Raw genomic sequence first — 72089 nt, forward strand, 5'->3', positions numbered from 1 at the left:
GTGAATCTTAGGAAACCATGACCCATAACATGATGGGCCCTACCCGTGACCACTGCCTCTAGCCTGAGTGATCAGGGGGTTGTGTCTGTGCTGAGGGAGCTCTAGAAGGGGGCTGTGGCAATGTGGATAATGGGCATGTCCTGTCATGAGAGAAGATTTGTTCTCTCCTGACTTCCCAAGTTACCCCAGAGGAGTGAAAAAGAGCCAGACCATTAATCCACTTACCCTTGTACCAGCCTGCAGAACTGGCTGGATGCACCGGAGGGATGGTGCAGCCTACGTGCGCAAACCTGTGTGCTGGAGATCTGCATGAGGGATTGTGCCTCAGGGGTCACAGTCCCTCCTCAGCTCCTCCAGAGCTTGGCTGGCTCCACACCTCTCCTCAAAGGCCCTGGGCTCATCTGCCCACAACAGTCGCACAAGTCCTCGCCAAAACTTTTAGGATTATTCAGGTCAAGATCGCTGACCTCCAACTCCGCATCTTCCCTCCAGCCAGGAACCAAGGAAGACAGGAGTGGGGGTGAGATGTGGGATACAGTACAAGGTAATGGATTTAGACTAAACCTCAGCATTCCTGCTGCAAAATTCTTGGCAAGGGTGAAGCTAGCTGAATGCAAGAAAACAGTTCAACACAACTTTAATATCATCACCTTTAAAACTGCAACAGGGATAAACCAGTGAGTTGTTATCACTATTATGAATAGCACAAATTAATTGTGTGTTTTCAAACAGATTTGCACCCTAGTACCCAACAAATTACTGACAGAAGCAAATAAATAATCCATCTAGCTGAAAATCTCTCCTAAAAGCACTGTTTCTTGACTGGAAGAAGTAAGTGCTCTGTTTGTGTTACAAGACGAGCAATACAGTAGTGTATACCCTTCCACTAATGGACCGCCTTACTTCCAGAATTAATTATTCCAGCAAGACTGTGAAATGTGAAACACAAAATATTTTGCCTTTTTTGTCATAGCTGAAAAAATAATTATATTTGCAGGGAGTTTTTAATTAAAAAAATAAAGTCCTCTCATTTATGCTTATACTTTAATTAGCTATTATGCAAGTAGAAAGAGATTTGTTATGTCACTTCTGAAAACAAAATCGGGTTTTCATTTCATAGCTATCTAACACCTTTCCTGCACTACTTTAGGAACATTGTTTTCTGAGGTGACCACCGATATTTTTCATCTCATTTGCCAAGCTGCAGATCCTAAGACCAGGGAAGGTTCTGGGGGTTTTGTGTTTGGGTTTTTTGTTGGGGTTTTTTGTTGTTGTTTTTTTTTAAGAGCCTCTCAAGTTCAGGTATGACTCCATGCAGGTGTATTTACAATTCAAGAGAGCAGAGCATGGAGGTAGACAAGCTACATCTAAACCAGCTGCACTATATGGCATCTTAAAGGGCTATGCAGGCTTATGCTTCAAAGCAGTCTCTGAGCAGGTTGTTAGTCAGATCCATTTTTGTCTGAGCTCCCCAGCTGGGACATTAACCTGGGCAGGAATCAGCCTCAGTATATCAAGTTTAACATACTTGAGTTGAGCAAATGAGGCCACCTAGGACTTTTTTTACTATTGTTGCTATTTTTTTTAAGACCACGAGTGGAAAAGCGACTTTCAGAAAAAGCTGAGGAGTGAATCCACCATAAGAAATGCCATTATGGCAGTAGGAAGAAAATGAGAAGACAAGCTAATCAGAAAAGCCAGGGATAAGCTGAAGAAGGAATCCTGTGGTCAGTTGTGTCAATAGCTGTATCAATAGCAGTCAAACAGGGTAGATTCCAGCCTTAGGGTAAATCTTGTACCAACATCAGACATTGCAGAACAAGAGCACAGTTCTTTTCAGTATACATTTAAACATAAACTGTTGTTAAACCTGATATAGTGGTTTGGAAACTTCTGAAGTGCCAAGCAAATACAATTCGGCTATCATTTAGTGGGAAGAAATGTACCATTTGCTTAGGAATAAGTAAAGATAAACTCATGGGAAATTATAACAGTGATGGGGGAGAGAAACATGCTTTCTTTTTCTAACTTACAGAATGGCCATTTCAGCGCATTGAGTCCCCTAAATATAAAATACCCAACAGTACAAAATACGTAGGGGCATTTCTAGATATAAAAAATCAGGCTAAGAGAACTCTACAGAAATGCAGAATTTGGTATGTAAGCTGCTTACCTGATTGTCTGTGCCAGACTTTTCACTAAGACATCAACACCAGTATGTTTTCTCTTGATAAAAGTCCCTGTTCCAGATCAGAACATCCCTGATTCCTGCTTGGGTTTAGGTTCAGCCCTGTGCTTGAGCCCAACTGACTGCTTCTGCCACTGTCAGAGTTCCTTCATTTCTTTTTCTGTTTTAAGCATTTGCAGGTTATAATAGCTAGCAAAGAATTTACTAACATTACTGAGCAATGATTATCTACATCCTGAAAATACTCAGATCCCACTCACTAGCTAAGCTGAGTCCTGCTGGTGTTCATGTACATGGAAATTCATTCTGGGAACAAAGTAAGGAAACATACACACTGCGGCCAATACGAGCAAACACCTTGGCATAGCCAAATGAGAGAGATCCGGGTCAGCTCTTTTTACTCACCTTCCACACTCCAAAACTGCACCTTCCTGCTGCCTACTCAAATCATCTCAGCCAGTTAACAGGCCCTCTGTAAGTCAGTTCAGCTCATTAACCTGATTAAAACCTAACCTCATAGAAAACTAACCCAGAATCATAGAATCAAATACAGAAAGCCATTAGAAAAAAAAAAAAAAAAAAAAAAAAAAAAAAAAAAAAAAAAAAGGGTGAATTGTTCACCAGTTTGGCTGGTGAACAGAACTGGTTCTCCAAAGGTTTAAAGATTTTTAGGATCAAAGTAAAGTAAGTGACTGTAGAGCAGGGGAGGAAAGAGGGTTGATTGGAAGAGAAGGGAAGAGCAAGTGGGATCCCTCTTATTCAGCAGTGGGTTGGTTGTTACTGAGGTTCACTCTCAGTACAAAATATTATCCTGAGTTTATAAAGAGTGCTAAGGTTTTTGCAGGCACATGGCCTAAGACCCACTTTAACTCTATGCTAAAATAACCCAAATCAATCAAAACATCAGTTTAATAAAGAGAAGAAAAGTTAAAAGGGTGTGCAGGCAGACTTATTGCATACTATTATTAAGTTAATGGAATTTAAATAATTAATGCTGGGCTGTACAGAACATCATTTATCAACGACAAGTTGTAACTTGTTTGGAAAAAGCTCTAAGCAGTTCAAAAAAACAGGTCAATGGAAATCTATCTCCCCCCTTCCACACTCTGCTTAAATGACAGTTTTCCACAGAAGCAAAGTTATCTCTGTTAATTGAAGTGATACACATTATTGTCAGTACATTATGAGGTTATATGACTGCTGAAAGCACAGCAGTCTAGTAGTGATGGCAAAAACCTAAGAGCTGTGCCTACCTCACCACAGGGAGCAGGGTGGACTGGGATCCTGCTGTGTACCCATTGCATTGATCCCCAAGAGCCGCAGCAGTAAGTTACAGCAGCCACTAGAAAAACATTCTCTTTTACTGTTGTGGTTATTCACAAACCTGCAGACTTCAGCTGTGTTCAAGCCATAAATGCAGATATTATTTGACATTTTATATCTCATTTCTGCTCCAGCCTGAGCAGATCATGCTGAAGGTCAAACTGCAGTTCTGCAGTGGAGCACTGGAGAAGCACATTCCTCTGGCATATAATCATGGCAAGTGAGCAAAGGGCTGTTTGCCAATTAAAGATGCAATAAGAACTAGGGATATGCCTTTCAGTGATACTCAATACTCTTGGTGATCATTTGATTTTTCCTACCTGTTGCTATTCAGCCACAGTTAGCTGCTGAATGGTGGAGGAGGGCTAGCAAGAGAGAGGTACAACATTATCTGACAAACAGAGTGGTTAGTAGAAGTAATCGCATCAGTGCATCTGGATGGGTGACCATTGCATCAGCTGCCATCTGCAGAGCAACGGACTTCTGCTGATCCTTCCGCCACAGGTTGTCAGCAATAGGTGAAGAACAGAAAACACAGTGAATTAGAACACCTCCTTGGATGGCCAAAGTAATGTGTAACACCACAGAACATGAATCAGCCAACTCTGACTTTTCCCTCAGTGGATGTACTGCCAAACACCTGGCCAAAAAAAGACATTTGTTTATGGAAAGAAATTTCAAATCAGACCAAATCTCCCTCCAATTATTTGGTTTCTTCATAATCTAGTTTTAAAGATGACTATCAAAGCACTGAAACATCTTCATGATCCTGAGAATCTCAGTTTCTTTTCTTCTCCTCACTTTTTTCCTTCTTTTATGTGCTTACTTATTATCGCAAAAACCTAATGACTCATTCTGGTTGGTTAGATCTCACTTAGAGTGCCTGGTTTGTGAGCTTTCCCTCAATTGCACAAAGACAAACCTCTACTTTGGTAGCATGTCTCCAAGCACTTGCTTAATTTCAACCCGTTGATTTGACTCCCAGAGCTAAAAGACTCCACTCTCAGACCATATAATAAAATGAGCCTGCCCACAGTAAGACCAGTGTAAGCTCTGGAAAATTAACTTGATGTTGTACTACCTCAAATTTTGGCATAGGTGCACCTCTGTGAATAGGTGAGAACTTTTAAAACCTCATTTTATGTTGTGGAAAGACAGGATGCAACCACAGAAGCCAAAGAAGCTCCATGTGTTGGTCTATGCAGAATCTACTCTGCAAACACAACAGTAGCTATAAAGACAATTGTGGCTGCAAAGTGGCATTGATAAGGCTTAGATGATGGCATGTTCTCAGCAGGCGTCCAAATTCTCCTGAGGTGCAAGCAGTTTTAGTATATGTATAAGGAACGCATTTAATTAAAAGCATTATTTCTTTTGATCCTTTTCAGTCTCACTTTTGACTCAGCAAGTGGAAACCAACATGCAGCCATCTGTGTTAATTGTTTTGTATTTCTCTGATTCTACTTCAAAATTCTGAGTTTATGCTCCTCCACCCTGTCTTTTTTTTCCTTCCACATTTCCTGACATTCAAACCCCAAGTCACACCCAAACCAAAAATAATCTAATTTTGAATGAGATCAAGCCACATGATCTCATTCTGAACGTGACCAAATGAGTCCAGCAGTTCCACTGCCCCTGGTGCTTACAAGTAGTCCCCATTTCCCAGTGGCTCAGCTGAATGGCTGAATAGCAGTGAACTCACACACTCAAAGGAGACTATTTGTCAATGTCTAAATCTTTGGCAAACATCTCACTGTGTTTCTCAAAATACTTCTGGAGTTACAGGAGATCTCCAGACTATTGGATCATTTTTACGTATTTGGAAACACCAGTATTTAAGAAGCTCTCATCACCTCCTTCAGTATCTGTTCTACAAGCCACCGGTCGATATGTAATCAAAGCCTGGAAAGTTTGTTATACCTTATTCCAAGCAAGGACACTACAGAGGCCATAGTACATCAGACATTAATATTAGAGCAGATTACTTGGCAAACTAGATTTGAACAGTGCCAAATACATTTTAATAACATAATATCCTAACTAGGTTTTATTATTTAAATGCTTTCATAATCAATGGCTATATTTAATGTGAAAACCTAATAGTAAGGAAAACATCAATCTTCTTTTCATTCACAATTTACCACTCATAAAGAGTTGAGGAAGAGATGTCAGCCATAATACTGCTTTCTTGTATTCATGCTGTACAATGGATTTCATTACTGGTTACTAGTAACATGATGCAATGTCCAGTCTAGTTTGGAGTTTTTTGATGCATTTCAGACTGTGTGGTGAAGAGTTCATTGTCTATCAAGAAACCGTATACATACAGTTTAAGGTACACCTTCCTCCATGAAAGCTTACCATAAAATATAGTAAGTTTAAAGACAGAACTTTTAATGAGGTTTTAGCTAAAAAGAATAACAAATTTCACAAGATTATTTGCCCTCATGAGATTTTGTATTCTTAAGAGTCAGAGATTCTTGCCAGTTTTGTAACTAAAGTAAGACCAAAATTATGAGGATATTTCAGATTTTAGAAATGGTGTTTGATCACCCACCTGTTTCTCAGACACCTATTTTTTTAATATGCCAGAATAATTATGTGCATTTTACTTTATTTTTAAAAGGCATGTGTCGAATACACTATCTTGTCTGCATTCTCATTGCCAAAGAACTAAACTGTCACCTGAAAAGCTGTCCTGAAGGGAAGAGGACAGACTTGTACCTTTGCCAGGAACATCTTTGTTTGAAGTGAAAGCAGCTCCCATACTCCACTGGTGAACATTTAGAAAGGCAAGTTCTCACCTAGGGGTATTTGTCACCCTTCATTTAGGCTGAAGTTTCTGCTGAAGCCAAAGATGGTTAGCATCCTCCTTTCATAATACAGACGTTGAACAATCTGTCTTTAAGAGTATGAAAACCTATTTTTACTGACTGTATTTGACAAAGATGGGTCTATATTTTTAATCTAAGTATAATTTTAGTCTGCCTGTCCCTAAATCAGAGATTTCTTTTTTTCTAGAATGTCAGTATTTCTATCATATTTTGAGCCTCTTTCAGTTTCATGTCCTGTATCTATGCAATACCTCTTACTGGTGCAGGCCTGGAGTTATATTTTTCTTTATATCCCTTTTGTTCTGAAAGCATCTGAAGTAACAATAATGCAGGAAAAGAATGTAAGAATAACATTATCCTTTTAATACTTACTTCTTATAAAGGCTGATTTAGGGATAGCAAAACACTTTAGGATCGTGTTCCGATCTCAAACCACTGCTAACTTTGCCTCATCATTTTTAATGGAATGTCTCCTGCTTTACGTACATGTAAATGAAAACACAGTCAAACCCAATTTATTTCCTCTTATATTGAAAACACCACCTGGATTGAGTGGGAATCACAGGTCATCACAGTTTACTGTCGGCAAGTAGGATGTGCACTGAATTTTTCTTTTATAATCAGATTAATTTGTAAGTGCATCATTTTCTCATTACTCAGTATTTGATAAATAACCTTTCATATCCTCGAAACATTAATTTTGTACATTCATGTGTATTTAATCAATTGTATTAGACCTGTATTTGAAACAAACATTTCTTACTTTTAAATTGGTGCCTGGTTCTGTTCAAGTATTAAGAGGACTGGTATAGTGTACAGCTTTAGTGCCCAGTGTAACACCTTAGTGAGATGACACCACCTGAAGGACTAGCACCACCAAAAGATTTTTGTATCTACATCTACCCAGCACCAAATGCCCACAATTTAAATCCTCTCTCCACAGATGTTTGGCCTACAAGACATTGCAAGTCTCTGGGTATCTTAGTGGGATTTGGAAAATCCTGCACAGACCTAGAATTTCACATGTCCTGGGCAGCTCTGCACAAAAATCCAACAGGGTTCAACACAGTATTTCACCTGTGAGGTCTGCAGATATTGGGTTCTCAGGTTGTCATTTAGAGTTGAAGACAGACCTGCCCAGGCCACAGCAAGGGCCGGCATCTGTCAACGGTCTCAACGCAGCTGACAGATCTGCACTGACTCTTCAGCCACAGACACGGCACAGTGCTAATGTATCCACATCGTTTGTGTGCTCAGGTGACACTGTTGTGCTCTCAGTCAGGTGTGACTGTACAGGGAGCCCCACTCTTTCTGTTTCAAGGGCCAGCACGTGCAGGATGAACTCAGAGGTTTTGGCACTCACTGGTTAGATTTACTTTTAGGTGTCTGTTCTCCTAAAGCAGTTTTTAAAAAACAAAAACAAAACCAAAAAACCCCCCAACAAACAAAAAGTAAAACAACAACCAAACAAACAAACTAAAAAAACAAAGCTCTGGCTTTCATTGCTTGACTGGGCCCATAAAGCACTCCAAGTGTTCCTGCACTTCTTTATAGCTCTCATCCACAAATTTTAACTTGTGCTGTCTCAATACCTCAGTATATTTTTGGGATCTGATTTTCAGACCTTTGGGGTTTACATGACTCCTACTCATGGCCAATAGAAACCTGAAAATCAGACCAGCTTCCAAGGAGAAAATTGATCTTATACATGGTACTTTAGCGGTTGGTCTTCATTTCAATTAAATATTTCTTAGAAATCTTTTAACGTTAGGAATGAAAAAAAACCTATGACATTGAATATTTTTATCACTCTTAAGCCTAACATAACTAGGCAAATTATTTCTAACACAGGCTTACTACATGACTTTCTAAATCAACAATTTGTTTCACTAGAAGTGGTTAAAACAGTGAAGTATTTAGTTGCACTCAGCTAATAAAAATATTTTATTCTAAGTTGATTTTTTACAACACTACCAATTAGTTGTGTTGTTTTAATTTGCTGTCTAGGTGCCCTGAGTATCCTGGTGCAATTACTCTTAACTCTATGGTTCAATTACTGCTTTTCTCTTGATGGGAAGCTGATCTGGATAATATGGTTACTTTTCTGATGGCTTTTGATGGCTTCTCAAAAATATCATCAATAGCTGCTAAGCTTTCTGATTTTTGGCAGGGTAAAAAGAAAAGCAATGTACAACCAGTTACGATGGAACCGATGTGTCATGGGTTAGGGCTGGGCTGACCACTAACAAATGACAGATGCTCTCTGTTAACCCTTCTCCCACCCCAGAAAGGGAAGGAAGAGAAACTAAGGGAGAGACTTACAGGTTGGAAAAGAAAACTAAAGCAGCTTTAGTGAGAGAATAACAATAAAAAGAAAATATAATAATACTAATAAGAAAATTATAAGATATATACAAATATACACAAACCCAACCCCAAACCCCAAACCCAACCCCCCCACCCCCACCCCCACCCCACCCCCAGTGATGATAGGTCACCACTGCCAGCTGCAGGGCTGGCACTGGGGAAGTCCCAGGCTGGACTCAGTAGCAAACAAGAACCGGATAGAAGGGCTGGATTCAGGAACTGGATCCATGAATGCATGGATTGGGATCACAGACAGAAGAACAGACAGAGTCCTTGTCGGTCACCAGCCATTGAAGAAGAGGGCTTAACCCTTGTGATCCCCTAACTTTGAATATGACATACATGGAGTGGAATACTCTGTTGGTCAGTTTTGGGTCAGCTGTCCAGTTCACTCCTCCCTGCAGGTAAGACCTTTCTGCTTCATTGCAACCCTTTCACTTACAGCACCTCGACATGGTGCACAAGATTTAGCAGTGAACTTGGTTGATATAGGAGCAAGTATAAGCAAGAGCCTTTCTGCATACTATTCCTTGGTATTAACTATAAACATCAAGTGCTACCACTACTAGAAGCAGACATTGTCTGTAAAAACATGCTGTTGATTTCAGAAAGTGCAGTTACTTAGAAGAGGCTTAACTAAAAGTTAAAATCACTGAACAGAATTAGTTCTGTTTTAGCTCAAACCAGGATACTATGTAAGAGTTTTATTTGCCGACTTCTCTCAAATCATTCTCCTCTGGTACTTTCTGAGGAATAGCTTTCCTAAAATATAGCTTGACACTCTCTTATATACTCCAGATACATCCTTTTCATGGATACCTTATCCCTGAAAATTGGACATAATGAAGTCCTATTACATTTGCCTAACCACTAAGGAATTACATTTCAGTATGAAATAAAAAAGGGAAAAAAAAGAATACGTGTTTCAATGAAATAAAAAACACTGGATAGAATTCACACAGGCCAGTTGGAGGCATATGGCTGTTGTGCTTAAATAGGTACATTAGTTTCCCTAAACTTCCTAGATAGTCACTACAGTTAACTAAATTGGTCTCCAACATCCACAAGATACAACTGCTTCCCTGTTGACTACAAAAAGGCTAGGGAAATGAGGCTTCCAACCTGCATGCAAACACTTTTAGTTATGTTAATTACTGCCAATGGAGTCTATAAAGATGAAAACATTCATCTGAGAATAGACCAAAGCAGTTTTACCTACTTTGGTGAAGGATGGTTATTCCAGCTGTGAATAGTCAGTTGAAGCTGTGGTGTTAACAAAGACAGATAATTTTGTAAATTTATTGGCATGTTCAGCCCAATTTCAAGACCGGATTTACAAATTACCTGCATTCTTACAAAGGCACATACATGAATTGTACTTATTCAAGGCATCTAGACAGATTTTTCAACTATTGTCAACACCTTGGCCAAAGAATCCTTAGCAAAGCCTACAGATAGAGGACTTAACGAAAATAGAAAAAACAGTACCTCAAAAGAAAATATTCAAGTGTTTGTATGTATTTGTGTGTTTAAGTATATGCCTACAAGTTTATTCATAACTCAAGATATGCTGACCTATCAAAGTTTTTAAAAAAGTCACCACAGAGGGCTGAATTTGTTATCTCATATGCAGACTCAAAGCCTCTTTTGAAAAAGTATTGTCTTCTTCCAGAATGACAGTCTTCTGCCTGGTTATAAAAGTCTGACTTCTGTCCAAGGAATGTCTGCTCAGCTTAATCATGCTTGAGTCTCTTGGAAAACAAACCAGAAAACTTCACATTAACATCTAAGCTTTTTGTTCTGTTGTTTCTTCTCCTTCTTCTTTTCTTTCCCACAAAGTACTTTCTCTGGTTTTGATGAAGGCGGCAGCATACACCAGAAATATTCAACGAGAATTGCTAGTACTCTCACTTTGTTATTTTCCTAGCGAGAAAGTATCGTGTTCCTAACGGGCAATAATTCTGTTCATCTGTGGCACTTCTAAGATGATTTGTGAAATTGCTGTTTTGGAAGAGTTTTTAAAAGAAATTTGGAAATCTTCAGACCAAAGACAGTACTACCTCTGCTATCTGGATCCTGTCCCAGAAGAGAAGGAATGACAGCCTAAAATTCTTTAGTGATAGTTCCCAGTCTTATGTTTTAGCAAGCTATGCATCCTCCTGTTCTTTGGTCCTCAAATAGGGAAGTGGTGTCCTTCATCACAGCAGCACCTTTTTACTATGTTCTCTTTAATGCAGAATCACTCTTCACATCTGTTGCTTCACACCAAGATCCTATAGCAAACTATCGAGTTTGCTCCTAAATTCTGTTTAATGTGTGTGAGTAATCAGTTCTACATCTTACACAGTGTAGCAACTCCACACCAAGTCAGTATGGTTCTGAGATATCCAAGGGTGTGGAAGAGGTCAACGGATCACACACTCTCAGTGTGGCAACATCAGATTGCCAAAATTAGTGCAAGTATTAGGAATTACTCTGACAGGAAGTGAAATGTGTCTTTTTTTGACACATTTGTTACATTTTGACATCTATAATGAACGCATGCATAGAAAGGATCTAAAGGTGTCTTAGGACACCTTGGGTGACTTGCAAGAGGTTGAAAACTGAGTCATTGGAAGGCTAGGAAACTAAACACAACTCATTTCCAGAGTCCAAAGCAGCTAACCTAATTAGCAGATTATCTGTTCTCTTTGATGTTTGTCATCTGTTTTGAGAGATATTAAGCCAGACTGAACCTCTGGCTCTGTCATTGCTGCATGAAAATAATACCAAGAGTTTACCAGGACCCCCACACCAGCTTGCATAGCAGCAAGGCTTTGGACTTAGTTATTTAGTCAAAATTTACATTTTCCATACCAATGCATGTTCTTCAGACTGGAGACTAGAGAGTTCCAAAATCTGGGTGGGCCACCATGCTCGCTAGAACATCCCCATTGTGTTTGAGACTGGATTTCATTTAAGTTCTGTCTATTCTGTCTTGCAAAGGATAATACATGTGGACATCTTATGCGAGATGAAAAAAGAGCATCCTACAAATTGGCTGGGAGAAAACTGTTCAAGACCAGAGCCGGGCTAATCCTATTCAGGAATGCTTTCCTCACTTCTAGGACGATCTCAAGATCTGCCCATAAGGAAAGGAAAATTTGGGTTTATGCCATCTTTGTGCTACCCCATAATCAGATCTGTAAGGATATGCTGGAGGTGGCTTCATCTGGTTTGGTTAAATCTGCACCCCATAAGCTCTGCTCCCTACCACTGGTGATTCCTTCCTTGAAAACCATTCGTCTAAGCTCAGCTCAGTGGTTTATCCTCCCTCTATCAGCCTAGTCAACAGACTCTGAAAGTCCCTACTTTTACCTTATGTGGGAAGACCACTTAATAGATCCTTGTCTGTATCTCTATACTTCCTCTACCATAAGAACCTGTAAATGCTCCTTCTATAGCATGGTCCAGTCTGACAGTAGAAATTCCAAGCCAACATTTGCATAGTTGCAGTGTGGACACCAGTAAAATATTTTGTAGTAGATTAAGGGCTTTGAATGCAAGCATCATTTCAGACTCATGTCAAAGACTGTTTTCAGCTATGAGATGATAACTAGCTGAAAGTACACAGACTTTCATACTTACTAAGCAAGTAGAATAATATACAATGACCATCAACGTCACTTCACAATGGGTGGTAACTTGACTGTGGTAGCTTACTAACTTTTCTACACTGAAGGCAGAGCTTTGTGTATGCAATCTGAAACAACCACAGGTCTCATAATTTTACTCAGACATCTGCAGGTTCAAAAGACCATTACAGCAGCCAGGAATACCCAGATTTTGCTGGTGTCCTGGCCAGGAACTTTTGAAATACATAAAGATATGTAACCGCTCCACTGAACAGAGCCTCCAGACATTTCAAAACACCAGAACTCACATGAAAGGGCCATGTGCTGGCCCAGGGCTGACACAGTCAGTGACAGTAGTGTCAAAAATACTGTTTGGGGCTAAAGTGAGGCCACAGGATGATGAATGCAGAGGAAACCAGGAATCAGTAATCAAATTTTCAAGAATTCTACCTTAAATATGGTTGGCGCCCTTGTTTTCTCTTTTTTTACATTTTTTTCCTAATATCCATTGGAAGGTTAGCAGTTTTGCTTAAACTTGAACTCAGTTGCATCATGATTAAGTAGGACACCACAGTGATTCAGCATGCAGCCAAGAAAGGCACACAAGCACTAAATATATACGTAAATCTTGAACAGAACTGGTCCCAATACCAGTCATAAAGGCTCTTAATTTTTTGCTTTCTGCCAGAAAACTCTCCTTTCACACAGATTTATACTATCTGTATGTTGCCACACAGCTCATTATTAAGCCTTTTCACCTATCTGATACTAACACCACCACCAATGACCTTACTTACCAGCTGCCTGAGAAACACTTTGTCAAATGTTGCTAAAGTCCAAATAAATGTCAAGCCTGTCCCCTCCAGTTATCAGTCAAGTTACTGATTATCTCTCCAAAAGAAAAAACAAACAAACAAACAAACAAAACCCACAAACCTGAAACACCCAGCAATATATGTTCATTTGGTGTTTGCTCAATATCTGTTTTTCCTCTGAACATTTGGACCATTTCTTCTTTGACAAGTGACCTGGCTCATTATAGCTGGATGTTCTTCTCCTGCTGAGTGTTCAGAGGTAGCTACAGTATCCTCTGAGAAAGTTCCTGAGGGAGAAAGGAGAAATCAGACAATGAGAGACAGAGCAGACAATGTTCAGGGCCTCAGAGATAAGATGCTATTTCTGATTTTGCCACTGGCCAACCCTAGGATCTTGGACACGACAACTTGTAGAACTGCAATCTTCCTCTCAATCTTCTGTCTCTTTCAATGTTTGCTCTCTGGAGCAAGGATTGTCTTTTATTAGATATTTGTAAAGTACCTTGCAGAGTAGAATCTAAGTACAACTTGATATCACTGAGTTATATATAACCTACTACACAGAATTAATGATGATAACAAAACCTAGATGTACACAGGGGAATGATAAGGTACAGTATGAAGCATAGGTTAAACCACAGAAGAAGGTGAAAAGGGAAAATAAGCACTCTGAGTGATAAAGTTTGGAAGCTCAGGCCTTGTAAGTCATACCCCTTAATACATATGTAAGGCCACAAAATTTTATCCCCATTGTTCAAAGCTAAGGAGCAGATCAAGGAAGACTTTTTGTAAAGATTTTCTTGAAATTTTCTTTACAAGCGCAGGCTCAAGCAAACAATCATTGCCCCAGCAGAGGGGGAATCACACACAAATCTCTGTGAAATAACCTCCGATTTATTTATTTATTGTTATTTTTTTTCCAGAATGACTCCGATACATCTGTAAAGATTGACTAAAACCCTCTGTTTTCCTTTATGACCATGCACGCTATTCTCTTCTGCTATGTTCTGCTTTCAAACCATTTAAGTTCACACAGAAGAATTCTTTTTATTTTTATGGAGTAATTTGCTACGCAGAGGCTGGTCTTTTCATTTTCAGATTTCTAATGTTTTCAAGTATCTAAAACAGGAGGGCTTTTTTTTCCCACTTTATGGAAAAAAGCCACGCTGGCAGATTTCAGGGCTTAATTTCTTTATAACAATAGATTTAATACGAAACACATTTTTATTGTAATAAAAAAATAAATAAAGGAAGCAATATGCATTTGAAAATTCTGCCAAACAAGGCAATGTTTGTTTATTTTTAACAAGAACATCTAATATATTTTTATGTTGGTATAGACTTTTTATATGTATTACATTTAGATATACATGTGAGTAGACACACAATGGCTGCAATTTAATTTGATTTAACTGTAAACGCCTCTGTATCTAGCCAATCAGACTACAAATAAGATCTATGTTGAGGAGCTCTGTATGCTATTATTCCTTTTTCTGTTGCTTTTTGAGTAATCATTGTGATAATCTTTTTTTGTTGTTACTGGAGGTTGTCTTTTTTTTTTTCCCAGATCATTATTCCTACCTTGATGAATAACATTGGTGCTCTTCCTGTGGTCCAAATACAATAGAAAGGGTTAGCATCTTCCTGAAAGACCAAACAATTAAATTTTCTGAATAACCATTAATACACACAGTCATTAATTTTGTTGGAAACTAGCCCTCCATTGACTTTCATAAAAGTTGGCCTTAAGAGAACAAGAGACTTGAGGAATCATCAGACTCAAGTTTCTTCAATGCTAGGCTTCTTTGCCAATGGTGTTCCACAAATATTTTGAGCTCATCCAAATCTTAGTGAAATATGTCCATTGACTTCACGGTTCCTGGGCTCAACACCTTTAATAACCATATATTAGGCAGTAACTATACTGCTGAAAGTAATAGATTTTTCTTTAAAAATGCGTACCACCTCTTTCAGTAATACGACAGAAATCTAAAGACTTTGACAGATTAATAAATATTATAAATCTGCAAAAAGCAATAGATATCATTAGAAGTGAAGGCTCAGTGCATTGATAATAGAATGGAAGAATCACCACTGAATCAAATCCAACATTGCTCATTAGTGGTAAAATTTTGTTGTCATCTAACCTGGATGTTACCTAACCAGGTAAACAGCCTTAAATCTGTTTTTCAGTTGTCTGATAGACAAAAAGATATTGGATCTTACTGGTATCAGGAGTGGCATCTGTCAGAACATAAAAGTTATTGGAAGTGATTGCCAAAAGCAAGAGCAAGTGACGGCACCTCCTTAACTACAAAAATGTCTTCTGATTCCTTAACCTGCCCAGCAGGAAGGAATGCGAGACAGTCTTTCTGCCAGGCACAGTCATGTCATTAGTCCTTGAAGGAATGGGGACAAAAAGGACCACGTATCTGGTAGCATTCACCTGGTGGCTATTGTAAACAGGTCCTTTTAGAGGATTATTAACTCCACCTTAAAAGCAGGTAGGCATGTGTTCATGTTATTTTTATTGGAAGCGTATTTTAAAAGTTGCTTGCTGCAATTTCTAGAAACTTTCTAACTTCCAGATTAAATTTTCTGATGGCCTAGCTTGGTGCATAGGCTACATAGATGAATATATAGAAACATAACAGTATAATATAAACCCATATGAACCCTACAGAGCAATTGTCTTCCCTCTAAGATAATACTGCAGTAAATTCAGTAACTTCTCAGCTTATTGCAAAGGAATACATTGCAGCGGGAGGTAAACTTGGTGGAAAATAACTTTCCTGTTCCAGGAAAGTTTTTGAAATTGCAAAATTCACATTCTGCACTGAGCCAAACCCAAGACCTTTCATTTTTTTTTGCATTTTTTCCATGGGAAAATAAGAAGAAAACATGATCGGAATAGCTGCAAGTCCAGTAATTTAGGACCTTCCTCTGGGACTTAGGAAACCCAGGTCCAAGTCTACACTGTGAAGTAATCTAAACAGGGATTTGAATTTCATTCTCCCACATCCTGGGAGATGTGCATAACAGTCAGGTTACTAGTAGTTCTGGCTCAATCACTTTTTGATCAGAAATTCCACAGCAGACTCCAAAAGACCTTTCCTGTCTAAACGGCATGTACTTTCCACAGAAAGGCTAGATATTGATGAACCAACATTTTTTAACGAGAAATCACTTTGCTGAAAAAAAATCAATCTAACTGAAGATAACAGCTCTTAGATGTAATGAAAAATTATGTTCCTTACCACATTCAGTCCTTAGTGTTTTGGTGGCCCACTGTGCCAGAATAGCAGGGTTAGTCTTTGTGTTCTGATCATTTTACCAATTTGGGTAATTATTTTCCCCCCCATCTAAGTTTAATCTTACATTTCAATTGGATACAGGATTATTCTTCATTTCATGACTTAAACTATAATGTACTGTTGTTTTGTACTGTTAAACAGCTGCTTAGCTCTGTGAAAATAAGAACCATGTGTTCCACCCCAGAGGTGGCTGGCATTTCAGTGGTAAATGAATTCATCCTTGCTTTTTAAACTGTTTTTGGATTCAAGTGTTATGTAGATATAAGATATTTATTGTTTCAGTTTTATTAAGCCTTGCTCCCAGCTAAGAGGACTAGAGCCAGACTCTCGAGAAAGGACCACCCCTTATGATCAATAATAGGTCAACATAGGATTCAAAGAATTCCTCCATAGTAGGTAACTAAAAACATATTGGGCAAAAAAAGTATCTTCAGACAGTTCAGCCTACAAGTGAAGGAAGAGTGTGACAAACTCCTGCCTCTAGAAAACACGGTATCATTAATCATGAAAAGATAATCTCCAGACCTTTGATTCAGGAACTTGTAACTCCCAAGTCACCCAGAGTCAAGATGTAAAAGGTGGCAATCTTATTGATAACATTAGTCTTGTTCTTCTCCAACACGAAAACATTCATACTGATTCCATGTAGTATTCCTCTGAAAAAAAAAAAAAAAATTGTCCTTCTCTTGCAAAAGACCTCCATAGAAATCTTTCGAATCTCCACAGGAAGTCATCCTCAGGAGTGGAGCTTGGAGCTTATGAATTCTTTGGGTCAAAAGCGTTACGAACAAACTACTTTTCTGTGTTCCATTTGCTAAACTAGTGCCATTCATAAATCAAAGGCCTTCAAAATTATAAAAATTTTAACTTACTGCAGTGAAAACTGAATTATATCTGTAGGCTGTGACTAAACCTACCCACAATAAATCTGTATCATTCAGAACCTATGGGAGCACTTTCTCTCCAGACCATGCTCCTAAGTTTCCAAAGTTAGAAAGAGCATAATATGGTTGCACCTTGCCATAATACAGAGGTGGAACACAGCAACAACACACTTTTGCATTTAAGAGCTGGGATGCTGTGGGCAAAAGGTCTTGACTCCATAATGCAAAGTCCTAATAGCAGTCTTGAAGTATGTTTTGGCTCAAACACAGAGTTCTCATCAACAAGCAGGATCATACCAAGAACTCTTCTGCAGATGTGGAAATGCTGGGAAGCTTCATCCTCTGCTGGAGTGAGGGACTACTCAAGGCAGCAAGTTCCATGGCAGAGAGACACTCCATAGCAATGACTATTTAGGCCTGCCAACTGTGACTGGCCATGATAGAAAGCCAGAATATGATTTGATGAAGGAACTGTGTATGAGTTTAATAGGAAGAAGAGAAACAGAGCAAAGAAACTGCCTGCTCTTTTTTCCTAAAGAATTAGAAAAAATCAGAATTTATGCACTTTTTTAAGAAGTAGAGATAAAAACAAATATATATGTGACTCTTCTCCTCAGTGACTACTTCTAAAAGATGGATATTTCTGAGTCTTAAAGTTCTATTTAACTGACTACACTACACATGAAGTAAAAATCTTTTTTATTTATAAAATACATCTAAAGAAATACATTGGTATGTTCAGTTGAAAACTCATATAACTGTGATGAAAAACACCATCACTTTTCTTCCTCTTAGTAGAGTAAGCCATTATCACACCCAGCATTTTCTGGAAGCCTCTGGTCATACACCAGTGAAAACCCACAGACTTACTTTACAGTAACTTATGCTGATTTGCTTCTATACGTATCTTAACTTCAAAGAATTATTGTTAAATTTAAGATTATCTGTATTTTCCATCTGTCATTTCCTTGGACAAATTAGAAAGAAGCACCTGTGTTTTGGGCAATTTCATGCTACATGAACCAATCATAGACCAGTCATTCTGAAAGAGGCTCTAACACAGTCAGATGCGAACTGAATTAAAGTTACATCCTATCTTGGTAATCCTCAAACTGTTCAGTGGCCCACATGTGGTTCATAAAGCCACAGTAAATCCTAAGCAAGTGATCTGCAAAATTATGTTAAAAAATATTTTCTATTTTCAACTGACAATACACAGAGTACACAAAAACTGTAAAGGATGGTTTACCCAAAAGTGTTTCAGCCCACTGACCTATTTGTTAAGAGGCAGAAGGCCAAACTCGCAGTTTTGCATGTCGATCTGTGTACATCTAGAAATATGTATGTAATAATCACATTTGTACGCAAAAATACAATTTGTAAGCTATATGTATGTATAAGGGCTGATTCCATTTACTGTTGTGCAATGTCATTAACTCAAACAGATTTGTATAGCTTTAACTGGGGGCAGAAACTGTCCTAGACGATATTATTGAAATGTTTGGAAACATCTTCACATACTGTTTATTTTTATTTTACAAAGAACAATGTGATTCTCTGTTCCAGTTTCAAATCAAAAGTAGTAGGGTGCAACTCTACTGACATCAATGGAATCGCAATTACTTACAGCAGGTCTGAATTTATCCCTGTGCATCTATATTCATTTAGCCTTTCTCCCCTGGGGAGAGGAAGGGGGAACTAAAATGTGACAGATATTTGTCGTATTGCCTAATGCACTACTGGAAGAAGATCAGATGCTGTGCTGATGGCTATGGTATAAATGAACCTTTAAAGAAACTGAAATGTTCACCAACAAACATCTTTTGGGGACTCTTCAGACTGCTTTTCCTTCTTCACTGAAGACTGCCAGTGCCAAAGCCATCAAGGGCATGGTGTTTGATAACCAGACACCTGCTCTGTATTGTTCTCCAGGATCTACACGAAGTTGGCAACACACCTTACCATGAATGGAGATTTGTATTCCAGAATGAAAAGTGATTAGTTCTTTTTATGTGTAGTGTCTTTTTTAAGACAACTCAGTATGTGTCTTGTAAATTTGCTTGTTATTAGGTGTTTGAAAATGTTCATCTCATCTGTGAATACCAATTCCTCTTCATCTTAAATGAGGTAACATCAGTAAGATGGAGACTCATCTTTATTTATACTTTCTTCAGTAGCAAGTTTAGCATATATAATGCAATATTTTCAAATGTATTTCTAAAGTGGGTGCTACTTTTTTTCTGCTTCTCCAAATCAGTTATTATTTCTCTGTTTAGGAAAATGCTAGGAAACAATTTGTGTAAGAAAGTGAAAGAGAAATAGGACACGAAAGAATGGAGATTCTTTCTGATCAAATGTCATTTACAATCAGGAAAGAACTATTAAGAACTGTGGACTACCTCAGTGCCTACTGCAGTAGAAAAACTAGTTAAACTATTGATAATAGCTGAAATAAATTACTTGTATTCCCTTCTATTCTGACTTTATTCTCATTCTCTCATTAATTTTGCAAATAGGTCTTGACTCTGTAAAAGTGAACAAAAGTATAGTACTGCCTCAGTGTGATCCTAGAGGATGTGAGATGATCTTAATTTTCCTGCTTAATCTCACCAATTAACAGCACACAAGGGAAAAAAGGAGAGCAACCAGATTATGCTCATTATTTATAATCGTAGTCCAAAACTTTTGATTGTGGAAATTAAATCACATCGTTTGAGATAGACTGAAGCCAGCTCTTCACATCTAAAAGTACTGAATTTGAGAAGAAATTCCAGTATGTATTTGGGAGGGATTTCATTTACACAATCTCACCACCACAACTAAAACATTTCAAAAGATAACACTTAACATTTTTATCTGACAGAAACAAACCCAGAAACTGTTATTTTAATTTAATAGTTGTTCCTATAAAAGTGTAAGTCCTATACCTTTGTCAGATAGGATTCAAAGACATTTAAAGCATTCAATTTTATGAAAAACCCTTTGTCTTTACAATATACCCTTGTTTCCTGTCTTATTCCATCCCACCCCAAAAACAAACAAACAAAAAACTTAAGGCTTATGAAATTTTCCATTAACACGTCTTCCCAGCATGGTGTTCCACATGGCCTACTGTTATTAATTGTCTCCATGTGAGTAGACACAATCATTAGAAAAACAGGGTAATCATAAGGTGGCTTTTATTCTTGTGATTCGTTGAAAATTTGCATCACTGTGTATGTCACTGTTAGGTGACTGACTAACAAGTCAAAAGAAAGAATATAGCTGAGCAGGCAGAGGTCAGACTCTTCCGTGATTATACAGAACACCCCAATGATTCTACAGCATTTATCAAATAAATGGATTTTCTCTAATATTTCTTTTAATATTTCTTCAATATTTCATCAATCTTCTGCTTAATTTTAAACACAGAAGTTTTGTAAAAACTTAAGTGGCTCATAATGCCTTACAGGAGGGGAAAAAACACTGAACTCCATTTCACTAAAATTTCGGTGTGAGTTTTATTAAATGAAATGCAGTTACACAGCTAGCTAGAAGTCCACCTGAGTTGCATTCAGTGCACCTCAACTTTTGCTGTTAGTGGTCATGCAGATGCAAATGGACGTAGGCACAAAGATGATAGCACCATCTTCCCTTAATTGCCTTCCCGTGGCAGAAGTTCAATTCTTACTTAAAGAGATGATTATTATTGACCAAGACATCAATCTCACTTTAATATGCAGGCATTCCTTGAAAATCTTCCTACCCAAAATTGATCTGTCCAGATAATGCTTACGAACTCTAGCAAGACCACACTGTAATTAAAAATGCAGAAAAATAATTAAGTTCAAATGAAAGGTCTGAAATACTTAAGAGACGTAGAGAAGATTCAGCATTCCGTTCAAATGATTGATACGTGAGTTCTTCTCCCTTCCTTCAGTATTGTTTGTATTATCTCTGTCAAGTAAGTTTTAAAAGAAAACAAGCTAGACCAAAAATTATCACTGAGCATTAAGAGGCAGAAAAGAGGACAAATTAGGAATTATTATACAGGCTGTTTCAATTCTGTGAATATGTGTCCACCAATATTTAACCTCAGATCTAAAGTAAACACGGAGGCATTGAAATTTAAGGAACTGGTGATCTGTCTAATGCTAGAATATCAGTTTGCTAATATTCTTGGGTGTGAACATGATCTTTAGACTAGAAAATGACCGTGTCTTTACTCAGGAGTCAAATTGTAGGTTGACTATAATCTCTGATGTCCTATCTTGGGGAGACACTCACCAGAGACATGAACGCAATAAATAAAAGGAAGGATATCAACAGGGAGATTACAGACTGTATAAAGCCATTTGTGGTTGTCCCAAGTTAGTAAGTGAATATAAAAGACGAATTGTCTCTTCCTGACTTATATAGCTGGTAGCTTTCTTGGAAACTAGAATTTGGGTTAGGTGGAGACTTCTTTTGCCTTGCATAGCAGGTCTGTCTTGTTTCTTCCCATTAGTCAATTTGCTCTTTGGAAGGATCTAATGTTTTACAGTTGTGTCTTTGAAATGTGTTTTGAATAAAGCTCCAGCCAAGAATGTTGTGTATGTCATTTGTGGGGAAAAGCTAAAGACTGCAGGAGCCTGCTATGGTTATGTAACTTGCTTATTTTTATATCTGTTAACTACTGCTTTTGTTAATAAAGCTTATAACAAAAAGTTTTATAGATTTATAAAAAACTAATAATTTCAAAAACAGTCACATATTTTGGCATTTTATATGAAAGTTCAATTGTACAAATTTTGCAAATAAAAACCAAAATCCCAGATGATTAACAAAATATGTGTTTATTTAAACATACAAATAAATATATTTTAAGGGGGTTTTACTTAGAAAAGTCTGAATTCAATATTTGTCTTGCAAGACTTAGAAATCTGAGCTCTGCCTTTGGAACTCTCAATGCACAGCAAAACAAAAAGAATGGAGTTTCCAAAACTAGAAGGCATATAGGATGACACTTGAGACAATACGGATATTTCCCAAAAGAAACATGAAAAGGTACAAACTGAGCTTAGACAAACTGTACCTTTTTTGTTCCATGGTGTTAATCTCATGCTATAACCTGTGAAAGTCTAAAGACAGATTCAGAAATTATAAATCTAGTCAATGTGTCCCACACAGTAATTGGATTGACAAAGCAACGTGACTGTATTAAGAAAACATAAAGCCTCATCCACCCAACAGGAAGCAAACGTTTATGTTATCACTAACTCTGCAAGTCTAAATAAAATCACGGAACTTGCAGGCACCAATGAACTCATTCTCATTCTTAAAATGTGAGAACCATGACTCAAAATACCATTTCTGGAACATGTTTCTTTATCTCAGCACATTAAGACACTTAGAGCTGCTCCACACCTACTCCAAAAAGGAACATGCACAGTCATGACATAAAAAAATGCACACTAAAATAAGAACAAAAGCAAAACCAGTGTGCCGAAAAGCCAACACTGTCATTATCACAACCCCACAAGGTTTTCAGTATGTTACTACTTAAATCAGAGACAACCAGGCTTGGTTTATTGGCAGGACACTATGTTGAAATCTAAAGAACAATATCCAATTTAGAGAAAATGGAGTACATCCCAGTCACCATAATTTTGCATATCTAGACATGACTAACTTGTCCCAGTGTGTGATATTCAGCATGACACAAAAACCAGCCTGTTTGCATCAGGGCTGGAGCACTCTATAGTCAAGAATGTATCATCCTCTAAATTATGAATCATGATTATGTTGTGGAGCATTATGGACTTTTTTTCCATTGGCCGGGGTTTGAATAGCCATATAGGTACACTCGAACCATTAATTTCTTAAAGCACTTCAAATCCCAAGCTATATGTCAGGTTTTGTTTTTAAAAATATGACTGGATTTCTATGAAATAGTTAAAATTCATGATAAATTTAGATGAGAAGTTACAGATTTTATTCAGATTTGCAGTAGCTGTGTGGAAATTCTTTCTAATATAACTTTAGACAGAACAAAAAAAAACCGAAACCTTTAAAAAAGTTTCTGTAAATAGCAAACATATGATTTGCTTGACTCATTTCTATTTTAAACACTAAAGTATATATTACCCATTTAAAACAAAAGCAGACTACTCTACAAACTGGGTTTCGCAGGCATCTTCAACCTTCCAAAGACTCATCAGAAGTGAGCTCAATGCACCCACAGTAGAAAAACAAGCAAAATAAAACACAGGCACCAACAAAGTTCCAAGTTACTTGAATAACATTAAAATTATCACACAGCTAATAATAAAGAATTATTTATTAAGTATGACAAATCATTCTTTATTGAGGTAACCTCAACTAAAACCCATCTATATGCCTCTGCCACTTTTCTCAGTGTTCAGATAAGGGTTTGGATTTAAACTCTGTGGGACAGAAGAGAGGCAGGTTTGTCCCCATGCCAATGGTAACCTGAGAATGAATCTTAGGCAGGCAAATCCATGGACTATTTATTTTGTCTTCATCTGTATTACCTTTCAATTTTCATTTCTGTTTTGCAAATGATGCCAGTCTTGATATCCTATTAATTACCATCTCCCCAGATCTCTTTCACCTCCACCCTGTACTGTTAATTCTATTCTCCCAGAATCTGACTTTCTTCAAATACTTCACCAAAAGCCATTTCAGTTTAAACATCCAAAGATTCCTCCCAGTTATAAGTGGCTACCAAGAAGTGTCAACACATGCACATGATTAGAATGAGTCATCATATAATCAGATTCTTGACAACCCCTTTTAAGTTTTCCCCATACTCCATCCATCTAATCCCTTGTCCCATCTAGTCATCATATCTGTCTAATAGTAGGTTGCAAAATCTTCGGATCAGGTATCTCGGCCTTTTAGACATTTCTATACAGAGTTAAGCACACTTGTCAACAATATTCACAGAACAATGAGGCTTCCTAAGCTTATTTGTCCAGTCATTGTACTGGAATGCAGTACAAGCTTCTTAACACAGAGCTTGAATAATAATCAATGTATAGTATTGTGTAAACAACACAATCAATACATAATTCTACAGCTTTGAGAAGCTGGATGAACTCTCAGCTTCCTATATAAAATCTCTCGGTAACTTCATTACAGTTTCAAGTAAATTACACAAACTGCCCTAAAGACTCACTTCAAGGTATGATAGAGGATGCTATTCTATAGGTAGCTTGCAAAAGAAGGATCTACTCTGATAATATATCTTGTAATATATCTTGGGTTTAACACAGCAAGGAAAGACAAAGTGAAGCCATATTAGAGGCAAATGGCTTTAATTATAAAACATACCTTGAATTAGGGGGAAGTCTTGATTATTGCCTTAAACACAGTAAGTAATGGTAAAGAATGCACCCAGCCAACATCAACACAAAGAATAGGAAAGGCTAGATATGAGTGAATATGAATGGATACTTTTGAAATAATAAAGGACATGTTTCCAAAATGCACAGTTTATGGTCTACCTAAACAAATCCTTTCTGTCTGCCTGCCTTCAAATAGTTCCTACGTAATACTCACCTATCTGTGAGTAATTTAGATGGTGAATTCCTTAGGAGACAGACCACGCTAAAGAAATGGTAAATAATAATTATACATACAAATAGAAGCAGAATAAACCTTCACTGGAGACAATTAGATGTTTGAGGCTGCCGCTAGTGCAGCCACAGGGTAACATTTCCAGCAATATGACATATTTATCATGTTTTCAATCATAAAGATGATATTCATGTAATATCTTCAACCTTATCTTATGCAAGATAAACCAGTTATCCACAGTATATGGGTTCATCCTGGCTCCTAGACCTAATTATCGCATCATATATGTAAATCATGCCTGACTTAATACTGCAGCTGTACATCAAAAAGGAAGAATATACAGCAAAATGTTCCCTAGGGATAATATGTATGAACTGGAGTTCTGCCTAATTAACCTGATGGCTGAAAGGTTAAAAGGGGGGTGGTGTGACTATTCTCACTGTAACTTTAAGGGTGTTTATCCATGGTGTACTGTAGTAGCTATTGTGTATAGGTGTCATTGCCCTCTACTGGATCAAATCAAAACAGCTCAGTTGTTTATCTCACGGGGTTGATAGAATTATTTGTAGAAGTTTTCCTCATTTAAAAAAATTAAGTATTGAGTTCACGTTGTCAGACAAACAAGCATATGAATTTTATGCAACAAATCCTAATGGCTCAAGAGCACTTCCAGAAGCACAAAACCGAGAAAATAACATAGCCTGAAAAAGCTTAAATGACTATACAATTCAATCTCCACAACTATGCTTGATGTATATAATAAGACCTATTCCTTTTTTGCTCTCACTTTACGTGTATACAAGGTGTGCTCTCCTGCAATCAGCATTCCAGTTTGGTGTCACGTTTCATCATCTGCCACTCTTTTTATGTCATCACTGTTTCAGTCTTCCAGCCACTGAATCCTTACATATTGTGCGCTGATTCTCAGCAGACTGCCCTGTTATTTTCATTCTTGTCTCTCCAGTAGCATTTCTTATTTCTGCTTGTCTTAGATTCCATCCATACAACTAGATCAATAATTGTTGTTGCTGTTTGGGTTTTAATTTGCCTTTGGACTTGTGCCCTGTGGGTTTTTGAAACAAGTTTAAAGCTCTTTTTTACTATGTTTATGAGTTTGTTCCCCAAAATGACCTTATTTTCTGAGGGACACCATCTATCATCCATTCCTTTGACATGAAACACTTTAGAAAAGGAAGCTGAAAACTTTACAGGCAATATCTTCAATTATGAGCAAATTCCACAGGTTTACAAATAGTAAGTTTTAGGCAGAAGAGAAGAACAATTCTTTCTCATCTCTGACTCTGGTTTGTTAAAGGAAACATGTGGTTTATTTAATTTGTATAACCTTTAATTTGTCCAGGTCATAACAATTCTAAAATTTTTAAAACCCCAGAATTTGGGTCAGTATGAAGTAGGTATAGCCACTTCTCTTCTCTAGCCATCACTTTTCCTTACAATTTCAAAAAGAGAGAAGTCATGTAGGATATGTCTTTTCTTTAGATCCCTTTATGGTTATAAGAGTGGTTTAGAGCTCACATATGCAAACAGTCAGGCAATAATTTAAATACCAGTAGATAGCACTCAAAAATACATAGCATAATTTGTAATTTTTGTAAGATAGTTGTGCAATGAAAATGGTTTCTTCTGACTGTACTTTATCACTGTCTATTTGTGTGCTGCAGAAACACAGCCCTGTTCCAGGGGTTTCCTCCTTTTTCCTGACAGAGAAAGATTAAAGACAAATGTGAAGGGCAATCTTGTGTATACTGGTGGCCAGATCCAATAGAATTCTGTGGAAATAGTATGTGTATGCTTTTACACTGAACTGGAAAACCTCTTTGTTTTCTGCATCTGACATTGATTTCCACCTTCTGATTGACTTCTTCAAAACTCACTCAACTACTTAGTCATACAGTTACAATAAGTTTAAAGGAGGAATCGTACCCATATCATTTCCACTATTTTAACGTTTATCTGTTGCTGAATGATAAAAGGGAATCTTTATCTTCTCAAAAAGTGTAGGAGTGACAATGAAAAAATCCTCACTACTTTTCGAAACTCTTGTCATTAATTCAGATATGGCACCACCTACTTAGCAGCTCTCTCCAAGGATAACTTCATAATCAAAATTTTAATAGAAAATAATTTCAAAAAATTCAAGCCCCATTTTTCAGGGGGAAATACAAGAATTTGTCTGTTTTATTTCCACTGATACGAATCACAGTGTCAATCATCACTTTGAAAAGCAGGAGCGTATGATTTCCACAGAAAAGTTCATCCAGAACTAACACAGTTTCCAAAAAAAGAGAGAGTTACAGACTTTGGCTCTGATATAAGTTTCCTCAAAATTCAGAAATGTTGAGATCCAGAGGTTTGATTCCTGTTTGTCTCTAATTGGAAACAGAATGAAAATTTCCCAATATTTCCATAGGGCAAATACATTTTATCATGAACATCAAAAAGAATCTCAAAATCGAGAAGATGATACACAACAACACAAAATTAAACTGAAATGGATTAAAAGTTCACTTTGGATAAACATTGAAAGTTTATGAAAATTACCCAAACTATTCAGACCAACAAAATAGGAACTGATATCTCGTGAGCTCAGCTTTCTGCTTGTTTCTGCCTAATCCAGGCTTAGGATGTGAAAGAAAAATATCAAAGCAAAGGTAAAGAAATCTAGAAGAAATCTAGCAATACGATGACTAAATTAGAGCTATTCTGTCTATCAATATGGTGAGATTTATAAAGTTAATATTATTAAGCAATTACTTTTTCGCTTATGGCTAAGAAGTCAGAGAGTAACTTAATGAACAGTACAAGCTACATGGAAAAGTCTGGTAAGCCCAACAGTTTGGAGTTGCCATAAAGATGCTCAGCTTCCCCTTTCTTTCAAAAGATTGACTCCAAGGTCATGCCCTTTTTCTGTTATAGTGGACCAGCATCTTTTCAGCACCAAATTATCAGCATTTTATTGCATCGCATCCTTTCTGCAGTCCCATCAACGCCATGAGTCCAATTCAATTATACGGTGATCTTCTGCATTCAGTGGACAGACCACATGTTAGGTGGCAGCCATGCATTATTTCCAGGGGGGAAACTAAATGTTTTTACAATCATCAAGACAAGAAGGTGAATCAAGATCTCATACATACAAACAAGACACAAGTCTGCTCTTCCCTACATTTTATGGACTATCTAAGAAATTGTCCTGTTCATTACTTTTTTCTCAGGTCATATACATCCCAGAGTTTATCACATAGAGAGCTCTGATGGAAATACAAAGCCTGGTACGAATGAAGTATGAATGGAAATATCTGTGTGGGAAAGCACCAGAAGCCTGGTATGTACTGATATCCAAGGTTGTGACTGACATCAGTCAGACCAATAAACCTGGAGGAACATGATATTTCCGTGAAGACCTGAAGGCCTGTACTCCAACGAGGCCACAGCACAAATGAGTTCCCAGCAGGAGACCTGCACAGTGATAGCAAGGGGGAGGATGCAAGGTTACAGCATTTCATCCTTGCCATTCCTCTTCCTGTCACCAGAAGCCAGGCATCCATAAAGGCACCCAAAACCAGGGAACAAAACTAATAGCAATTTTGATTAAGACATGAGAAAGCTGAAGTGACTTCAATGAAGGGCCACCAAGATGCTCAGGGTGGGAGCACTTGCCTTGTGAGGAGCGGCTGAGGGAGCTGAGATGCTTCAGCCTGGAGAAGGGAGGGCTTTGGGATGGGCTTAACAGCAGCCTCCAGTGCCTACGGCAACATTATCAAGAAGATGGAAACAGACTCTTCACAGGGGTGAACAGCTGCAGGATGAGACAGCAGTCATAAACTGGAAAAAAAATAGGCTCAGGTTGGATATAAGGAAAAGCTTTTTCTCTATGAGGACAGCTGGACACTGGAACAGGCTGCCCAGGGGTGTTGTGGCAACTCCATCCCAGGAGGATTTCAAACCCTCACTGGACAAAGTCCTGAGAAACCGCATCTGACCTCAGATCTGACCCTGCTTGAGCAAGAGATTGGGCTCAAGACATCCTGAGGCCCCTTCCAACCTGAATTATTCTATGATTCTAGATCAGACCACCTTAAAGGTGTAGACCTGTTCAAAAACCAGTTTGTGGCAGCCAGTCAAGAGGAACCCAAGAAATGAAGTGAGGACTGAGTAGTTGGTGTCCCTTGTCTTCCATGTCTGTCACAAAGGATCCTGGCCAGACCACTTAGTGTCTTCATGCTTGTAAGTATGTGGGTGTGAGAGTATGAGTGAGTGAAATCAATGAGAACATGAGGTTGAGTGAACAAAATCAGTTTTGTTCTAAACGTTACCTTCCCCCTTCAGAAGCTTACTCACTAACTTCCCACAGATGTCCTGTTCCTAGGAGACATGATGGACCTAGAAGTGAGAAGGTTTCTATAGGGTACCACATTTATGTCAGAATCTCTGTATTCTAAGACCAGTAATTTCACAGGAAGGTGAACAGAAGAGTTGGAATCTCTGACACTATCTGGGAAATAAATATCACTATGAAACAAGCTTGAAGAAAGAATCAGCAGCAGATATAAATTGTGAAAAGTGTCAAGAAAACCCAAATATAGGCCAGAAAAATGACTAGTGCTAACAGAAAACTGGTCTTAAATTGTTGACATTAGCCACCTTCACCCAAAGGTGAGCATATTCTTATATGGTATGTTCCACCTTCTGGCACGACATTGCAAAGTCAAGAACATGTACTTAAGAGAGCTGAAGGCTTGGTTCTAGGCTTATTTGGGTTGGTGTGGATGCTTTGCTACTGCTTGTTGGACTACAGACAAAATAATGACAGTGACAGTATCACACCACACTAGAGGCCTTAATTCAGACAATTACCTGTCAACAACTAACTGCCTAAACTACCATTAAAGGCACAGCTAGTTGACACAGTTACTGAAATCTAGAGCTCGACTGAGCAATTTGTAGGTGTATGTAAACATAAGTGTATTAACCTATGTCGTGGTTTGAGCCTACCCAGCTGGCTCCAAAAGCACCACCCAGCTGCTCGCTCATCCCTACTCTGTCCCCTGAGGGATGGGGAGGAGAAAATGCAACCAAAAGGGCTTGAGGGTCGAGACAAAGGACAGGGAGGGCTCACTCACCAGTCATGGTCACGGGCAGAAGACAGACTCAACTTGGGGATAACAACACACATTTAATACAAAACAACCACCACCATTCAGGAGAATGAGAGCTACACCCAGGTCTGAAATACAACACACCCTCCCCCGCCACCCCCACCCGCCCCCGATCCCCCCGGGCTCAGCTCTGCTCCCTCTTCCCCCCCACCAGCGCAGGGGGCAGGGAATGGGGGTCACAGTCCGTCCGGCACAAGATGTCTCCGCTGCTCCTTCCCCCTCAGGGACAGAGGCCCTCGCAGCCCTCCCCTGCCCCACCGCGGGGTCCCTCTCCCGGCAGACAGCCCTCCAGGAACGGCCCCAACGCGAGTCCTTCCCGCGGGGCCGCAGCTCCCCAGAACCCCCCAGCGCGGGTCCCTCCCGGGGCTGCCGCCCTCCCACCCACGGGCGGCTCCAGCGCGGCCGCAGTCGCGGCTGCTCCGGGCCCGGTCCCTGCTCCTCCGGCCTGGGCTCCTCCGCGGGCTGCAGGGCGACCTCTGGGCCACGGCTGGGCTCCAGGGGCTGCAGGGGCTCAGCCGCCACCCCACCGCGGGCCGCAGGGGAACCTCTGCCCCGGCACAGCTCCCCCTCTCCTGCCTCACTGACCGGGGTGTCCGTAGGGCTGGCTCTCTCCCATCCCCCTTCGCTCACGGACACAAACAGAACAAAGAGGGCAATCAACCGCTTCTTTCACTCTTAAACAGTTATTCGCAGAGGCACCATTGCTCTGGCCTTGGCCAGAGGCGGGTCGAAACTGGAGCCGGGGGAGCTTCTCGAAGCCTCTTCCAGGGGCCACCTCTGTAGCCCCCTCTCCCACTACCAAAACTGCGCCAGACACCAAACCACCACAACCTACAAGATTAATTCCACCCTGTTTGTCAGTCAACAGGATGCTGTGAGTATTGAGTGAGTCTGTAGTCCATAAAGGATGAATCAAAATGTAAACACGTTCAAACGCTTGTATAACTTCAGCCCACCTGGAAAAATAGCAAACGGTATATATGTGCAGTTTTTAAAAAACAGTACTGGCTAAAAGGGGAAAGGAATCATCACAGCTTTTCTGAGAAACTGAAACTGTTAAAGGAACACACAAAGAGACCGTCCTCTTCTGAATGCTTTCTATCTAAAGGCAGACATCATTAAAATGAGTAAAAAGAAAAGATAAGAGTTAAAATAATTTCACCAAACATATCCATACTTCAATTTACTGAAAACATCTCCATATTTCAGAGTTGAAGAATATGTAAGAAACTCGATGGAACTGAAGTAAGTTTTAGAAGATAATGGTTTGGCGAATGGTTCTGGGAGCTTAAGAATATACATGGACCTGGTCTGGGAGCATGAGAAGCTTTTAAAACACTGTAGCCACAGCAAACACCAGAGTGCTCTTTAACAAAATTCTGCTTTAAAATGCCCTCATGGAGGGCACCTAACTTTTGAACGTATTTAAACTACCACTGTCTAAGGAGACTAAGCTTGGGCTTAAATGTTTTCTGAAATCAAGTCAGTGAAAGATTTGATAACTTACATACATAACTTGGAAATTACGGGAATGGACAGAACAGAAATGCGCTGGAGTAAAAGCAGATAAATATCAGAGATGAACTGAGCTTGACAGAACAGGTCCTTAAAAAGGAGAATTATATTGACAAGATCCTTAACTTCCAAAGTGCCTATATTATGTGTCTTTCAGAAATATATTCAAGACTCACAGCATGAATATCAAACCTAAAGTCTACTGATGTATGCTATTTTGGTTTATGAATAAGCATCCTTTTCTATAGTGTTTTAGAAACTTTTAGTAGGTGTTAAAATAAACAGCAAACTATAAAAATATCTCCATTTACTCAATGATCGTTTCGGAGAACAGATGAAATCTATAGCAGTGATTTTATCTCCAGTGTAATTTACTTTATTTCCAATTTTATTTGATTACATTTACCAAGAGAATGACTTAACCAGAAAAAATAGTGAAAAGAAAATTAAAGCCAAGTTCTAGATGTGTAATAGCTTGTTTTCCAACAATGTGCTTTTGAAACAGATCAGTTTACTAAAAGATTTAATATTCTTTGAGAGTATAAGTGAAAATGTTGTCAACACCTTCCATTTCGAGCTGATGGATTTCAGACTGATGAGAGGTAAAGACCACTCAAATACTGGTGGCAGGAGATGATAGGAAATATGATGACAAGCTGGAGAACTATATTAAGCAATGCAGGGGAAGTAGGCTGTGATAAGATAGATAACAAATATAGCTATACCCACAACAGGTGAGTGATCTGATCAGAACACATAAACTAGAAATAAAGGAGTAAAAGTGTTGAACTACTGCTGTAATACAGTGGGAAACAAATCCAGCTATGAAGGAAAATCTTTTCAGTTCTAAAACCCTATGAAAACAGTCAAGATTAATAATATGGAGACGATAAAGCCTCCTCAACAATAACTTATGGGCCTCTTTCTGAGCTGTTTATTCGAGGCTTTACTGTCCCTGCCGATAAAAGGATGGGAAAAAAAAGGACAGGGAAAAACCCCCAACCTTATCAAATCTTTGTCTCTCTGCACAGGCTGCCCGAGAGTTGTATGTGCTTCCAGTTAAAGAGAATCTGTAATGCCAAAACCCCTGAGGTTCACACAGCCTCTGGGACTGGCAGCAGCACAAGGCCAAACACAGACAGGGGCTTTTTTCACACTGGCTTTGCAATGCAGTTGCTCTTTTCACATAGAGAAGTGGGAGGGTGATCACTTTTGCCCTCCTAAAATGTGTGCCAGGATTGAAGATTTGCCCTTTGGACAGAATAGTCATCAGATTGGTTCGCTGCCACTATGTAGTTCTGAGACCAAAAAAATATATTCACTTTTTCCTCTAATTCAGTTGTGATTGAGTATTGTTGGCTATAATCCCAATTCTTCAGTAAGGTCTACAAGTGGGTAAGTGCAGTAGCCCAGTCAAGAAGGTGAAACTTAAACGTGAATCAGGAAAATGCGGGTCATGGATGTCAAATCTCTGGGAGAAAGTGGGAGATGAAGGTCAAGATGAAGAAAGAAGATAAAGAAGAAAAGCAGATGAAGCATGAAAGAATGGTTCCTTAGCAGGGGAACTTAATGTTTTGTTTATTTGAAATTCTGGTTTTGAAGGGCTGGTGAAAGGGTAATATGAAAATTTCAGGGAACTTTTTTTATTAGCTGACACTAATTTTATGCTGCATTTTCAAATGTTTAGATATTTGTAAATAAGTACAGGTGTATATAAAAATAATAAGTATAATTAAATAAAATAACTGTAAATAAAGCATCTATGAATACATAAACGCTGAGAGTCATCTTCAGGAAATGAAAAGTCTATCTGTATGTGTTTTATTGTGATACAGCATACAATTTCTTGTAAAATGGTTGGAAGGAAGAATTTCTATCATAGAATCATATTTTTATGTGATACAATTACAGAATCTTTGAGGCCAGCAAGCACCTCTGGAGATTACCTGATCCAGCACCCCTGCTCAGAGCAGCATGAACTAGATAGAGCAGGGTGCTCATGGACCATGTTCAGATGACTTCTGAATACCCCCACAATCTCTCTGAGCAACCTGTTCCTGTGTTCAGCCACCCGCACAGGAAAATGTTTTTTCTTACATTTAAATGGAATTTCTTGTTTTTTCAGCTGTGCGTAATTACCTCGTGTCCTGTCACTAAGCACCACTGAAAAGAGCTCGGCTCTGTCTTTACCCCACCTCCCACCCCCATCAGGTATTTATACACATTGCTAAGATCCCCCGAGCCTTCTTTTCTCGGTGCTGTACAGCCCCAGCGCTCTCAGCCTCTCCTCACATGACAGATGTTCCCACCCCTTAATCACCCTTGTGCTCCTTTGCTACACTCACTGTATCACCTAACAGCATCACAAAGTGTAAGTGTTGTTTGACTTCAGCTGGAGCAAAGTTAGACCAAGGCTCCATGCTCTTAAAATCCAGCCATGTCTTCCTCAAAGCATGTAATGAGTACGGCCTTACACTGGCATTGATCACATCTGTTCTAGGAATGAGCTAAGGTTTTTCCCAGTGGAGTGTTTTACTTCAGAGACCACAATCATAGTCCATCATCCTGTTTCAGATGGTGACTTGACTAATTTCTAAAAGAAAATTTTAGTGGCATGGATTGGCTGATGAAATGGAAGTGATTCATCCATGTTCAATGCAGATACAACTGGGGTGTTTTTTTGATTTTTTTTCTGTTTTAACTAATAGTAAAGAAAAGTAATTCAGAATTAAGGGGGCACCTGGGAGTGTTCCTTATATCTCATCATTTATTTTGTGAATGCTCAAGTCTAATGCATTCCTGTGTAGTGGTCCATGTTCAACAGGAGGGCTGGACTCTACCTCACCTGCACTGAGGGCAACCCTGCTAGGAGGTAGGGTCACGGGTGGTGCATGTGGAGGCCCCTTCAGGCCAACCAGGCTCCAGGGCACTGAGATTGCAGGTCACCATCTAATTCATGGATGCGACAGCACATACCACCATGCCTTACCCAACTTGAGTAAGTCAGGCTTGTTCTGAGCATACTCGGAACTGCGAGCTCCACAGAGACTGAAATACAAAGATCTTTCTTTTATGAACTTCAAAAAGCTTCTAGCAGGAGGTAAGTAATCACTGCAGTAGAGGTAAGGACCTGACCCAACATGACCACGAGCACAGTTTTAGACTCATTATAACATTTCTACCTGAAACTTTATATGCCAAAGATGTTTGAGATGTCTCCACACATTAAACAGGATTTCCTTAAAAACACTACTGAATTTAGGCTTCTGAAATGTTGCTTAACAGAACTCCAGGAAGTAAATATTTTGTTCCGTGCTGGTTCTTAGCGCCCAAAACCTGTCTGTAAAATGAAGATAGCAGTACATTACCTCCCAGCAACTAAATACAAAATCTCTCAATAAATCCCACTCTCAGGACCAAAATGAGTGTCTCTCAGATTGACAGTACCAGGCACAGGATGCCTCCTAAGTGGAAGTCTACATAAAGCGTTCACAAAACCCTGGCCTTGGAGCTAAGGTCAGCTAACGCCCAAGAGAATTTCTTGGGCCAATCTCTAAATGCTGCAACACTGACCACTTAAATCTGTATGGGGAAAATAGCAAATAGACAGCCAAAACACTGCTCCCTGTCTTCCTCTCCCTCCCATCCCCAAGACTCTGAGAGACATTTCTCTGAGAAATGTCATCCGTGACACAGAACTTCTTTAATTAAAGATGACAATTCAAGTGAGGCAGAATAGGATGTTCCATCTCCCAGCTTGCCATTTATAATTGTGAGTAGGTCAGTCACAATCAGAGCTGTGTGCTCTAGAATCCTGTTTTCCTTTCCAATATTTAGTATTGAATTGGAGAGAGGGTTTAAAATAACGTTTTCTGTATTAGATTTTGCCTTTCATATTAATTCCCATCAGTTTCAGCGACACTTGCATGTGAGAGCACATTTGATCAGCTACAGACTTCCCCATTGCTGAGCTAAGCCAGAAAAAGCCTCCTGACTGCAGCAGAAATGTTAGCAATAATCCTAGAGAAATCATGTGTTGCCAGCACTTAATGGCTAGCTCTCTGATTAACAACCTGAGGTAAACAGAGGGCAGTTAATAACATAAACCACTGTGGTTTGTAATATCAATAATGCCACAAAACGACCGAGTTTCAGAGGACTATTTCTCATATAAAGTATATTCAACAACCTACACTAGCAATGTTATATATTTAAAGGAAGAAAGATGGGCTGGATACAACATCAGTTGTTCCACACCATTAACAACCCTATTTTTCCTTTCAGAATACAGCTCTTTTGGCTATGTTTACAATTTTGCTTTTGGATCGATGCAAACTTTATAGGGCAGGATTTTTTCTCTGCTTCTCTCACAGCAGTAAGAAATGCCAGCACAGTCAATATACAGAATTGCCTGGCTCAGCACCAGAGGAGATAGTGCTAATCAAAGTAACAGCAGCAACACTTGAACCAGCCCTTAGAAGGACAAGGTATTACAGACTAATTCATTAATCTGTTAAGCCTCTGTGTCAGCGAGAAGTATTCTCTTTAGTTGAGTGTCCTTAATAGGATATATCAGGCTCTGAACCTGAGGCAATTTAAAGTCCAGCAAAAACTCCCAGGACAGGGATCTGAAATGTGATAAAAACATTTGCTATATATATGCATCTGGGCATCATCTAAGGGATCTCTACTGCTGAATGAGTTATAATGCTTGAGCAACTAAAAAATAGGCCAATTTTTTGCATTTGAATAAATGATCACTAGAAAAATAGATAGAAATATAACAATTATGTAACAGCAATTGCCTACTATTATTAGCTGCACACTAAATTCATAGTGCAGTCTCTCCTAATAATCATGAAGCCTGTTTCTCCATATCCATAGCAGGAGTGACAATGTCTTGGAAGTACACACGGTTGTGGGACACTCTGCAAGGCCTGAGTCAGTTAACCCATTCACCCATGTTTCCAGTTTTACAATAATATTATATTAGCAAGCCTACAAACACTGAAGAGTTTGAACTAGCTGAAAACAATCAGGTTTCACTGAGGAGCCAAGAAGGAATAGGCATTGTGTCTCCCAGTCCTTGAACTCTGAGGTAGAAAAGCGCATACTGTATTCTGTAAAGCCAAAGTTTTACCTCAATGTCACATAAAATAAATCTAATGAGAATTTAAAGGAAAATGGAGGTGGTTTATTATTTTATTTTTGTTCTGCTTGTAAACTCTGAAAGCTTCTAGAAACATGGATGAAATTTTGCTTATGCTTTTAATACAAACTGAAAAAACTCTTCTGGCTGACAGCAGTGATGGGAAGTATACACAAAAGTAAAAACTTTTCAGAAAGTTTTCAATTTCAAAAAAAAAAAAAAAAAGGATTATCTATTGGAACCTGAAAAATGAACTTTTATATGGCTGAAAGAGGAGAATAACTGCTAATATGCCATACTGCATTCAGTAACTAGAATAACATTGTTTTCCAAAATTTTCTATAGCAGAAATACTGGGGTGGCAGCAATAGGGACAGAGAGAAGGATCAACTTTTTATAAATAAAAGCTAACATTGGTTTATTTTATTTTTTTTCCCTCAAGGTGTCTGCATTGAAAAATTAGGCAAAAGAAAAGAAAAATGTTTTTCACTTTAGGACTTTCAACAAGAAAACTGAACATTTATGTTTTCAATGAAAACTCTTTTTTAACAAAATTCAACAAAATGTTTCCTTTCGTACAGAATTATTCTGAAAGAGAAGGAGGGTAATTTCTCAAGCAGCTCTACTGACAATGAAATTCTTCAGGATTTCACAACATTGCTTCCTACTGTGTTTCCTCCAACTCCAGAGAAAAACAAACGCAAAGATTTGCAAAGCATTAGAATAATGGCAGGCGTATGATTTATTGTACTACGCATGATTTAGAGCACCATGTTTACTCCAAGCTGGTAGCACATCTGCAATGGCATTACATGACTTTTCTCAATAAAGAAAACAGTGGCAGGAAGCAATTACATAGAAAGACCCACTAATATAAGGCATGTAGCCTTTAAAATTAGGAGGCATTAGTTCCTATATAAAAGTTAAATCAAATCATGCGAGTCACACTATAATTATTCTTTTTTCAAATCTGATTAGATATAAAGATTATTGATACTTGGGAGAAAAACGGCAGGTTCATTAACAGCAGTGGCAGCTTCATATTTTTTTCCAGATTCAGAAATGAGCCAAATATTACCCCCATCCTTTCACTGCGCTTTACCTGATTAATCTGAACCTAACCAGCTCCTCTCTCCTTGATGCCTACATGAGAACGGCTAAAAAGAAAACAAAAAACGTCGCTCAAAAATGTGCCTTACTGAGCTTCTTGTGGCTCCTGTTGCCAAGGAAACTGGAGCAAATTCCTCTCAGAGAATACCCTGAACTGCTTAAGCCAGACAGGCTTCAACCTGGTATCAGGAAAGGAAATAAAGACTGAAAACAAGCAGGACAACATGGTTGCAAAGCCCATTGGGGAGAGAGAAAAAAATAAACTACAGGATAAAGCATCTGCTAGTGAATAATATCTTTCATTTAGGTCAAATCAAGGCTTTTCAATCTCTGTCTATTGTTCCTCCCCTGGAGGAACCCGTTACTTCAGACAAATGGGAGAGAGAATAGGTCTCTTGTTTCAGTTACAGAGTTGATGGTGTTACAAATCATCTGTCTTTTGGAAAACCATCTATTAGTGTTCTCTGATCCTTCATGAAAAGGAAGCTGATTAAAATTATTAACAAAATTATCTTCCACTTTTTATTTTGAAGAGTGATCCTGGCTCAGAGAGGAACAAAATCAGTAATTATCACTGGTTTAATCAGATGCCTTTTGTACAATTTTGTCTCTTCCTCTTCCCTCCTCCCTTTCCTATTTTCTTTTCTGCTTTTTCTGATTATAAATCTCAATGGTTTCATTAAATGTTTAAGGCCAAATTCTGGCATTCTGCAGAGCTGGCAAGAAAACAGCCATATATTAGTGTTGCAAAAGCATCTATATTACAAGCCCATGTCCTGGCCAGCCCAGACCCTGCACACTTCATATCCCTCCACTACAGCATCATTCCCTGAAGGGGTCATTCATTCGAGGAGCAAGAGCTGATGCACGGGTTGGGGCGCTTAGAGCTTTGTGTGCATGGCTTATAGACTACGATGATCACATCTTCTGATCTTCTGGGCCCACCCTTTCTATCCTCATCATCATTGTATGGGAGCACTCCACCACCCTGGAATGCACCTCAGTGAACCCACTGCAGCCACATGAGGCACCACACTTGGGCTGAGCTTTCTCTGCTGCCTTCGTCTGAGGAGCAGGATGGCCAAGGTGAACAAATACCTGAGATCAGGCCACTGGCACATGCAAGGGACAGGAGGAAGAGCTCTGACTGTCACAGGTGTCTCCCAAGAGCTCTCATGCCAGCTTAAATCAGATTTACACCATAGGTTTCAAAGGACTTTTTTCTGACATAATAGGAAACCAAATAAAGGCAATCTAGTCTCAAATCAATAGAAGAAACCTTCTGAACTGATGACTTTTTTCTGCCAGGCTCACATTGACAGAGTCTCTAAAGCGTGGGGTGATCATAAGATGGAAAGCAGCCAAGGATAATTCAGCTGCTACTTGGAATAGTGATTAAAAATGAACAAACAAGTCTATAAAAATGTGTTTAAAATATACATTTAATTAGACCTCTCTCTGATCCTCTGGTACCATGACAGAGGACTTCAGAGGTGCTAGAAAAAGAGGGGTAAGTCACAGTGTGTTTGGGATGGACACTATAAGAGAGCTGAGAACTAAGTTGAAGAACTGCTGAGGCTTCCCCAGCAGCCTTAAATAGTCATTTGCCTTGCCTATGCTGCAGTCCGGACTTGGCGTTTTCCACCCTTGCTCTAATGTTATTTAAATAAATATAGAGGGGGTTTTTCACCTCTGTGAGTTTCCTTAAGGTTTTTTAGATAGCAGATAAGAGGAAAATGTGCAAGAATGTGAAAGAAGCTGTGTCAGAGAAGCGTGTGAGAGTTGGCAAGGAATCTTTGGCGCTATTGTGATTGACCAGCTAAGAATGCAGTAAGAGCCAAACAGCCCTCTCTGTGGATTATTTCTGCACAGGGTATTCGTGAGTTTGTGCTTATGGAATTTCTGCCTGATCCTTCCATTGGGAAGATGGGATTTGCTTTCCACGTGGATTGGGAGGAAAGTTCAACCGCCCAAACCTTCAGTTCCTGGCAAACTTGTATACAGTCAGAGCCATGTATGCAGCCTGTCTGATACTGGGGGAAAACCACGTTTTTAAATAGATGACAGCTAATGCAAAGCTCCATCTGTATGAGCGAGAAAGGTACATTTTAGACACCTAATAGTCAGCAGGTTTTGAAGTACTGGAAGCAAATTGTACATTTAGTGTATTTTAAACATTAAGGTGGAAGTGTCCTGTGTATGCAAAAGTATTAGTTAGCTATTGGTTGAATATATCTATGACTAAAAATACTCTTTTTTAAACATAATATTCTGCATGCAAAACTAAAGTAAAATTCATAAGGGAAAAGTTAGAAACAAAAACCTGTCTTTCTGGTCCCACCCATTCAGAACCACACAATAGCTATTCTGCTGTTCTGGCTGCTGTAGCTTATGAGACCTGCCAGAGTGTGTTTGATAAGAATGCTTAGAAACCATTCACAGTGATACTAAACTCATCCTACATGCTCTGCCATATCTAAAAGTTTTCACTTCTCCAGAGAATGTGGACGCTCTAATTAACCAACAAGCTCCCATGAAATCTCTGCCTTGTGTGGCTTCAAGGCAAGGAAAGGAGAAATACTGTCTGAGAAATTGTTCTGATTTGAAGAAGAAAGGGGAGAAGTGAGAGATACAGCAGCATTAACATTTGCTACCTACGGTCCTTCATGCCCAAAGGGTGGGGAGAGCAGAACTGTGCCCCACTCTCTGCCCAAATCCTCTGCTTTTCATTTCTTTCACTTAGGGACAATGCTTCCATTTTTTAACCCCTTGTCTGTTGTTTATCTGATGCTCTAAATATTCTCTCCTACCATTATATAAATTTTCCGTTTGGAACAGTCAATTTCTTCCCTAGTGATTATGAAACATAATATTTTTACAACCAGTAGACTTCGGTTTGATAACCTCTGAAATTCTAATCTGCAGCCTGAAAAAGATCCAAGCTACTGAGTTTAAAATGTAAACCTCTCCTCAATGGATTTCACGGGGTGGAAATAGGGTGTACTGCACCCGAAGCCACCTGAATTTCTCAAGAATAACACCTGGAAGGAGAACTGTCAGTAGTTCTTTCCAGCCCACCTGTCCCTACCACTCTTTGCTAGTATCAGCAACTCTGCATAGCTCTTAGGCTCCCTTGGAGGCAAATGGTGCTACTGCATCTGGCCATCGTGTAGGTCATAATATCTCTCTTTTACCTAACAGGGTCATTCATGGGAAGCCAAAATCATTGTTGAGGAAGATATTAAACATTCCTTGTCAGTGCCTCAGGGCAGCTAGGGTAGTTCTCCTTTTTGTGACTGTATTTCCCCAGGAGAACTGTTTAGTTTTAGAGGAACAGAAGGAATAACCTGATGCTGGAGATGTGCAGGAGCTGGTCACAGACAATGGGCCTCCCTGCAAGACATGACTGGAGATGCAGTCACTTTGGGATCACAATGTCAAACTCCTTTTGATGACACGAACTTTTCTGACAGGTTTGAGGCACACGGCATTTCTGCTCGCTCACACACAGAGTGAAACAGGAACAGAAACAACAAGGAAGTTCTTTGTTGAAAATGAGATAGGATAGAAAGGAAAGGAAACATGAGATCCATTTTAAATCATTGGAAGCGTTCAGCTGTCAAGGGAAAGATGCTGTAAAAGGACCATGTAAAACAAATATTTTCGTCCTAGTTACTAAAGCTCACTTAATCCTTCCTATTACTGGTGAACCTCAAAAGTGTGGTTTCTACATGCTTTTACTACAACAATCGCTTCAAACTTATTTAAAGCTTAAACCCACAAGTCTTTTTGGAAAAAGTACTAATGCACTTTATTCAGTCCAGGTACATATTCCTGGATATGTATAGCCTGGAGCAGAAAGTAGAGATTGCATGGAGCAGGGTGGGAAGTGGCAGGTTTTCTAACCTCCCCTGCAAGTTCTTGAAGGAGTAGGCCTGAACATTATCTGACATCAGCACATCTCTAGTATCCGCAGCTTTAACATTCTGTTTATATGTATTTATTACTCCAGTTGGAAGTCGGAAGCACTGTTACTTAAGTGCCGTTTGTCTTCCTTTTTCTTTATTACTGCAATCAGTAAGATTGATCTTAATTAAAAGTCTAAAGTTCAATGATAGTTTAAAAAGGAGTACCTATAGCTTTGATGGCCTCTTGAAAAGGCTACCTGCATTTTGTTTAAAAAATGAGAATGCTGTAGTTTTTGTTTTATTTTGCTTATTAAGTTCTATTTCCATGCCTGGCTTTAAGGGTTACCTTCATAGTGAAAACAGCTGTGCATGTCTCTGATAAGCTACTGCTGCACTGAAGTTCCAAGTGTATTCTCCTTGGACCCTGTAATGTTTTGCAGTCCAACACCTAATAACAATGGTCATTTTTGACAGTACGTGACAACATGAAATAAAACCGGTACTTTTAAAGTTTACAACTGTATTGTATGATTATGGATTTATGTAGGATTTTAGTGTAGCTTAATGCAGAAAAAAAAATGTGCCCAAGGTGTTAAGAACAACAGCAAACATGACAGAGGTCTTCTTTCCAGGTATGTCTCCATTTTACTTTGCTCCTAAAAATACAAATTTCACAGTGTGTAGAAATTCAGTATTTATTTCAGCCATATTTTCCATTTCCAATATTTATATGTCATATACTCAATGAATTAAGGAAAATGCACCAGAGATACCAACCTTACAATATCTGGATTCAGGCCATTGTATGAATGGCCTGTCCTCATGTCAGAAATGAACCACTTTAAAATAAAGGCTAAAATTAATGGAATTCAACAGTATAGATCAGGGAGCCATATGTGTGCACATTTTTCCATACCTTTCCATCTTTGAAAAAACACCAAAGGCAAATTTTACTAGTCACATGTGTTGAGGATCTGAGTCTCCGCAGCAAAGGATGGCCCATTAGCACTGACCATAAATAGTTCTTTAGGGCAGATTGCTTTTGCAGTGGCAACACATAGAATCATAGAATCATAAAATCATTAGGTTGGAATAACCTCTGAGATCATCAAGTCCAACCGTTGACCTAACACCACCATGCCCACTAAACCATGGCCCGAAGTGCCACAACTACACGTTTTTTTAACACCTCCAGCGACGGTGACTCCACCACTTCCCTGGGCAGTCTGTTCCAATGTTTGACCATTTTTTCAGTACAGAAATTTTTCCTAATGTCCAATCTAAACCTCCTCTGGTGCAACTTGAGGCCATTTCCTCTCATCCTATTGCTTGTTACCTGGGAGACAAGACGTACCTCCACCTCACTACGACCTCCTTTCAGGTAGTTGTAGAGAGCCATAAGGTCTCCCCTCAGCCTCCTCTTCTCCAGGCTAAACAACCCCAGTTCCCTCAGCCGCTCCTCATCAGACCTGTTCTCCAGACCCCTCACCAGCTTCGTGCCCTTCTCTGGACACGCTCCAGCGCCTCAATGTCCTTCTTACAGTGAGGGGCCCAACACTGCACACAGGATTCGAGGTGCGGCCTCACCAGTGCCGAGTACAGGGGCATGATCACCTCCCTGCTCCTGCTGGCCACACTGTTTCTGACACAGGCCAGGATGCTGTTGGCCTTCTTGGCCACCTGGGCACACTGCTGGCTCATGTTAACCCAGCTGTCAACCAGCACCCCCAGGTCCTTTTCTCCTGGGCACCTTTCCAGCCCCTAACCCCCAAGCCTGTAGCGCTGCATGGGGTTGTTGTGACCCAAGTGCAGGACCCAGCAACTGGCCTTGTTAAACTTCATAAAATTGACCTCGGCCCATCAATCCAGCCTGTCCAGGTCCTTCTGCAGAGCCTTCCTACCCTCGAGCAGATCAACATTCCCACCCAATTTAGTGTCATCTGCAACAGATGGCACAAACCCTGGGAAGGCAAGAAACCTGAGTCCTTGCTACTCTTGCAGTCAGTGCCTTTCTCTGTGGTGGAAAACCACCTACCCTGTCTGATCTGTTGAAACACTGATATCTTTAAATAGTCTGGAGGCTCTCATCTTTGTTCAGCCTTATGGCAGCCCTTCTTCGCTTTCATGTCTAAGAGGATTTCTCCTCTGTTCATGATGGTGCAGACCTCAACATATTCTGTTGCATCTTTTGGATGTAGAAAGTATATTAATTATTAATTAGGGTAACAATTCCTTTGTAATTTGAATTTTGAGAAGCATTTTTTATGTCTTTTTCAAGACATCAGTATGAAAAGAAAATGCAAATTATCAACTTATTTGTACATTCGTTATTTATTCTCCCTTTAAATGATAGTGTGGGTAAAACACCTCATTCTGCACACAGCTTTCATTTTGCTTTCTGTATTTGTCAGTCATTTCGTGTTTGACTGAAATCAGCTACAGGAGAGAAAGCTGTATCATGGATTTAGGAGGATCCAAGCCCATTTGAAGCTATATACCTGCCCCCCCGACACCTTTTGGGAAATTATTTCTGTATTATTAACAGTGTATTTACAGTATTTTCACTCTTTTGTTTGGGGAATTTATACCCTTTTTGCACGATGTCACAACCTCTGTTGCTGAATAATTTATGTACAAATCAAGATGTGCAGGATACTTCTGTAGGGCACAATATAATTCTATGTCATTCATTATGGATTTATCTGGTCACACGTGTTTAAAGCAAAGATGCACAAAGCTTTCATGATAAGTTAATATTGAGGCCAAAATATTAACACAGCAAAATGTTTATGAGCAGATATTCAGTTTACTTGAATTGAACACTGATGCATGACTTGTTGTTCCTGTTTCCTGCTGAAATATAACTGAATATTCAAAATGCATTTTCTGGTATTTCAGGGCTGCAAATGAAGAGAAAATTACTGCAAAACACAATGTCATCCACTCGAACCTCTCAGGAACTTTATCATCAAAATGAGAGTTACCTCTATAAAACTAGAGGTATACGCTGACTGATTGCTTAACAAAATAAATAGATTAGACATGCAGTTCATCCACAGTAGGGTTCCACGATTCATGAACGGCCTTCTAGAATGGGTGTAATACACAGTAGGTAAAATGGAAATGTACTTTTCCCCAGGAAGTCTATCTAATCTGAGAGACAAGCATGCCTATGTCACCAGCCAAACAATTACACCAGAGATATATTTTCTCAGGAGGGAAATTGTACAAAAGGGTGTAATATGCATTCTATGTACATAGATCATATTCCAAACCATGTATCCCAGTGTCTGCTCGTGCAAGAAGGTCCCAGTGGGCATCAGCAAGGTGGGCTGCCTTCTCTCTGGTAGTATAGGAAATAAGAGGAGAAAGGACGAGAGAAAAAGGGTAGTCAGCAAAGATTCCTAATCCTCCCAGTCCCAGCTTTATCACCTCTGCTCCCAGCATAGCCACATAGCATATTGGTGATGGCAATTTGTGCTGCTGGGAAGCAATGCCTGACGTGGATACTCAAGGACTCTGCTGGGCGGTGCTCTGCCCAGCAAAGGTCAGCCTCTAATTCGAGCCCTTTTTTCAGTTTCACCTAGCCTACCATCCCTGTTTTATCACAGGGCAGTATCATTAGTGCTGTGGCAAGTATGTTTTGGTATCTGTAGTAGACGCTGCTTTATGTTTTCGCAGTAACAGGCAAGTAGGGACAAAGGTTCATCAGTGAGTAATGAATCAAATGCTAAGGTGGAGACAAGATTTAATTGTTTAAACATAGTCATTGCAGGTATGTATCAGCCTTCCCTTTGAAACGTACTGAGCTGCAGACGATGGGCAAGAAAATTTTTGATTTTTTCAATTTAAAGCTTGATCATATCAGCTGCTCCCAGTCTGAGCAGTTACAGGTTCTTTATTTTACTAATTATAAGAGTAATTATGCCATTAGTTCTCAGAAAGTAATTTTAATAATTAGGTCAAACATAAAATTACTCCAATCTCATGACATACTAATTTAAATTGTTTGGATATTGTAATTTAGTAGGAGGAGTCAGTGCTAGAGTCATTTTTGGGATTGTAAGAAGGAAAATACAGCTGGGGAAATAACAGAAGATGAATCCTCTGTCGGAGACGTTAGTTAAGTTGTTTCTTGAATGATGTTAAGTGAATAACATTAAAGCTATTTGATAGTGATGACAGATAAAATTATCATGTATTGAAAAAGATATTAAAGATTTGATTCAGAGGCCATAATTTTGAATGAGCATACCAACCCCCTTTCTCTATTACTGTAGCAGAAGAAAACATTTTCAGTTCACCCATCTAATTTTCTTGAGAAATGAATCCATTCATATCTCTGCATGATATATGGTATTCTCAAATCCAGTTTCTAATCTTAGTTGCAGCCTCATAAATCTCAAACAAAATATACAGACACCAAGGGGCTTAGGCCACCAAAGCCAATTACATTGATGTAAAATCCATGTACGTGAGATATTTGGGACAAAAGAAGAAGAGAAAGAAAAGGGAGACTGTTCAGCCCACGACAGGAAATTAAAGCAATGTTGAAATCACTCCAGATCTGGCTTCTAGCAGTCTGCCTTTATCAATACCTCTATCCATTCACGTCCAGACTTTTTTCTTAGAAGGAGATTTCATTCTAGCTCATTTTTATGAGACTGCTTGCTTGAGCAGAGTGTTTTTCAGTGAAAGTAAGTATAAGTGAGTGTGGTCCTTGGTACTGCATGGCCCTGGGCTTATTTTTTTACTAGAAGTTAGAAACATAGCCTGCAAAAGTCCAAGAATGAAGGAAAGTTATTTTCTGACAACCATGCCTGATGTGACCTTAGAGCCATCTGGTCTTGTGCCTTTGGCAGGGTGAATAGCCTGGTAGATGCCTCACTTCCCAGCAAATCCCGTATAAATCCAATCAATAACACATCAAACCTTTCTGATCATGATGACATGGAAAGCTATGTTTGACATCTCTCTAACCTGTCAAATTATTCAGAATTCTCTTCTCTGAAATCCTTAAAAAGAGAAGATCCACATAGAGATCATACGACAAACAGTTCTTAAAGTCAGGATCCCACTGCCTGCAAATACCGAAAAATGGAACACAACAGCTATATCCTCTGAAGCTTTACTGACATTCAAAGTTCTCTTGATCTATTTACCCCTACTGAGGGTGCAGTGGGATGGAAAAGAAGGCATACAGGCTTTTTGCTTCCCACACAAGGAACAGAGAAGATGAAACTTTGAAATTCCATTTTGCAAAATCGTTTTGCATTACTTTATTCAAGCAGTAAACATTGTGGTATAAAAATAATCTTTACATAGAAAACATATTCTTCCCAGCCCACAATAGCCTCTTAATTTGACATTCTAAGTTAAAAATGAATAGGACTGGTGACTTGGTCAAAGAATGTATATTTTTACTGACATAACAGAATGTTGCTGGCAAGATTCATTACATTTAATTAAACTATGATTGTCTTTAAAAGCAAATCAGTGAATAGTGCAATTTTAGAAATCAGAAGAAGCAGTCCTGTGGAAGAATGAGAAATTTCTGCATTTCCAATTTGTTAAATAAAACAGATAACTTTATTCATTGGATTAATCACTACAAGACACTATTCAGAATGTGGCTAGTATTTTCTGAAAATTCTAATTCCTTAAATCTTGATAGAAAAGATTCAAATAAATGTTACTCATGGATCAGATTGAAAGTTTTCAAATTCTCTCAAATGTTATTTCACATTTTTTGATGGCCATTTTTTAAAAAATATTTGAAATTCAAGAAAGTCTTGGAGATTAGTTAGAGAAGTTTATAAATTTATCTCTGCAAAAATGTTCGTAGAAACAGTTTTTCTCCTGCCTGTATAAAGTACTGAATTTTAAGCTAACACTGATGAGGCAACTGTGGTTGGAATTGTTTGGGATTTTTACTGTCTAGAAGGAATGTTAGTACTGGTGAATTTTTAAGCATGTCTACACATAACAGTTATGCCATTTGCAAATCATATGCAAAAGAAACCCATTTGCATGCAGTATGGAACGTGAGATTTAGACCAACTATGGATCCCACAAAAATCCCATGTTGCATTCCACAAAAATAAAGATGTTTAGCCACTGCTTTCATTGAATTAATTACTTAGGTTTACAGAAACACTGATCACACTTTCAAAACCTTGTGAAAGGATCCTTCTAACTGGGTCAGCATATCTCCTCTAAAATAGTTTTGCAGAATTGCTCCTGTAACTACCTCAAAGGTTGTTGTATTTTTGGAACAAGTGTGGTCTTTATCCAAGAGAATCCAGATTTGTTGTACATAGTACAAGGACATGTGAAAAAAGGACCTTACAGCCCATTCCATGGAGTGGCAATCTCCCAGGGGAAAGTGAGTAGTGTTGACATCACAGCAATTTTGGTTTCCACTCAAGGGTTCTATAGGAATTTTGCTGAAGTAATTTTTTTTTTCCCTCAAAGTGAGTACCTCACGTCTTGGACAACCTTGATTACACTTGTGCAGTATTTACTTCTCTCTCATTCTTCAAAGAAGAAAAGACAGTATGCCATAATCATTTTCTGATGTTGCAGCCCTCTCTTTTTGTCTCTTTCATCTGCTGCAATTTACCCTGTATCAACAGCTAGACTAAATTCTAGCCTGAATCTGTCTTCTGTCTTCTTCTGGAGCCCTGTTTGCAGAGATTGTGTTGGTGACCAAGATATGAATTTCCTGGGATTCAACTTGCCACATCTCATGACATAAGCTAATTTTTTTTGACATTTTAACTTCAGTACGTTCTATTTCTCTCTCATAGTTGGAGCTGAATCAACATGGATTCAAGACTTTCGACTGGCAACAGACAGCAACAGGAAAAAGTTGGAGCAACGGGGATTTCTATTAACTTTAGAGATCATTTAGTCATGAAACCCTTTACCACAGACTGTATAAGGAACCAATCAATTATAATCAAGCAGTTCAGAGGTCTTCCTAAAAGTATCTGGAATTGGAATAGAAAAAGATATTCAAAACCCTCAAGTGTATTTTGGATAGAGGCAGAAGGCATGAAAGTCATTACGCTTTTTTATTGTAGTAAATAGCTACTGAATTTTGCAAATATATTTGTGACTGCCTCTTTTGACAGATCATCATGCCTACTTGCAAGACTTAAGGCAGACACTCCCTAAAGTCAGGGTTGTGAGATCCTAGCTCTGACAGGAGCATCATGCACTTTCCTTCAAAAATGCCCTTCCAGTTCTTCTGGCCACAAATTCCTTACTGACAACAATTGATGGTGGAGATCTCAAGAGGTTATTTTATCCAGCTATCTCTTACTGCACATCCTAATTCAGTTTGAATCGCCTTCACCTATTCACCACAGCTCCTGAAGTTTCCGTCATCACATCCTTCTCTCATGTCTTCTAGCTTCTGGGTCAACATTTAAACTAATGCCTGTTTAATACTTTTTGGCGTGTTTCTCCTCAGTGGTCAGTCAGTAACATACATAGGCAGCGTGTCCTGAGGCATGCTCTTTCTCACTGCATCAGTTCTCTCTCTCCATCACTCCCTCTGTTCTCTGACGGTTCATGGTTCCAACACCAGGGAAGAAAACCGTTCACTGCTTTCACCTATTTTGCTCTCCTTTCTCATTATTTTAGTTGTGGTGAGGAACGGACTCCAAGACAATTGCAGAAGAGTCTTAAACTTAAGCTCCCATGGTTTTCCTAGAGGTCCTCAGCCCCATTTCATGCCTTTCAAGAGAAATCATGACTGGCTCAGTTTCAGGTCCCATATGCTTTTGATCTCAGGAAGAACATATTCTGGTCTATCCTGATACCTACTGTAACCTCAAAGTAAAGTAGGCAAGTAAGGTCTTGAGCATGCTAGATTATGCATAACAGGCTGGATGTTGAGTCTCCAGGCTTATCTGCATTGCGCAACAGCAAATACTTGTATACTGAAAATTTTCAGGCCAAATAGAGCCGCTCATTGATGAGATGCATCGAAACACTGCTTTCTGCTACACTTTTAAGTAAGGTCTTCTTGGACTGCCAGCCCCCATACCCTGAAAGCTTAGAAAGAACTTGACAAACATTTCAGGTATCCTAGGCTTGAGGATTGCTGTGTTAACAAACTACCTAGCATTCTAGGGGGAAAAAAATCAGTTCATTTTGATGATCTGATAATATCCTCTAGTCCAGAAAAAATAAAGTTATAATTTTTGGTGCAGCTTTTAACTGCAACAGTTTCAAGTGCCAACAACTGACTGCTTTCAGAACATTTAATGTAAGAGCATAACTGTATGCTTCAGAAGTCAGGATCGGATTCCTCCACCATTCAGTGCAGCAAGCATTGAGGCTGCAGAGGGTCCTGACATCACTGGAATAAAGGTCTGTTTGCTCTGTCAGTTTGGGTGGACTTGTTGCAATTTCACAGTTCTGCAACAGTTTTCCTGTAGACTATTGTCTGCATGGGGCAAAAAGAAAGTTCAAAATAGAGATAACCAGGACTTCTGCTGAGCTGGAGATGCTTCCTGCAGCAGTTCTCCTTTAGGTGGGATACAACATATTTAACTCTGCCAGAAATTGTTCAAGATTTATTAGAAGCAGACAATGCAAAAGTACTTTAGTGCTCTTGTAATATTCATTACCACTTTTGTGTGGCATCCTTGGGCTCTCTTAGTAACTAAAATACAAATAGAGAAAATCAGGTTCCCTGCAACAAGGAGCTCATGACCTAGCCTTGCAAACAGTGTGCTGAAGGTAGTAATGGCCCAGAGAGAAAGCAGAAGAGACATCCACACAATGAAGCAGTTATACACTGGGAACAAGTTCATATCCCAGTAAAAAGAGCAGGAAGAACAGTTAATGCTGCTTTTTACGTTTTGGAAATGACAGAAACTAAAGTTTCTGGTCACCATCTTCTTGTAGGGTTTCATGGAAGCATATCGCTTAGTTAAGATCTTTATGTCCCAGGTTCAATAGAGTGAAGGCCATCCAAATCCTTGGAAATCCCACCATGGTAAGAATGTGCTTCTCAGAATATGTTCTCGTAATATTTACACTATTGTATCTCTATTCCCTCTACTTTGTCCTGGTATAAAGGAGAATAATGTTTGCTATTTTAAATGTGGGCATTGTTGTACAAAGGATCAGAGCAATGTTGCATGAACTGTTTGCACACTTTTTGCCAGGCAGTTTTACAGAAGCTGACAGTAGTACAGCAATGACTTGAATCTTTTTCTTTGGGAATTAATTCATTAGAGTTCACTCACATCATATTTTGAGTAATGGAGGGAGTGTTTTGCAAAATTTTAAAAGTACTTAAGAAGTGCCTCAAGTCAGCGTAAAAAAAAGTATGAAGAATTAGTTCCTAGTCTGTCCCATATTCTGATCTATAAGAACAATACACCAAATTAAAAACTGAATGCAGTTTTTAGCTTAAACAAAGTTAATCTTAGCAATGAATTTGACTTTACTGTGCCAATATATTTTGGGGTAATGTTTTCTTTTTCTTAACTAATTGTTCCCTGGTTATCCTTTAGAAAAACTGAAGCTTTTCCGTTACTCTGAACTACTCATGATATGCTAAAATACTGGTTCATCTCAGCATCTTGCCTAGCTATGTAGTATTTATTCCTCAAGATAGATGAAATGGAGATTATCCTATCCCTCTATTTTGTTATCTGTCATTGTATCTTATTTAAGAATGTAAATCCAAGTTGCTATGGGGCCTCATACTTTATTGCAGCTTTGCAGGTCATACAGAGCTCTCCAAATCACAATCTCTAAGTTCTGCACTTCACAGAAAACAAAAAAACCCACTCTATCTTTCTAAAAATAGGAACAAGCCTTTCTTACATGAAAAAAAGAGCAAATCTGACTGCTGGCTTTGTGACTGATGTACCACATCACATCCTATATCACATGGTGTATCACACACATATTAGGTGTAATTCCTTAGCCCGTTCTCTTTCACATAATAGGATTCAATAGAGGACATTTCAGAGCAGAGGGGACTTCAGCTGAATGGATGACTCCTTGAGAAATTCACAGCAGGACCTCTATAGCAACAGATTTTGGTGACAAAGGAAAGGTTTCTTCAAGATGGTACATCTTTTAAGGACCACAGATACTTACAGCAAGACTCTGCAATTGAATGGGGCTATCAAAGAAAACAGCAGAATCACACTGCTAATCACAGCAACTTCTATCCAAGAATCCACTTAATTTACTTCATTTTTTCTGATGTTGTTCTGTTCTGCATTGATCTTTATGGTGACTTCACCACCATATTGTATGCTAGTCTCAATGGCGGTGATGAAGATGATAGTGGAAGTACCATAAAGACTAGTGTATTAAATTTCATTTGTTTGCTACTAATAAGAAATAGCGAGGGTAGTGATTTTTAAGGTGAAGGAGCTGTAAAATGCTGGTATTAAGTCTATTACAGAGCTCCCCCTAATGGTGTTTCTATAAATAGAGTCATACATTGATGGAGGTTCCCAGGTGCTGCTCTTCCTATTTCCTCAAAGACTCTTCAGACTAGCTCTGTTTGTAAATGCCTCTCACTGCATCCTCCTCTAAAACAGCTTATGGATATTACAGAGCAAAGCCCATGTTTTTGTCATTAGACTTCAGAGATCTCTCTCATCCTCGAAGATAAATAGGCTAATTCTGGTGGTGGTACTGAACCATGGCATTGTTGAAGGCTCATAGAGAGGAGACAACGGAACAAATATTAAGAGCATTTGTTGGGTTGTTGCTGTTGTTGCATTTTCTCTCACTAATCGCTTTGCCATGTAGAATAAACTAGCTCATGATTTTTGAATCCTTGAGCTTGGCAATGCAGTTAACATGTAACAGAGTTTGTATCTGATGATCATCCAAAATAAACTAACTGTATATGAAGTGACAGGGGAACTTGGTCATTGGATGCAAATTCTTCACTGCAGGCTAACAATATTGCCAAGGCCAAGTACTGAAAAATCATGAGCTGGATCCCCTAAAATCACAAAATTCTCTTTAAAATCATGACTGTTACATAAACAAGCACATTTTGGTTTTGATTGTTTTTTACATTGTCTAGTAGTCCTTGGAGCCTTCAGGCTACATATGAGTGATACTTTTTATTTCCAGATTTTTCCCACAATATATGGCCTCGAAACATTTTTCTTTAATATATGAATACTGACATTTTAACAAAAATCATATGATCCCTCAAACTAGGCCTTTCATGAAGACACCAAGACCCTTGCAATAAAACTGAGCAAGGGAGAGTTGCATGACCTGGACACAGGGCTACTAAATAAAAACTTTGAATTATAACCCTGGCTGAGGCAAAAATCTTTACCTCAATTCCCAGACAAAAATCTTTACCTCGGTTCCCAGACAAAAATCTTTGCCTCTAGTTCAACTTCTGTATCTTTGCTACAGGATTAATAGAGCTTTATCCCAGGGCTTAAAGCATATGGTGATTTTATCGTTCATCTTACTCAAATATCTTGAATGCAAAAAGACTTTGTAAATTCTATATACTATTATTCTGTACTGGTTTATCCTCTAACAAAAAACACAGTCGTAGCATACATTGAGGTTTTTAGTTTTCCTAACCAACACGCCTAGGAAGAGTTTCTTTTCATATAGTTGGGGCTGTGGAAAATAGCAGTTGGGGGGCACCAAACCCATCATCAGTGAGATGCCTGCACCCTGTTTTGCCGTCACCCCAGCCAGTCAAGCTCCTGGGGCTAGCTGTCTGGCGTGACACAGCTCTGCCTGTCAGTGCTAGTGGAATATTCCATTATACATTAAACAATGTTTTCCAAAACAGATGAGTTATTTCTTACTGAAAACAACAACAACCACCCAATCCCCTGGAAGAAAACTTAAATCATTTGTATTACCCAAACAGTAGGACACAGACTATCAATACAGTTTCATTCACAGTGCTGTTGCCAGAGCCACACCTAATGACCTCCTGAGGTGACCTTCGTGCCCTAAGGTGGTCCCATAAGTGTAGGCACTAATTTAGCATGACAAGCTATAGTGATTAACTTCAAATAACTGGCTGAAGTAATATGGTGAGATACTTCTGAGCTTGTGTCAGAACAACAGGCTAGCCAATAAACACTGGCTATCATATTTTGCATTTAGATCTCTCCCTTCATCCAAAGCACATTATAAATATCAGAGGGTTTATTGTCACCCTTGACAGACTGATAAAACATTGTTTAAGCAGCTCTGCAGGGAGCGAAGTCAGACATCTGCATTTGTTATTAACAACCCAAGTGAGTGATTCAAGGTCCACTGATGCCATCACCCACACTTCCCCAAATAACCAAGCACTGCGATATTGCTTCAGTTTCAGCACCCGAGTTAGAAATTGCAGGTCAAAGTCACTTGCGCAAGATCATTAGCGAATGACTCCCTTAGTCTGCTAATGCCCTGCTTTCATACCCTAACCACTAACTCCTATAGGAAATGTATTACTCGTTATCATAGAAGTCAAGTACATGATTCACACTTTTTGGAAGGTTTCCTTTTATTCCTGAACAACATAACTTTCATTTTTCAGATTTTCTGATGTGAACCAATATAAATCACTCTTTAGAGCTAGGGGTGTGTTTTAGGGGGGCAACTTCCCTTTTATTTTGACTTGCACTTCTCCCAGGGGCATATCTGAAGGAAGTTACTGTACACATGGTGGATGTGGGATTTAGTAAATAGGAAAGACATGAAATTTAAGTGATTTTTGGCAGTTATCCCTTTGTAAATGTTAGGTTTTTTCCCTGCAAAGGGTGTGTAACCCTTAGTGAATCAGCCTTTTAGTGTTTTATTTGGTAACAGACTTAATAGTATGTTGTACAGTGTCTAAAGGCTTAAGATTAAAATGATACGTATCCGGTAAAAGGACTGAGCTAATCCTCACCAGCTGGAATACAGTGCTGAGGGGCCCTCCTTTCTGGATGGATTTTGCATTGGAATTAAGATCTCTTCTTAAAACAAACGAAAGTAAGTTTGCAGAAGTGAAGACATACAGTAGTACAGCAAAATGAAATTGCAGCAATAAAGCTGCAGAAACCCTTCTTTTTGACTGGTTCCAATCTTCCAGGCTAGCTCAGACAGAGCACCAGTCCCTGCTTGCTGCAATGCTGGGGCAGACAACCCTCTCTCTGCTGTGTGCAGGCATCAGTCTAATAAAAAGCCTTCTTCCCGATTTGGAAGACGTATTACTTTTGGATTCAAACACTTCCAAAAATATATGAGATGTAGAAAACACGACTCATTTGCCAGAAACACGTTGGAGTTTTGCTTACATTACATTCTTTCTGCGTATATGTTTGAAAAAAAAAAAAAAAAAAGAAAAAGAGAGAAAGGGGGGGGGAAAGAAGAGACTGTAATACTCTGAACTAAAAACTTTCATCACAATGATAAGATATAACTTTGGGTAAAGAGACTGGGAGACAGCTCAGTCAATACTGTCTTGAAATCTTCTTTTACACCTCTTTCCGAAGTATAAATATGGACCTCATCCAATTTTCCCAATCTGAACAACTTTGGCTGGGGGAGGTTGGTATGGAAGTCATTTCCCTTTTAGGTGCAGTAGCTGCTTTCCACAGACTCAACAAAGACATGAAATATCATTAACATCTGATTCTGAAAGGCTGACAACCACTTCTTTGTTTTACACAGCCATCCAGGGAAAGCTGCTGTGTATTACCATATTGCTAGCAAAATTATACCTATTAAGCTCTGATAGGAGTTCTGGAGTATTTCTCTCATTTGCTCTGGGATACAGTGTTTGAATATGTCTATTGTTTTCACAATAGACATTTCATAATTTAAACGGATATTATGTGTAAACTTTTCTTCAGTTAAGGGTGAGTATTGCTGGGCCAGAGTCTGAAGCCTGGCTGACCTGTTTGGGACACAATTTCAAGGACAAGGGCTGGAATAAAACAGAGTAAAAGCCAGAAAGAGGTGAGATAGTTTGTCCGATGGGTGCTGAATCATACCAGATAATAGTCTCTTCCTTCTTCTTCAAACAAGCTGGAAGGCTCTGCAGGCCTCAGCAATGCTTCTCTGCTCCATGATGGAAGGAAACAAGTTGAAAGTCTTGCCTGGGGGATTTCTCAGCTCCAGAACTCATTGGAAGAGAAATAGGGAAATGCCACTTTTTATGTGTGCTTATTTCTAAAAAACAATCAAAGCATTCCTCTGAGTTATTTTAGAAGGTGCAAAAAGCATCTTTGTTTTCCTCTAATTCTCTCTAACAGCCCATCCAGATCACTCTATTAATGTTAAAATCTTCTATCAGAAATTAAACTTCTTGGTCATATACAAGATAAAAGAATGATTAGTCTATTGTTTTTCTTTCTTTTTTTCTTTTTTGGTTGACTGTAGAACAGAAAATAAAATTTTCAAGTAATGGAGTTATCTAATTATTTGCAGGACTGAGCAAATCAGTGCAAATGCTGATTATTTTTTAAAATACACATAATTAGTGTAAAATAAAGGTAATACTGTAAGTGAAATGTTTTATTTAAAGGAAAGAATTAAATCTGCAGGTTCAAACTGATCCAGTTTTATTCTCTTTTACATTCTGAATTCTTGTAACAAGTATAAATAAAACTCTCCCACTTCCTCTGTCAGGAAGGGTAGTTTTGCATTGTTATCAACCCCAATTTACAATGAAACTGGTCCCAAAGCAAGGAAATGCTTTGGTGCAAGGTCAGAAAGAGCATTTGTGCCAGATCTGGGAACAAAACTGTTATCTGCTGCGTTCTAGGCATTTGTTTTAACCATATCCTTCCTTTCAATACACTGCAACTTCTTTTCCCCTCCAAACACAAATGTTTCTTTGTTGCTTATTTTTCCCTATAAGGCACATGAAATCTAAACTGGAAAAAAGAATGCAAAAACTCTGCGCAAAGCATTTATATCCTCTTTCATTCATTTTTCCTCAATATACTGGTGGAAATGTTTCCTGAAAATTCACAAGAATGAACCAGACTAAAGTTCTGCGTAAAGATAACGACAACTAGTGTCACCAAGTGATAAGTTCTTCTAGGAATACAAGCAAATGTATTATTGTTACACTTCGCTATTGAAAATGCAGCCCTTTGTAGTATTTGCAGGGAAAGCGATGAAAGCAGTGGGGGATTCTCTGGCAGAGGCTTGGCTCTGAAGATACCTTGTGCTCACACTAGCAGGTAGCCCCAGAAAAGGCATTTGCCCCCATGTAGCATAGCTTCCCCTCTCCCAGAACAACTGTGTGTATGTAAATAAGATAAATTACATTTGGAAAGTAATCCTCCTGCACCACTTTTTTTCTCATTTACGAGAAGGTGTTCTTCAAAGGGCTGGTTTTCCCTTGGAATAGAGGTAAGCCTGCTGTCAGAGCATGTCAGGAGAAGATGTTAGTTTAAATTCATACTCATCTGCCCTCACCTGAAATATAATTCCTAGATCAAATATGATACATTTGATCATATTTGGCATACTTAAATGAAAAATAACCAAGGCTGTATTCTGAACTTTCTGTTAATTTATCTTAATGAACTGCCTCCACTTATTTTGATAGATATGTTTGTCTTTCTCAATCAGAGGAAAAAAAAAAAAAAGTAAGAGTAAATTGTGCTTTTCATCTCACTCCATCCCTGGTTTTGCTCTCCTCACTCAACAGACCACTTACAATACTTTATTAGCCTCCCTGCTGCCATTATATTACAAAAGCTCTTCCACTCCAGTATCTGTCTTTTCCTGGTGTCAGGCAACTGGCTGCAACTGCTCCAAAGTCTCAAAAGTTGTTGCTAGTAACTCAGTCATTCTAAATTTTCAGACAGTAGATTAGGCTGAAGTGTGCACAGATGCAGTGCAATTGGGGTTTTCTACCTGCTTATAGTGGCTTTTAATTTGCTGCATTGTATTAATAGATAATTTAATAAAGATTTTAATGTAGGGGATTTTCACATGGAGTTTCCCCTTGCACTACAAATCACATTGAGGTTTGTCTATGAATACGGTGACTATCACGCAGTTTGGTGGCACAAAATCTAAAATACAGGTTCATTTTTTGAGGAGTTTGTCTGCTTAATTTAAAAAATCTCATGGAAAATTTCTGCACTTTGTACTAGATTTAAAGCAAAAACTCCCTAAATGGTGCATTTTGTTTTAATACCATGTTTCACACACCCAGATACACTGCTAACAGACTCTCTGTTAGGACTTCTAACCTTAATTGCATGGATAGTATGAAGCAATATCTGATTGTGGAAATAATAAATGTTTTTCCCTTATTTTTAGAACCCTCATTTTGTTTGACTTAGCAGTGTGGCCTATTAGTATCTTCACCAAAAAAAAAAAAAAAAAAAAAAAGCAAACAAAAAAACAACCGTGTTTAAATCTTTTTTAAAGCTGCTCCCACTTGTACTTTATTCAATTCAATTAGCTTCTCTGAAAAGTCTATCTAAATTCCATTAATGCTTGGCCTATCTTATTATTTTATGTTCTTCTTCTTCATTTGTCTCAAACAGCCCTGGAGTTTTAACCTTTTTCTGACATGTGTTTTCCTTTATGAAGTCTCTTTCTTGGGCACAGTTGTCCATCTGTGTTGGTGGTACCTGAGCAGAGAAGAATATGGGAGGATTGATCTGACCAGACAAGCAAAGCACCTACCAAGGGGTTCGGCACCTAAATATTTCTGCAAATGCAAGTCCAACTTGAAACTAGACAGGAGCAGTTTGTTTAAAGTATAATACAAATAGCTCCCATAAATATTAAGGGCATTTTTAGGCTAAAGGACTGTATATGCAAGTCAGGATTTTCTGGTTGAGATCTTTGCCATATTATGGGTTGTTTGGTTTCAGGACAGGAGTTCCTTGCAGGTAAGAGATTGGCCTCGTCTGTGATTGCCAGCATGGGGGATGACAGGGATGCAGGCAGCTCTTCATTACTTTTCGGTGGACCAGACCTCACTCTTTCATTAGGCAGAAAGTAAAGACCAGGTGCATGGCATCATTCTCCTTAGCTAAATATTTTCACTTCTCCAGCAAGCTGCAGTGCAGAGGAGCCAACATGCATCTTGAAATGAGCAAGGGAAAAAGAGAGATTTCTTTCAGTCTGGAAAGAAACAGCAGAGATAAGTGTAAAGGTGGTGTGACCTGTTCAGCTGGTGCTGCTATGCTGGAAACACCTTCCTAACACAAACTGATTAGTAAAGCTTTGAGAGGTGCCTGAATCTCTTCATACAAAAGTAGGGAGTCAGTTAAAATATGGGAGTTTTGTGCCACAGTGTAAAGCCTGTGAAAGTGATAGGCAAGAAGGGAAATTGCCATGGAACTAAAATTTGACCTCTTTCATCCCTTTGCTAGGAAAACTTCGCAACGCTGCCAGAGGAAATGAATCGACAGAATACAATTTATAAACACACAAGATCAGACAAAACTGACATGAAACATTTACCAAACTTTCAAAATAGAAGCAGCACCTAACATCTCAATACTTAGCAGGAAAATATACTTTTAAGCTTTTTCTTTTTTTACGTGCAGCCCAGGGAGTAAAATATTTGGGGTATTTTAGGAGTAAGTTACAACATAGGTGAATTTGATAGGATTTCCTTTAGCTGGAATCAGGTAGGAGCCGTGTATCAGAAAGGAAGCTATAACAGAAGGTCATGTCATATGGATGGAGCATAGATTGAGTGTTTATTTTTTCAGATTGAATATCCAGTCCCCACGGTGAAACAATAATGAATGACATCGTACTGACTGCCCAGACAGATCTTATGTTGCACTTTTAGATAATATGTAGTAATTCAATATCAGTACTCATAAAATTTTATGTTCATGGAAACCAAAGAAAAAGAAACTGCTTTGCCCAAGCTAGGTTTCAAGTTAACAAGATAATTGCTTATTTTTTAAATTCATGACCTGTATTTAAATTTTTTTATATATATTTGATTTTATTTATGATATGTTGGGGTTTCATATTTATATTTTTGTTTCAATACATTTGGACAACATACTATATAGTTTTGTTTCATTTTAAAACCTTAAGTTACTCCTTGTGTGAGAGGCAAAAAACACATAGGCCTTGATTTTCAGAGCCTGGGTAGGGAAACAATTGTGCTTGCACAGACACTATCAGTCTGCTAGACACATGCTCTAGCTTTTGGTCTCCTAAAACTAGACATTAATCTTAATATTAATATTGATCCAAAAAGGTGGACTCTGCCCATGAAAATATTTTGAAAAAAATTAATAGTTTTTCAAAAAGTTTTTTGTAGGGTTGTTTTTCCTCGATTCTGACAAAAAGGCGATGTTTTCATGGAAAGGAAACATGACTGATTAAAAAAAAGGTTTACTTGGAAAAAACCAAACATTTTATTTCATGAAGCAGACCATCAGAATGTCCAAACCATACCTTTGGACAAGTGCATGGGTAGACTGAATACCAGCCTACCAGGAAATGCTCTTACTCTATAGTCTGCAAATACATAGATAGGTTTGTCACATGAAAGGTATAAGGCCTGGTAGTAAAGGGAGTAATAATGTTTATTTAGATTATAAAATGTCCTCTGCTGACATGGAACCAGTCCAAGCCTCAAAGTAGCTTCAAAAGAATTAGGATGACCACTTTGATTTCCTACTACTAAATAAATGGGTCATATCATTATAACAGTCTGACCACTGTCACAATAAATGCAACTTACACACCTCCAAAGAACCATTGATATTCCTAAACTTACCCAAGACATTAGCCACTGAAAACCCATAGGCAGGTACGAGTCTAGTGCTAGATGTTGGTAAATCTGTAAATGATGTGTAAAAGGCAACTTTCAACAAAGTTTCCGTCTTTAATTAAGCTGTAAAGCATATCAATGTCATGTAATATTATTTTGGAACAGAAAATTACTGTCTGTAATGCTGAGGATACTGGGCTGCCCAGAAAGATTAAAATTTTTCCAAAATGCAGACCTTAGTGATTCACATCTAAGAGTCTTCAAAGAGTTATTTAATTAATATGCAGAAATATTTAGACAAGGGAAGTAACAAGGTAAATTTATCTTTACTTCTGCAAATGTGATGTTCAGAACTTGAGCTTGCACAAAATGAAGGTGCAACTTCCAAGCAACGGCGATAATCAAATTGTTGATCAGCTTGTTAGAAGGACAACTCAATAATTTTAAAATGTAATTATATATATTTTTCTAAAACAGACATTTATTTTCAGGATAGATGACTGCACTGCTCTTCTCTGGCCTTGGGGAGCCCTGTATATCCCTTTCAGTCATGGGCCATGGTAAGAACGTTCTCCTCTCTGAATGTTTGCTTCTTTACATTTTATGGTTTTCTCCTTTACAGTGAGGGAAGGAAAGGAATTCAAGCTGTAGTGAATTCAAATAATTATATGTTCAATCTATATATAGCACCAAACAAAGCTTATGTATTAATGCATGATAAAAGAAACTGAAGATGAAACCCCCAGCTTATTATAATGTTGTCTCACATAATATTAGTAATACTTGGCACTCACTTCATGTTCAAAGCAATTCAGAAACATTAAGTAATTAACCTACATATGATTTAATGCCTCCTGCCAAGATTGCTGTACACAAGCAAGTAAGTAGAAGAAAAAGAAACTAAAACCAGGTTTAATCTAAGAATATGAATAACAGTTATAATAAACTTTCTTTTCATTTTTCGTCTAGAATTTTGCCAAACATTTTACATTTTGTTAATGAACAGAAACCCAAAACTTCTGTTTCTCAATTGTTCAGGAGTCACACTGAACTCATGAGTAGAGCTATAAAGCCTGTCTACCCATGACTGACGACTGGAAGACTGGACCGACTGGATTAGGTATTGTATATAGCACTTACCCTGTAGAATTCTCTCTCCCACTGCCAGCTGTTGAACAGCACACAGAAATTGTAACACACAGTACAAATCAAGAACATTAAGAACACAAAGCTATATAAAGGGAGTTTTTATTATTTAAGGAAGAACAAAGGACTAAGGAAGGCTTTCTTGCTGCAACAGACTTGTTCTGAGCAAAAATCAGAATTTCTGAGTAACACAGAACTAGTCGGGAGTCACCTTTTTTTGGCTTTGATTTCCTCTTTTTTGTTGTTGTTCTTATTTTACGAATTAACCATAGTCTCTACCTCCATGATGGAAAGACATTCTTCTGCTTCCTCTGCATTGCAAATAATTTGCTCGTTCTTCCATATTTTATCATGTTTCTTCTTCTCTTCATGTCTCACCTTCTGTCAAGAAGGTGGACGGCAAGCTAAAAAGTCTACTGAAGAGGAGCTAGTGATCCATTTAGCTCAGCAGCAGATCACAACAATTAACTGTAAAAAGCAAGCATCCACAGCAGCAACATAAAGCCCCTGGGTGTGCTTCTTTGCACAAACACAGAACACCGTGCAAAAGCTGCATTAGAGTTGCTTCCACTCCTTAAACCCCACAATTATGAGTACATGTTATCCCTGATACAGATATATATATCCACTTCTCCAAACAAAAAATCCTTTTGAGTATTATTATCTCCAGCTTCTAACCATGTGCCATGGTTTTATGAGGTCTTTGGTGAGTGTAGGGTCAGTGGCAATTGGGATGAGACAGGTGAATATTATGGATTTATAAAAGACAAGACAAAGATGGAGTTGGACCAGCCAGCAGGCAGGTGGGGTCAAGATTCATTTCAATCTGAATAAATAAAATACAACTACAATGAAGTATGAAACCATCCAGGGAAAAACAAGCAAAAACAATGGGAAAAGACAGCAGAAAACAAGCTAGGGAATGAGGCCAGGAGGATGAATTATGAAATTTAAGTATTGGAAAGAAAGTTACCTTCTATATTTTTGCTGGACAAGCATCAGAAAGAGGGAGCTTTGTGACAGTGCAAGTGAGGAGGAATGAAAGATCACTTGAAGTAATAGCAAGAAGCAGATGGGCATGGACTCTCAGCATGCTTCAGAACTGCGTATCCCTTGCACACCGTCAACAGAGCTTTGGATGCAATGGCCAGGCTCAATCAGCCAGCAGAGACCGGCCAACAAAATCACTGTGAAGAGCTGCAAGGGCAAAGTTGGCTCCACCAGTTCAGTCCCCCACCCGCTGGAAGGGGGTGGGAGGATCCTGGAGAGTTTGAGGAAGGATCATCCCTCCATCCTCTCCTTCCCGTCTCCTCCTCCCTGGCACCACTGGCACTATTTCTCTCTCTTTGTGCTCACTCTTTCCATGATATTGGCATGGGGGGGCAAGGAGAAGCAAGAAGGGGAAATGGTGGGTGCTGGTGCCCCATCACAGCAGCCGGGTGGGCTGTGGGGACTTGACGAGCTGCAGGAGCCATGCAGAGCCACACTGCTTGCACGTCCATCAGCACGTCTCTGCACTCACAGAGCAGGGAGGCGAATATTGGATATCACCTTGGTCAGGGCTGAATCTATAATTGAGAAGATGAGAGTTCATTACAGATTTTGGCCTTGGAGTGCTTGTCTTGGCAGGAGGCTTGGCTGAGTGTTAAAATCATTACCAAGTGGCCTAAATCTAAACAAACACCCACCTTTTCCATTTATTACCAGGATGAAATGACTTGCCTTGTAGAACTGAAATACCTATAGTTGTCAGCTTCTCATTTCCCAGTAGTGCATAAAATTCCCTTTCTTATGCCTGGCTTTCCCTCTGGTCTAGCTTTCCTTATGTTATTCTACTGACAAGAATTATGTATTAAATTACAAGTTATCTGTTGCAGAATGAGAATTTCACTTCACACCAGACAGAGGTCTGTTGTACAGAGTTAAGAATTTCTGTTTCTCTGGTACAGTGCTGCAAAGCAAGACAAAGGTTAAATAAAAAAATAATTAAAAAAAAAAAAGACAGGATGACTCTAACATGATGGTAGATGAAAATTCAGGCATATACAGCAAGGGAGCCATTTTTCATTGTTATGAATAGGAAGCTGGACAGAACCAGACTATATTAATTCGACTGTGTTTTTGTCACAGTAAGTAAACCAACTGGTGGGATCATATGTGTGGAGGAACCGCTACAGTTATTTTAGAAATCTTTTTTCCCGAAGAAGTCTGCCTATATTGTTCCAGTCCCAATGAATACTTCAGGAACTGTGACCCATTTCACAATTCATTCACACAGAGTGCAGACATTAGCATGCAGAAACCACAGCACTCTGCCTAAGAGAATAACTTTTTATTATTACAAAGAAGATAAAAGTGATATATATTATATTCCATCACTGAAGACCGTAACACATGAAATATGCTTCTGTCTCTACCTGCCTATCTAAAGGTGGATTGAACAGTGGAGAAATACAACTACTGATTGGAGGACTTTTACCCTGGTTTCATTTTCTGTGTGCAGAAAATACATGTGAAGAAAAGTCTAAAGCAAATCACTCAAAAGAATGATTGGAAACCAATTCAAACGAGTAGTGTTTAAATAATTAACACCTGCCAAAGTAGGAACAGAGGCCTTATTGCTGATATTAAATCATATCCTTTAACGTCTGAAACAGATGACAGTAAGTAATTCCAAAACAGTCAAGACAGGAAACCAATTTTTAGTTCTTGGAAAGTTGAATTAGTTTCAATAAAGTTGATAAAAAGCCTATTTTGATTCTTTTAATTCTACTATGGAAAGTTGGTTTTGCATTAAACTTTTTTTTTTTTCTAATTTAATATACTGTAACTGAGCATTTTTGAATCATGATTTAAAGTATATTCATTATTCAGTAAACTGATGATGTATGTTCCACCTGGTTACTGCAGAGCCCAGTAAGTAAAAAATGTGGGTAGTATCTTGTTACCAAGAGCAAATATTAGACTTGCCAAGTTTCCAGTCAGTAAATATAACTCACAATAGCTATGCCAGATAGGCAAATAAGGATGTTCTCTAACAGAAGAAAAAAACAAAAACCAAAAAAAGATACTGTGTAACAGTTCAGTCCTAAAATTCAAGTTCCACAAAAGCACCCATTGCAGAAATTGGCAATTTTGCCTGAGTGAAGACTGTGGCGTACAGTTTAGAGCAATGCCTAAATTTTTCTGTTCAGAAAGAGTGAGTTAGATAATACGTGTGTGTATGTTAAAATAACATTAATGTTGAAATACATACGAGTAAAATCAAAGCTATTCTGGCTGTCACCTCACTCCTAATTCACCTCTCTTGTCTCGTGGTACTTCATCAAACTTGTGCTGCGTGGTTAGATCACAGGTTGCTTGTATTTGGAGACTCACTTCAAGCAAGAAATGTGCCTGTGCATCTTAGATACTGTTTTGCAGCATCTGAACCTCCTACAGTTATCAACACAACATCACGTTGAGGTGGGCCCGGGCATGCAATGGGCTGAGCCCAGCAGATCTGAATGACTGTCCAAACCTCAAAGATACAAAGCATGGTCAAGACCTTCGCTCCCCTGGAGCAAGGCAGTTTTCTGCTGGAAGGACAACACGTTGCTTTCTGCAAGGGAGGACTTTCTGGGGACAGAAACGGTAAATTCATTCCACCAATAAAATAAAGACCATGACAAATCTAACCACATTCTATTTCAAACACAAGCCTCAGTTCTTTGCCCTGCCTCCTCTAACGTAAACATAAAGAGATGTCTATCTGAAGTAAAACACATCTTAAAAATCTGACTAGACCCAGATGACGGTCCCATCTCCAAACATACTCCAGGTGCCCAGAGCAAAAGCTGCTTCACATTGCAGATCCATCTGAGCAGGCCTGGCAGTGCTGATAGCAATAACAAGACCAAAGTTGGCCAGGCCAACTGGAAACTCAGGAAAATGACAACCCCAACCACCCAAACTGCGTCCACATGTTGTCCTATAAGAAAAGGATGAAAGAACCAACATAGTTTGAATGATGCATAGTCATATAGCTTAATGTACAGTTGGCAGACATTCAGCTCCGGTAGCAATGGCTGTGGTATAAAAGTTAATATAAAAGAGTACTTTACAGATGAGGTAACTATGTTACAGACAGACCAAGTTGTCACTTGTTCCTGTAGGATTTGAACCTACCTTCTCAGTTAAAACATCCTTTTTCTGTACATGCCTCATTTCCAAAGCACAGAAAAGGATGCTTGAGTGGCTATGGAATTCCTGAATGAGAGCTACAGAGCGGGGGCAAAAGTCTGGAAGGAGAGGGAATATTTCACCCATTTTGTGGCCACAGCTGGAATAAATCCAAAAACCCGCGAATGCACTGACATCAGACTCAGCCTCCTTTTCATTTTACAGTGATCAGAATTGAGGTCCTTCTTGCTATATACAAACACAAGCTTTCTTTATGAACAACTGCAATTTTTTTTGGGGAAAAAAAAAAAAGTATTTGACTTATTACTGCCATTTCCCCTTCTGTTTTTGCCTTTGTTTAGTAACATCTTTTAAGAACAGAGAAAGGGAAAGGAAACCCCGAAAACTCCTTTATTTCTATGTGAAGCAAATAGCCACAGAAATGAGACTCAGAGGTTTTGAAGTGGAAGGAAGGCTCCACTGCTTTTGCTTTTCCCCTACAGTGAAAAAGTGCACTCTGCATTGTTCTTTCGCCCTGCCCTCGAAGCCCCTCATTTCTAGATCACAGACATGTATTGCAGAATAAATATAAAGTACCTTCAGAGACAAATTTAAAAGCAGATATCTCAAAAGCTGTATCTACTTCTGTAGTTATGGCAGAGCCTTTTCTGTATGAGAAACTAAGTACTGGTAAAATCAACCAGCTTCACTTTATGTCCTTACATTCCTCACTTTATTTTTTTTTCTTTTAATTAAGAAACCACTTCCCAACTGCAGGCCAGCAAAATATTTGGGGCTAAAATTAACAACTTCAACCTATTTTTTTAATATATAAAAAAATGCATTTGGTTAAAACGTAAGAAGAGGTTTTCAAGGTTGCCTGAGCAGCTGCGTACCCACCAGTCCTTGGGCTGGTTGCTCCTGGCAGAGCAGAGCCTTCGTGCTGCAGCGAGCATCTCTCCTTGCACCACAAGAGAGACGAGAGCTCTTTGATGGCCTAGCCATCGCATGGTGCCCATGCAAGAAGATGTATGCCTTACCTCCAGCTCTGTCAAGACAAAGTATCACTGACCTTTACAGTTCTGCAGTGTGGTATTAACTTCCTCCCTTTTTTAAGATAGCTGAGAAACTAGGATACTTAAATAGTCGAATATAGTCAAAGTCTAAGTGCAGTGCTGTTACGTAGGAAAAATACCACAATCCTGACAGTGATGTTCTTTTAACAAATTCACTTTTAATGGAATGTATGGATTAAAAATTAATTCTATAAATTAACCTAGGAGCTGGATGTGACTAGGTTATTGCTGGAGAAGAGAACCACATTAAACAGTATTTGTACAAAGAGGCATTGACAAGGGTTTGCTAGCTCATATAATATTATTTTAATCAGTTATGAGTTAATGACAAAAAGAGAAATCAGACACATTTTAATGAAATGGTACTTCCCATCTTTCTTTGGTTGGGCACAGATTTGCCAGGTCATCTCTATACCCTGAATATCTGCATCCCCTCCAATAAAAATGGTTCTTAACTCCTCTTCGTATTGTCTGTGTGACTCCCCCTCTACTCTCTTTACCTTCCTTTTCTACATTTCCAGTTTGGGTATCTACTTACCTCTCTCTTGCTCACATTCTTTTTGCTTTTCTGGGAACACAAAGTCAAAAATGTCAGTCTATCAACAAATGCCATTAACTTTCTTATCCATCTTTACTTTCTGATTTCCTGTCTCTCCTTTCTTTTGTTTTAAAAAAGACATATTTTGGACCCAATACTGTTCTTTCAGAGAAGTAAGTGAACAGAACAGAGTCCCAAAGTGTGTTCATTGAGCCCAACAGAAATTCAAGGGTAGGCACAGTGGCTTTGGCTATATTTACAAGGCTTTGCTCCCCCTCTACTTATGTGCAAAACAGATGATTCACTGTATGTTACTCACCAATCATAGTTTGTTGGTTTTGACAATGCTTTGCATGACTACAAGCATTCAGTTAGAGAACATCATCACATGATGTGGTGACCCATTTAACACCAAAAATAATGGACGGTTAATATCCTAAATTAAAATCATCAAAAGCCACAAGCTGCGCACTGATCATCCACATGCTTTGTTGCATACTTACCATGAGTAAAGGCAGTTAATTCAGCTCAGAACACAGACTTTGAGAACAGAGAAAACAGAATACATCAGTGAGATATTTGACTAGTTTTAGTAGTTTCCTTGCCTGAAATAATAAATCCAACTTTCCTGCAAAATCATTGTAGAGAACACCTCTCACCTTGTATAATCCAAGAAGCCTGTGACTTTTCTGAAGAAAGCTCATAGGCTGTCTTTTGCAAAAGACGAAATTACACACAAAACCAAATAAAAATTATACTAAGCTTTAATTGTTTTCGTACTACCCATGCAAATGTTTTACAGATTGCCTTTATGTGGATTGAAGTGACCACAGGACCACAAGTTTAGAAAAATTCTGCAAGAATATTATGCTGAAAATAAAACAAAAAAGCTACCTTGTCCCCAGAATACTGTCTGCTCTGTCATAACTTTTTACAGTGAAGGAGAAAAAAATAATGGCTTAAGGCACGTTGCCCACTAACATGCTATAAAGACGGTGAATCTTCAGCCTTAGGTTCTTTACCCCCGTGGCTGCAAATGGAAAGCTATTAGCAAAGAGCTGACATTGGGAGACTAGCACTTCCTACTGAACCCTGGAGGTCAAAGAGAGTAAATGCTGTTCTTATTGAGGCAAAAATACTTAAAGCAGTACCTTATATAGCAAATGATATGTTCTGAGGGCGCATATAAGATACTGTGCTTTAGTTCTGTGAAGAATGTAGACTTCAGCATCATTAACTAATCTGATTTATAATGAAAATTAATTATTATGGTCATTAGACTAAATGGCTTCTGTCATCTGCAAAGACGTAATTGGTACAGAAAATTGTTTCATAGCTAAGGAACAATCAATCAACATAGGCTGAACATGCACATGTATTTTTTCCTCTCTATTCTCTGCCACAATGAAAACCCAAACATGGAGTAGGGGACTGGGGTGAAAGGCAGCTCCTCCCACCGTATGTGATGTGCTGAGGCAGATGCATCCCAGGCTAAATTAGAAGGTCAGAAATGGGGTAGGAAGGGAGAGATGGGGCTTATATTGCTAAAACCATGTTACGTGCTCCTGCACTTGGTACCACCTCCGTCATGCCAGCACGGGAGTGACAACTCAGCAGTTCTTTCAGTAAATCTGCATCAGATACATACGGCATAAGGTTTATACTTACCTCTTTATTTCCAGCTTCGCTGGTATGTAATGGAAAAAGACCAAATACTGCAGAGCCCATGTGCAAAGAAATGTGTTCCTTCTTCCATTCCTCCCTTTGGAATCAAAATACTTGAAAGGACAATGACAGATGCAGCACTAAAAGCAATTTTTTTCCTTCCAATCTCCAGCAGTCTCTCAGAAGCATGAAATTAACATTGTTAGTTAATTTGAATTTCCTGTGTTGTTTGGTTGGTTGCCTATGGTTCAGAAATACATCATAAGCAAAGGTGGGAATTTTCCAAACCACATCTGACAATAGACCAAAGCTTGAATGAATCATTTGAAAAACTTATGATTAACCAGTCTTTCAATTAAAATCTTCCAAGGATATAATGTCTTTATTCAGCAAAGTTTGCTCTAAAAAATGCACCTTCCACATTTAAGATACTGTAAAAAACAGAGATATAGAAAAACAGTGTGGAGGAAGCTAAAGGTTCCTGGGTATTTTTGAAATGGTTTGGGCACTCTTTTTAGGAGTTTGTATCTGACCTATTTTAAAACTTTTCTAGCTAAAAATTTGAGCTGATTTATGCAAAAGCTAAACCCATTATGTTATTTTATTTTAGACAATTTAGCAAAAAGCAGTAAAAATTTCAAAGTAGACACACACATATTGTGTGCTTAATTTCTTTTTTCTTACCAGGGCAAGCAAAATCAACCAATTTTTATATTGATATAAACCATGCTTAGAACTCTTAAAATCTACCTACCAAGGACTTCACAACAGTATATCTGTGATAGTTTGAAAATAGTTAAACTGATGTAATTCTTTATGTGTTGAATGGTTTTAGAAATAGAAAATGCTGTGAGGTTACTCTGTGGGATAAGAGGTTGCTTGTCTTAATCTGCTCCATTCCCCAATCTGTTCTTTAAACCCATTCCAGATGATCTGGAATATTCAGAACCATAAATGTATTGAGTCTGGAAATTTGGAAAGAGAAAGTATTGAAACCAGAAGGTCTGATTTCCTTAAGGAAGAATACAAGAGCATCTGAGCTCTCGCCAAAGGGCTTGTTCTGGGTTCTGTATTCAGCTTCCGGGAGGTTATTTGATATAAAGTTGTTCTTTCCATCAGAAGATATGCTATTGTTCTTTGTATAGTCTCATACGAGAATGAACAATTAACATTTTAAGGAAAGGATTGGCTCCACAGGACACCGTGGCATAGTCACAGCATTTTCATATCTATGTAGATCTAGTTTCAGTTTGTCAATTAAGATAACCAAACCTAAATCTATCAAAGATGTTTATTTTTGAACACTGAGGCATATCTACACATTATTTACAACAGCAATAATGAAATGTTGAAGGTAAGTATCTCCTTGAGAGGACTGCAGAAACATTTCAATAGTTGTTCTTGCTCTGTCAATGGGAAACACATTTGCAGAGAAGTAAGACTGGCTAATTTTTTAAGAGTACAGACTGAAGGACAGTGAATAAGACTACATGGGGAAATTGTAAAATATTCAAAACTGGTTTAGGCCAGTGTCATGCCCTGACAATTAATCTTTGCCTCTTCTTTAAGGCCACAGTGTACTATTTTTCTACACAGCTAAAAAGTCATGAGCTAGCCCAGCAGACAGGCAAAGTGTTTCACCCAATTTCCCATATCCAACAGCTCCAGCAGCAAGAGCTGGAAGCTGAAATAATGGACATCTAACTTCCCAACTCATCTCCTTCTTCTGAGCTTACGAACACAATTTCCTTCAGCCAAAGTAATCAAACTCCCAACTGGTATTGGTGCAATGTTGAAATGGTTCAGTACTAAACAGTACTTATGGTGACTGCTATGACCTATAGAAACATAGCTGCTTGCACTGAGGTTCAAACAGCCATGAGCAACAGAGATGTTTGGGTTTTTTCCTTTCTTTTTACCACTGGACCAATGAGATTTTGATTTTAAAATGTTTGTGATCTGCAGAAAATCCCAGGTTTGACACTAGACGATGTCAGGTTTCCAGTGAAATACAATGTTAGTGAGGAACTGGCAACTGTGTCTTGTAAGTTAATGTCAATCAAAAAAAAAAAAAAAAAAAAAAAATTCCACGTTGTTTTCAAGGAAAAAAGAAAATATATGTTTTGGGCTGCTCTGCCCTATGGATGTCAAAAAGTGTTCCAATAGCACTGGGTCCTTCCTTTGATTGAAACATTTTGCAGTTTACAGTATAAATTACCACAGAGCTAATAATATTGAAGAGGTGGGTAGGTGGCCAAGATAAACGCACCATGTGGCAGAGGTCAGAGTTGACTATTTGAAGAATGGTGGCAGACAAGCAGCTGTCACCCAATTCTAGTGTGTACTATACTCTAGATCAATGAGGAGTTGGAATGTATCAAGAAAGAAGCATTTGTATATTCCCTCCCTCTCCCAGGCTGCCACATTCCTACATGCATAGATTCTCCAGACCTGTTGTGTTTTCCACTCCTTATGCTGCTTTTATGGATTCATGCACATAGGGGAGAAGGGTTTTATGTATCCAATAAAAAATGTGAATGTGTAGGTACATAAACATGTAGAGTAGCTTATAATGATTTCTGAACTGTACAAACTAAGAAGAAAAGCGAGAAAAAACAGTAAGAGAATTATTCTAATAGCTTTTATGAATGCGCCCCTTCCACTGTTGTTGCCTGCAGCTAACAGTAGCAGAACAATGAAAACACGTTGGAAGACTGACTGAAACTCCATATTTCCCTGGCACAGGTATGTCTAGTCCTTCTTTTGTGGGCAAAATCTCTAGGAGGGATTATGAATTACAAGCAGTGAAAGCACGAAGGCAGCAGCCCTGCAGACGAAAAAGACAAAATTCAGATAAAATCATACTGAGTAGAAAAATGCAAGAAGCACGACACTCATTAAACTTGCAGAGTGAAGTGCGTAACAATAAAAATGACATATTTCTGTTGTAAAAAGAGAGGCAGGATCCTGCGGTTTCTTTTGGTCTGACCAGGAACGGGCATTTTTAAC

This window comes from Leptosomus discolor, chromosome 5 (genome assembly GCF_034619465.1).
Source record: "Leptosomus discolor isolate bLepDis1 chromosome 5, bLepDis1.hap2, whole genome shotgun sequence".
Classification (NCBI taxonomy): Eukaryota; Metazoa; Chordata; class Aves; order Leptosomiformes; family Leptosomidae; genus Leptosomus; species Leptosomus discolor.